We start from the raw sequence: 72,089 nt of genomic DNA, 5'->3' as shown, positions 1-72,089 counted from the left end.
GAGAAGAAGGCTCAGGGTGGATTTGGTAAAGACATACAAGACGAAAAGAGTTTTAGATAGGGTGGGCTGTGACAGGCTTTTCCAAAGGAAATTGACTTCAGCTTGTAGAGGACCCAAAGCTACAAAATTAGTTTGATAGATTTAAGACTGATGTCAGAGGCAGGTTCATCACTCAGAGAGTGGTAATGCAGTGGGATGCCCTGCCTGTCAATATCGTTAACGCACCAACATTCAGGGGATTTCAACAATCCTTGGATAAGCAGATGGATGATGATGGAATAGTGTGGGAGATGGGCTCAGATTAGTTCACAGGTTGGCAGGACATCGAGGGCCAAAGGGATCGTTCTGCGCTGTATGGTTCATTGTTCTATGTTCTACGAGATTGCTGGCAACGTGTCAGAAGCTAAGAACATGGAGGAAGAATTGACGGGAGAGAAATGAGCAGGATTGGTCTGTTGGTGTTGGTAACTGAAGGCGTTCTTCACCCGCCAACCCAGCACAAATGTCTGCCTTGTTTTTAATCTCATTGCCGCCCTTCACAACATTCTTCCCCCATCTGTCCCCCCACCCTTCCCTTAGAAAATGTTCAAAGTTTTTTTATATATATTACTTACACGCAATGTTACTTTTGTCACAATAATGAACAACTTGAAAATTGGGTCGAAACAAGAGACAATGTTAACAGTCCAAAAGCTTTGAAAGTGACTGTATGTTTTTGATCACCTTGAACTGCTGCAGCCGTTGTGGTAAAGCTGCTCACAGATGGCTATTCAGTGAGGAATTACAGGAATTTAATCCAGTCTAGATAAGGTAGTGATGATATCTGTGTCAATTGCAATCATTGTTTTGCATATCAAATTTACCCAAATACGAACATTTAAAATATAAACAGAAGTAGGTTGTCGCTGTGTGAGATCCTGCTCTGATATTCAATGTGTAGAAGGCTGGTCACACTATTCAGTAGCCTGCTACGAATTTAGACTCATGCCGTTTGATTCCTTTATCCCTCAGAATTCGATGTTAGTCTTGGAAACATACCATGTTTTGGCATGAACAGCTTTCTATGACAGAAAATTGGACAGAGTCATCAGTTTCTGCGTGTCATTGGAATTGACTCATATTTGTAAATTATAATCAATACCCCGGATTCTGGACTCCCTGGTCATTGAGGGCACTCTTCCTACATTTTTCTTGTCTACCTTGTCAGAATTTTATTAGTTTCTGTGACAGCCGATTTAATTCTTCTACTCATCAGTGGATTTCATCCTAACTTATCCATTCTGCCAAAATCGGTCAGTTCTGCCATTCGAGGAATTGGCATTGTAAACTTTTGCTGTGCGGTCTCCTTAGTCAATACTGCACACAGCACTCCAGGTTTGGCCTCAACAAGACACTGTACAAGTTCAGCAACATATTCCTGTTCTTGTATTCAAGTCCTATGAGTACGAAGGTCAATTAACATTCCTCCCCTTTACCTCCTGCTTCACCTGCATGCTCACTATCTGCGATTTGTGTTCAGAGTCATCCGAAATTGTTTCTCATTTCCCATTCGTAAATGAATACTGACTGCCTCTGTCCAATCCTGTCACCGTTTTACAAAGATAGGCTAACTCGTCAATCATTCCATGTTGCAACTCCAAATCCTTTTTTGAATACTGCCGTCAAATTAACTTCCTTCCAATTCATATAAAGGTATCCAGAGGCTATGGAAATTTAAATGATGTTCAAATTACTTTTGAAAGTTCAAGCTTCTCGTTTCAGATAACATCCATTAACTCTTGGTTCAATTTGTATTTTAATCTTGTGTGGAGATGACCATGTGCTCTGCTTTGTTTGCTTTTAATCCCATCAATCTTCCAGTGCCACCTCCCTACTAATACGGATATTCTTCTGTTCCTTCCTCACCTGTGCTCCCCAGCACTTTAGGCACATTATTTTCCGTCCTTTGTCATAAAATAACCAACATCTCCCGGTAATTTGGTTTGCCATCCGTTTATTGCACATTATAGCTTCCACTCTTCTAATAGTAAGCGATTTATTTTCATTGATCTTTTTGTCTCTTCATATACCTTTCGGAGCTCTTACAATTAGCTTCTATTTCAACATCTTCCTATTATACTTTGTTTTCCCTCTGAATCAATCTCTTAGTCGTCTTGTCCTGAAATCTGAATTACTCCCAGTCTTCATATCAGCTGCTCTTTATTTAACTAATTTTTATGCCTCTCCCTTGGATCCAGTACGATCTCGAATATCCATTACTGGACATAGTAGAGTCACCTTTCCCATTTTATGTGAACCAGATAGGAATGAACATAGTTGAAATTCTTCCAAAGAATCTATAAATGCTTGCCATCCATTCAAGTTGTGTTGCCTAGTTTTTTGTAACCTGCTCGCGCCTCATACCCTCGTAATTTCTTATTTTTAATAATTCGTCCACTATTCTCAGATTCAACGGTCCCTCTCTAAATTAACGAAGAGTTCCGTCACTGCATTCTTCACCCTCCCACAAGGGGCCTCACACAGTTAGATTACCAATTATTCGTTTTATAATCACACAAATATAATTATGAAATTAAAGTTTCTGTAGCTGCAGAGACCATCGGACTGATGTTTCAATTGAGAGAGATAGAGAAATCGCTGATGGGGTCACTGGGCCTCAGGCAAGTGGCAAGGTTAAGAATGTTCGTCCTTCAAGGTGAGTGCAAATGTTTCAGGGATTGAGCATGAGTATTAGAAACAAGCCATCCAGCTACCTGAGCTAACCGACACCTAGCCACTAAATGATATTGAGTTGAGGCTGGCCTGGCCTCCATTCGGATCAGTAACTTATTGGTGCATAAGACTATTTCATACACACCCCAGGAATGTGCCCTAAATAGTGTTGTTACTGATATCATTTCCTGGATATATTTACCGAGTGAAGTCACTCATAATGACCATAAGAACACAAGATATTAGAACAGAATTAGGCTCTTCGACCCAGCGAGTCTGCTCTGCCATTTGATCATGAAATATATATTTCTCGTACCCATTTTCCTGCAATCTCGCAAAACTGTTGATCCGCTTATCAATCAAGACTCAATCTATTTCTGTCATGAAAACACTGAATGACTTGGTCTGCATAGTCCGCTATATTGCAACGAATTCCACAGAATCACCACACACTGTCTGAAGGAATGCCTCCTCGTCTCAGCTCTGAAGGGTCATCCTTTTATTATGAAGTTGTATCCTGGGGCTCCTGTCTCTCCCACTAATTGAAATAGATTCTCCATGTCCACTTATCCAGGCCTCTCAGTAGACAGTAAATTTCAATCACATGCAGAATCAGACAGCACGGAAGCAGACTCCGTGGGCAAACTCTGCTCCCACATTAAATTTCCCACATTAGTGAGAATACGTCTACCACCTGCCTTATCTGTATCCCACTCAACGACTGAACTTATGCAAGTAATGTTTGGGTCCTGGGTGGCGTCTACCTCGGTACCTTTGCACCAAAGCGAGTGTTGTAATAGCGACATTTAAGGCTTTCACTGTCCTCACTTGAGTACATGTTACATTAAAGATAATTCATTCAATTAAAGATATAACCCCGAGTCTTGAAGTCTCCACCCCAGGGAAACTACACCTGATATTTCTCCCTATTTATCGCTCTTAGGATTTCATAAACCTCTATAAAGTCAACACCACTCTCGTAGTCTCCTCTGAAAGAAGTCCAAGCATATCCAGCCTCTCCCTTTAACTCAAACCTTCCATTGTCAGCAACATCCTGGTAAATACTTTATGAATCCTCTCCAGCTTAATATCTTTCCTATGACAGGGCGATCAGAACTGGACATGGTACTCCAGAAGAAGCCATACTAACATTTGGTACACCTTCAACATGACGTACCAACTCCTGTACACAACAGTCTGAGCAGTGAAAGTAAGTGAACTGAATGCCTTAACCACCCTGTCTACTTGTGACACAAACTTCAAAGAATTAGGTTACTGAAACGTGAAGCCTTTCTGTTCTACAGCACTTCCTAAGGCTCTACTTTTAAATGAGTAAGTCCTGCCAACTCTGTTTGCTTTGTCAAATGCAATACGTCATATTTATTCAAATTAATCTCTATCTGTCATCCCTCCTTCATCAATCTAATTATACAGTCATAGAGACGTACAGTACAGAAACTGACCCTTCGGCCCAACTCGACATGCCGGCCATATATCCTAACCTAATGTCTTCCCATTATGCCAACACGTAGCCCATAACATTTTTTACCTTTCCTATTCAAATACCCATCCAGATGCCTTTTAAATGTTGTAATTGTTGCAGCCTCCACCACTTCTATGACGAGCCCATTCCGTTCATGCAACACCCTCTGCGTATTAAAGTTGTTCCTTAGGTCCCTTTTATGTGTTTCTCTATCACTCTAACCGCATGGTCACTAGTTCTGGACTCCCCCCAAAATGCTTACCCTCTCCATGCCCCACATAATTTCATAAAATATTATGAGGTCAATCCTCAGCCTCAAACGTTTTGGGGCGAAACAAATTTAGGCTCTTCAGCCTCTACCGATTTCTCAAATTCTACAACCCTGGCAACATCCACGTAAATCTTTTCTGAACGCTTCACGTTTCACCACGTCCTTCCAATAGTTAAAAATCATACAACACCAAGTTATAGTCCAACAGGTCTACTTGGATTCAAAGCTTGTGAGAAGATTTGTAGCTCGGGTGCTCGTTGTCATGGTTCAGTTCACCGAGCTGGGATCTTGGGTTGCAGACGTTTCGTCGCCTGTCTCGGTGACATCCTCAGTGCTTGGGACCTTCATGTGAAGCGCGTCTGTGATGTTTCCTCCGGCATTTATAGTGATTTGAATCTGCCGCTTCCGGTTGTCAGTTCTAGCTGTCCGTTGCAGTGGTCAGTGTATTGGGTCCAGGTCGATGTGCTTATTGATTGAATCTGTGGATTAGTGCCATGCCTCTCGGAATTTCCTGGCTGTGCTGTGTTTGGCTTGTACTATAATTGTAGTGTTGTCACAGTCGAACTCATGTTGCTATCCTCAGTACCCACACAGCAGATGACAAGCAACATGAGTTCGATCTGATAACCTTCATTATGTGCTTTCACGGTGCATTCATTTTACACAAACAGTGATATATTATTGGAATATGATAGTTGCGAGATTGCGTTTTTTTTCTGGTTGATGCGCAATTTTATTTTGACTTCGAATGAATCAATATTTTGAGAAAGAGATGTCTCCAAATCTCAGGCTGATGTGACGTACACATTATCTGGAGAATGTTAGCACAGTTCTACACACTCCAGCTGGGAAGAACAATCCTCTCAGCAACTCTACTCGCAAACTATCTGCAAATGTCAGGCTTTTAAAAGAACAGAAATGGCAAATGACGGATGTGGACAGTCAGAGAGTCGGGAATGTGAAATAAGCTTAGGTGTATAGATAGAAAAATGTAGAGATATGTATTGAGGCAGTCACCGAAAGACCAATTCTTCATTTGACATTTCTGCTCACTGATGGAAAGGAAAACAGAAATGTAACCCTTGAAGCACAGCCGTTCACCAGCTCAGGACATTTCAGCCAGTAAAGTCATTTTGAATTTGTAACGTTGACGGTTGTAAGGCAATGAGAGATTTTGATAATTTCTTGATTTGACAGATAAAACTGATCATTACCCGGCATTATAATACTGAAATGTATAATTAACCAGGTTCTTTCGAGCTGCAACATTCACTCTGTTTCTTTCCACTGATGGTGCCAGGCCTGCTGAGTTTCTCTGTCAATTCTTGCTTTTGGTTCAGATTTCCAACGTCTGCAGCTCTTATATTATGTTAACCTTAATAACATTTTGGGACAAAACTAATGAACTGCCATCTTTGGAAAATCAGTCCAAAATATGAACACAAAGATCGAATCAACAAAGACACTTACTACAAACCGACCGATTCCCACAGCTACCTAGATTACACCTCCTCACACCCTGCCCCCTGCAAAAACGCCATCCCATATTCCCAATTCCTTCGCCTTCGCCACATCTGCTCCCAGGAGGACCAATTTCCCTACTGAACAACCCAAAGGGTCTCCTTCCACAAAGACCGCAATTTCCCCTCAGACGTGGTCGACGAAGCTCTCCACCGCATCTCCTCCACTTCCCGCACCTCCGCCCTTGAAACCCGCCCCACCAATCGCCACCAGGACAAAACCCCACTGGTTCTCACCTTGCACACCACCAACCGCCGCATATATCATATCATCCTCCGTCATTTCTGCCACCTCCAAACAGACCCCACCACCAGGGATATATTCCCCTCCTCACCCCTATCAGTGTTCCGGTGACACCACCCCCTCCGCGACTCCCTCTTCAGGTCCACACACCCCACCAACCCAAACTCCACTCTCGGGCATCTTCCTCTGCAACCGCAAGAAGTGCAAAACTTACGCCCAAAATTCCCCTTCACCTCCCTCCTAGACCCCAATGGATCCTTCCATATCCATCGCAAATTCACCTGCACCTCCACACACATAATTTACTGTATCCATTGCACCCAATCTGGTCTCCTCTACATTGGGGAGACAGGCCGCCTACTTGCAGAACGTTTCAGGGAACACCTCTGGGACACCCGCACAAACCTACCCAACCGTTCCGTGGCTGGACACTTTAACTCCCCTCCCACTCTGACAAGGACATGTCGGTCCTTGTCCTCCTCCATCGCCAGACACTGACCACACGACGCCTGGAGGAAGAGTGCCTCATCTTCCGCCTAGGAGCCCTCCAACCACCCAGGATGAATATAGATTTCTCCAGCTTCCTCATTTCTCCTCCCCCACCTTATCTCAGTCCCAACCCCTGGACTCAGCACCGCCCTCTTGACCTTCAATCTTCTTCCCGACATCTCCGCCCCACCCCCTCTCTGGACTATCATCCTCACCCTCACCTCCTTCCACTTATTGAATTCCCAGCGCCCCTCCCCCTAATCCCCTCCCCCTACCTTTTATCTCAGCCCGCCTGGCACACCAGCCTCATTCCTGAAGAACGGCTTATGCCCGAAACGTCGATTCTCCTGCTCCTCGGATGCTGCCTGGCTTGTTGTATTTTTCCAACATTACACTTTTCAACAAAGAAATGTTTGCAGAACAAAACACCCATTCCCTGACCGGGAGTAGAACCCGTGCCACGGCAGTGAGAGTGCCGAACCCGAAAGACTAGATTATATGCATTGTATGCATTGTCAATGAAATTACTGTTTCCTTTTTATTTCGGATCAGTTTCGCTGCAGACACTGTTATTACGTACTGGGGAAGGAACACTCAGACGTTGGTGCATGCGGCTCATCCTGCATCAATTCTAGGCACATTTTCCAGCTTTCGCCCACAACCTTATGTGTTCTAATCTTTCCAAGTTAAATGTTAACGAGATTGTCCTTATCATCTTCAGTGTCACAACAATTCGACTGAAGCTTGACATTGTTGCACTGTTTTGTAAGTTGAGGCAATCATCCTCATGTTCACATGCAGTGTGAGACACAGAGACACATACCCCAAGAGGGGCAATGGTCTCAGGATTGTGTCAGCTCCTTGTGCTTTACTTCCGCTCTCCGCACCCACACACAAGTTTCTCCCACAAAAGGCAGCTTTAGGTGGCAAACAAGCCTATTGTGCAGCCAATGAGAGCGGCTGTGTTGAACTACGATTTAAAATGGACAATGGACTCCAATGTAACTTTCAAAATCCATTGATTCAAACCCTGTAGATCCTGACAAAGTGGGGTCAAAATACGACATTGCACTCGAGCCAGGTAAGATTTAAACCTGCAAAAATCTGATTCGAAATCAGATGCGTTATCCATTAAATCACAGGCCAAATGCACAGCTAGGGGTGCGACACGTTGTCGATATGTAATGTAAACAGTGTCATCGGGGGAAACACCGTTCACAACGTGAACGACCAGCCAGGTTAATCATCCCCACTGCTTCACTTCAAAGTTATACTTTCTGAAGTGGTTCCTTTCATTGGCAAGCATACTTGTCCTGAGGTGCCTGCTTCAGGATCGCCTGCTCGTCTGCTGGAAGGTTCCAAAGCTTTCAACACTGTAACGACGTGATTTCACGATCGACCCAATAAGATTTACTCACGTACTTTGCGTCATGGGTTCTTCCAATCAAGACCCTGAACAAATTTGATGAGAACGCTTTGGTCATTTATAGACAAGCATCTAGAATCAGACGAATTGAACGATACCTTTCTACATGCCGCCCCTTCACCGTAACCCATCTCCTCAAAACAAGTCCCTGTTTTGTGAACGAGCATCAGCGTGTTCTGTACATTCATGCTGGGATCTGCTAAACAACATCAGATAATCACAGCTCTCCTTTCTTTATACTGAAAACCAGAGCGATAAAACAAACTGGAAATCTAGAGAGAGAGGAATTGATGCCAAAATGCAGTTGTGACGCAAAGGAAAGACTCAAGAGCGTGTCCAAGTCAGATGGCTGTCAGCATCACTGGGGTTGGGCGCGACTGCTTTGGATTCTGAGTTTGCATCGACCAGACCTGGATACAACTCCCCGTCAGGAAATCAAGAGTAATTTCGCTAACGGTGAATTGTCTGCATGAAAACGAGTTTCTGGGTTATACACAGCGTACATACCCGGAGCCTGCTGGAATCAGTCCAATGATTGTTTGCATTTAACGTGAAGGACAATGACAGCAGAGACAAGGGAAAACTACCACTGCAAATCCCCCCTCGAAACATCTCATCTTTCTGAGATGGAAATATCTCGTTGTTGCTTCAGTATCGCTTGGAGTAAATCACAGATCTCCCTTCCTCGTGGCATCATGGCTGTACATCAGTGCTACTGAGTTCAAGCTTTCAGGACAGGAACTCATAGCACCATCTCTGGGGAATTAGGAATGGACAATGAAGCTTATTCTATTGGGTAACATCTAAACACCAGAAATGCGTTTCTAAAAGTTGCAGGTTCTACTCGGACGCCTGCAATTAGTCGAGAATTAGTTGAGAATTGGGTCAGGGGAGTGAAATAAAATGGAAAGGTTTTGATGACTGGGAGGCATGAGGCAGGAAGTGTGGGTGGCGCTGAAGGTGCAAGGCACAGAGTCGGTGACAAGCGGTCAACCTTTACTGCCCAATGTTTACCTAGACTCACACACCACTCCTGGCCAATGCACCACAATGACCATGTTCTTCTTTTTGTGAGATCCCTCTGATTAAATTCAAGTGGTTATTGACCCCTGCGGGAATGAACACTTCCTCTTTATCCTGTCCGTTTAAAAGATCAACGTATCAGTTTGAAGCAAATACAAGCGGAGATAGTCCTTTTTCCCTGCATTTTCTGTCAGGAATGTACAGCCATGAAATTACTGTTTTTGCCAAAACAGTGTTAATTACAATTCTGACTGAGCAAAATTGATTCAGAAAATACATTTCCGAATTACTGTGATCAAATGGTTAATGCACTGCACGTGTGGAGAAGTAAACCTGCTTGCTGTGTGGCGCCATGACTTAGTTGGTAAAGTGCCTCCCCAGTAAACAGAAGGCACAGTATTTAAATCACCGTGGTGCCGAAAAGTTGTAACGAAAGGTCTTTCCTTCACCTTCTCATGAAACTCGTTTTGCTGATCAAGCAATTCAGCGAACTCCTTAAGATTCAGACTGTTGTGATTGGGTGATCCCACTTCTGGTTCCTTGTTTAATTCCAATAGTGAATGCTGCTTCTTTCTAACTATTAATCCAACCTGAAGGTTCTTTCCACTGTTCCATATGCACTGTCACTCCTCCTCCTCTTTCATTCTCCCTCATTCATTCCCAGTTTTTAGCAATAACGATGTGAGGCAAAAACACTGCAAAATGCCCGAGGAATATCGTGGTAACGGCACAGACACCACTAGATAATCGCCCTCATTCTCTGATGTCACCGTTTATTCATTTTACAACAGCTGTAAACATATTTGTTTCTCCTTTGGTTGTAGTTTAATTGCATTTGTCCCCCTGGTGGTGTAAAAGAAGGTGAGATGGATACACATCAACAAAGAGAACCAAATAAAGACTCATATTGGAGTAGACACTGAAAGAAAAAAAAGACTCCATTCGACATGGCTGCTAACTGACACAAAGGAAAAGAGAATTGAATCACGAAAGCATAGCCTTCCACCAGGTCAGGACAACAGAAGCAGCCACTAACGTCCTTTAAATTTGTAAAGGTAACGGTTGTCAGCTACTAATAAATTTCAGGAATTATGGTAAATCCACATATAAAGCTGATAATTTCCATAGTATTATAACACAGAATTACATAACTAACCGGGTTCTGTTTATTTTGAATTATTAACTGTATTTGTCCCGACAAATACTGTCTGGCGTTTTAGTTTTGGGATCATATTCTATTTTTGTTTCAGATTTCCAAATTCTGCAGTTCGTTGTTTTATGTTGACTTGAATCATATTTAGGACAATAAATTGATCACCTTTTAGTTTTGCACTCCATTTTCTGCTTCAGAAATGTCACGATAACTGATAAAAGGAAATCTCGCAGGGGCTAACCAGGGATGGAACCCGAGCCACAGTTGTAAAAGCACCAAATCCGCGCCACGTGACCACCAGGCCCGGGGGGAGGCTGGTAATGCCATCTCTTTTCTAAATGACACCAATTTCATTTCCGATCTTTTTCGCGACTGATCAATTTCTCCCTGTCTTCCAGTATTTTTTTACAGCGTAAAAGACTCTTTGGTCCATTTTGCAGTGCGGTTCATCAGACGTCCACCTATTCTACCCCCATTTTTCATTTGGAAATAACCTTGTGTGTTCTGTTTTTCCATCGCAAATGTCAATGAGGTTATCACTATGATCCGATATGATAAAACAATGGGAAAAATTTGCATGGTCATAATGTGTTGAAATCCCCCTGAGTTTCTCATCGTCATTTCCACCAACAGAGGGACACACACACAGACCCATACACCGAGGGGAGCAGAGGCCTAAGGACAATATGCACTCCATGTGCTTGATCTGCAAGTTTCTGAAACAAAAGACAGTTTTAGGTGGAACGTACGCCACTTCTCTAGACAATGAGAATTGTTTAGGTGAGCTGTGACATGAAGTGGACAGTAGGCCGAAAGAGTCCCACACGATGCTCACGTGCAACCTTTAATTTCCCAAAAGTGGGTTGGCACGCTGGCTCAGTCTGTGGTACTAATGCCACACAGCATCAGGGACCAAGGTTCGATTGCAGCCTCGAGCAAGAGTCTCTGTGGAGGTTGCACATTCTCCTCGTATCTGTGTGTGTTTCCTTTGGGTGCTCCGGTTTCCACCCGCAGTCCAAAGATTTGCTAGTCAAATGAATTGGCCATGCTAAATTGCCCATAGTGATAGATGCATGAGTCAAGGGTAAATATTGGCTAGCGGAATGCGACTGCGTGGATATTCTTCGGAAGGTGGGTGTAGATTTCTTGAGCCAAAGGGCCTGTTTCCATACTGTAGGGAATCTAATCTTTAAAAAGTAACCAACACAATCCCGACGGCGCCTGGGAATCTGACGGGACAGCCTTTGGCAGACATTTCTCACTAAAAACAATTGACACATAGCAAACTCTCAACACTTTCATGCAGCATCGCTTTTTGTTTCTGTCTTCCTCTGATCTCCAGCTTCCTCTGACCATGCAGCTTCGTGACCAATGAGCTGCTTAATGCAAACGCAGACAGATCGTGAAGCCAATATTTTCCCAGAAAGCAGGGACAGGCAATGCAAGACAGAGAATTGAGAAGAAAATAGACTTGCATACGCCTGTGAAGGAAGCAATAGGATTGTATTTTCCGAATTCTCCAGGAGAATGTCTCCAGAAATGTGCACTGTGCCCGATATCTCCAATCCGAATGGATACCACGTCTGACAGACAGATCAGGGCAGACTCGGTTCCACCCTTGCCTGACTCGGGTACATTTTGCAAGCATTGTCCTGTCACTTCACAGACGAAGTTGGTCACAGTATACTCCAGCACAGTCAATGCATTTTGACCTATTAAGTTTGCGTTGTCCTCATCTCATTTGCCAACACTTGGTTCATACTTTCAAACGAATTTGGCAATGCAAGTGTGCACCTTAGCTCTTCGGTGAGTACGTTGGAGGTTTGCACCATTCATGGGCTGGATGAAGTGCTTCCTCCTATCATGATTTTAATTCGAAACGAAAAGTTGGGAAACAAATGCCCTCCTGTTTTGCCCGGTAGGATTTCCAATCTGCGTGGGGAAACCCTAATAGATTTCAAGTCAATCGCCTTAACCACTTGACCAAGCCAACAGAACCACCCTGCACCTATGCCATTCCAGGCCTTTTTCTCTGTGGATCTGAGCGACAATGATTCAGTGTTGTAATTATTTCAATTGAATCACTAAGTTTTCGAAAGAGTTGAATGTCGATACATGGTCAGGCTGGCTTTTACATCCTAATAGATGGAATGGGCATTCAGGTAAAACTAAAAACAGAAATTGTAGGAAAATGTCAGCAGGTCTATCGGCATCTGTCGGGACAGAATCAGAAACAAGGTTCAAAACATCTTTAGAACTTTATCTGAACTCCTTTTTCTCCCACAGATAGCGCCAAACCTGCTGCGTCTCCCCAGTAGTTTCTGTTTTTGTTTCAAATTTCCAACATCGACGGTATTTTACGTCCACCATTAAAATAATACAGAAACCCCTTTGTGGTTCCAGATACGATTTCTGTTTTGGAACATTATCCTGACCCAAGGAAAAACCTGGAACTGTATAGGAAATAAAACAGATAAAAAAGAGCAGTGACAGCGCTGTCTTTGAATGGCCCCGAGCCAACGAAATCCGCTGTTAACAATCAAACGCACTCAGCCACTGCGCGATAGAATCTGACGACATATACCTTGTACGAGCCCACAATGCAGGCTGTTCGTGAATTCATGCTTCAGCCTTCCGCTCCCGGAATGACAATTGTCCTAAATTAGATTTCATTTTCCAAAGGAAAGCATAGGGTATTCATTGTGGAGACAATGTGTGGGGGAAATTTTACGAAAATGTACACAAACCTCGGTGGAAGCCTTTTTGTGACAAAAAGAAAAAAATGCAGTAAAATGCAGCCTGCCAGTAAAGTGCTATTTGAGTTCTGGCCGAGGAATTCGATTTTTTCAGCCTTGAATTTGCAGATGCAGCCTGTCACTGTTTCTCAGGCCATTAGATAGTTCTGCTTCATAGATTGATGTACTGTTCTGCTCTGCCGAATCGGTTGTTCTAGTCGAGCTCAACCCGTAGCATAAGATAACATTCAGTTTTGCAGACATTAATATATGCAGGTCTGGACAATGTATGTGAACTTCAGGACTGCCACTTGGTTGTGGTTGCGAATTTAAAGGGCATTGGGCTTGTGTTTTACTATATAACTTGAATTATTCTGTACTTAATTGGAATATGTCAGACTTCTTCGAATGAAGAGGTATTGCACATGGGCATCAATAAAAGCCATTAAATTGAGGTCTACTCTCTTGACTATTTTATTTGAAACGATTCGACATAAGATTCACTTTTGTTCAACACCATTTGCAGACACATTCATGTCAGCGGGAACAAGCTCTCAGACAAACAAGACGGTCTTCCTTCGTTCCTGTCAGTGGCTTCTTCGTTCACGACTTTTCTAATTACCCTGGAGCTAGATGAGATTTGATTTCCCGATGTACAGGAACGAGTAGCCTTACAATGTTTCAGGTCATTTCAAGTTTACCGCACATTAAAATCAAGGTCCCAGCCCCTTTGAGAAGGGGAAGCTGTCTTGACTGTCTCTGCTTCGTCAGACAGTGCACCCTTCATTCCCCTCTGATTCTGCTTCCCAATGACTTTCTGAGAATTCCCATGTTGGGAAGATACAATTAATGAGGCTCCAGAATGGTCAGTCATCAGGCATCAATGCTTTCTCTCTCAATGGATAACGTGTAGGGAGGGGCAGAGTGAAATGTTCCCATCTTTTCTGACGATAAACAATAGGTGGGGGGGGGGCATGTTGTCACGAATGCAGTGGAATCTGCAAAGGGATACAGGTAGGTCAACGAAGTGGGCAAAAGCTTGGCAGGTGCCATGTCATGTCGGGAATGTGATGTCATGAACTTTTGTAGGAAAAGTCACAAAGCAGACTGCTATTAAAATCGAGAGGAGCTCCAAAAAGAGCAGAGGATTCTGGATTTTCTTGCGCATGAAGCAATAGTGACAAATTGAAGTTTCTGGCAAAAAGGATGACCTTTTCTAATGCACACCATGAAAGGGGTGGTTTCCTAGATATAGACTGAAACTAAGGAGCCGGTAAATGAATCGAAGATAAAGATATGCCTCATGTTTTCCTATGAGACCTAGCTGTAATAAAGTGTCCGGTTCTCTGAGCAGGGGAGTCAGCAGTGGGCGAGGGGATATTAAGTTCACACATGATTATTGCCAAACTTTAGTCCACATGCACGATGTTGTTTTCCTGTACTTACAATTTTACGTTGTGGTTATGTTTACTGAGCTTGTAATCTAGACCGACTGGTGACTTATTCACCCACTCTTCCTCATCTTTACTCAAATAGCTTCAACATTCTTAGCTCCTCACTAAAGCTAAAGTCCAAAAATTGCACAAATGTCACCACAACCTCAGCATTTCACATGCCTCTGAGGGTTGTGTTGCATTGTTAGTTGATCTTTTACTGTGTTCCTGCTGCACATATTAAGCGAAAAACAAAACAGCAGCAATTGAAACTAGTGGGATTGGATTTCGCACGCAGATTAGTTCAGCGACAGTGCAGCGTACTGCCCCCAATCCAATCACAGAAGTACAGACTGAACTGTCTCGAACATCAAACTGAGTACAATGCCAGAGTGCAAACAGGATCAGCATTAGAAATACATCAGAAGTTTTTTTGGGGGCTACCATATTCGATTTCCTTATTTCTCAATCAGCAATTGAGTTTTACATCGACTGCTTCACCAGTTTCTCAAAATACGAAAATGAAAACTGCTGCAGACGGCCATAATCCCAGTTCCCAGTTCCGGAATCAAAGACATTCACTGCCCTGAATACAGCTACGAGGAGAATCTGGCCATGGCATTTCCTGTCCAGTTGGTGTTCATAAACGCCGATCGTTTGTTGTCTGCCTGTTTATCCGAGATAGTGCACCATGTAAACCTTGCATGGAATATCGTCTACATGTTTGTTCTGCACATGATGGGCATTGGGGGCATTTGTTCTGGTGAATTGTTGTCTGAGCGTGGCTGTCCATTCATGTGTTGTCATGAATGCAAGGGGTTGTGGTGGAGTCTGTCTGTCAGTTCCGATAATTCATTTTACATAAGGTAGAGTAGTTAGTGTTTTGGGTCGTGCTTTAGAACATAGAAAAATACAGCGCAGTACAGGCCCTTCGGCCCGCGATGTTGCGCCGAATGAAGCCTACCGAACCTACACTAGCCCAATAACCTCCATATGCTTATCCAATGCCCGCTTGAATGACCAGAAAGAGGGAGAGTCCACCACTGATACTGGCAGGGCATTCCATGACCTCACAACCCGCTGACTAAAGAATCTACTGCTAACATCTGTCCTATACAAAACTCCCCTTAATTTAAAGCTGTGTCCCCGAGTAACAGCTGACTTCATACGCGAAAAAAGGTTCTCACTGTCAACGCTATCTAACCCCCTAATCATCTTGTACAACTTTATCAAATATCCCCTAAACCTTTTTTTCTCCAATGAGAACACCCCCAAGTGCCTCAGCCTTTCCTCATACGATCATCCTACCATGCCAGGCAACATCCTGGTAAACCTCCTCTGCACCTGTTCCAGAGCCTCCACATCCTTCCTATAGTATGGCGACCAAAACTGTACACAATACTCCAGATAAGGCCGCACCAGAGTTTTATACAACTGCAACATGACCCCAGGACTCCGGAACTCAATTCCTCTATCAATAAAGCCCAGTACGCCATATGCCTTCTTCACAGCACTATTTACTTGGGTGGCAACTTTCAGAGGTCTGTGTACATGGAAACCAAGATCCCTCTGCTCATCAACACTTCCAAGTAGCCTACCACTAGCCCAGTAATCCAACTTCTTATTACTCCTACCAAAGTGAATGACTTCACACTTAGCTTCATTGAACTCCATTTGCCACCTTTCTGCCCAGCTCTGCAACTTATCTATATCCCGCTGTAACCTGCCACGTCCTTCTTCGCTGTCCACCACTCCACCGACTTTCGTATTATCCACAAACTTGCTCACCCAGCCGTCAAGCCCCTCCTCCAGGTCATTTATAAAAATGACAAACAGCAATGGTCCCAAAACAGATCCTTGTGGAACACCGCTAGTAACTGCACTCCAAGATGAACCTTTACCATCAACTACTACCCTCTGTCTAATTCCAGCCAGCCAATTCCTAATCCAAACCTCTAAAGCACCCTCAATGCCATACCTCCGTAATTGTTGCAGTAGCCTACCATGGGGTACCTTATCGAACGCCTTGCTAAAATCCATATACACCATATCTACTGCTTTACCCTCGTCCACTTCCTTGGCCACCTTCTCGAACAACTCAATATGGTTTGTGAGGCACGACCTGCCCTTCACAAAACCATGCTGACTATCCTTGATCACATTATTCCTATCCAGATGTTCATAAATCCTATCCCTTACAATTCTCTCTAAGACTTTGCCCACAACAGAAGTGAGAATCACTGGCCTATAGGCACTAGAGATGTCCCTACTCCCCTTCTTGAACAAGGGGACCACTTTCACTATTCTCCAGTCTTCTGGCACTATTCCTGTAGACAATGACGACATAAAAATCAAGGCCAATGGCTCAGTTATCTCCTCCCTAGATTCCCAGAGGATCCTAGGATAAATGCCATCAGGCCCAGGGGACGTATTTATTTTCACCCCTTCCAGTATTCCCCCGACCGCTTCCCTACATACCTCAAAGCCATCCATTCTAATCACTTGTGACTCAATATTCACTTCAGCAACAATGCCCTGTTCCTGAGTGAATACTGACGAAATGTATTGACTTAGTGTCTCTCCAATCTCATCTGCCTCCACGCACAACTTCCCACTACTATCCTTGACTGGATCGATACCTACCCAAGTCATCCTTTTATTCCTGACATACCGTTTGAAACCCTTAGGGTTTTCCCGAATCCTACCAACCAAGGACTTTTCACATCCCCTTCCCGCTGCTCATAGATCTCTCTTTCGATCCTGCCTGGCTACCTTATAACTCTCAATCGCCCCAACTGAACCTTCACGCCTCATCTTTACATAGGCCTCTTCCCTTTTACAAGGGATTCCAATTCCTTATTAAACCACGGCTCCCTCACAAGACCCTTTCCTCCCTGCCTGACTGGTACATACTTATCAAGGACACCCAATAGCTGCTCTATGAACAAGCTCCACATATCATTTGTGTCCTTCCCTTGAAGCCTATTTTTCCAATTCACACATCCTAAGTCATGCCTCACCGCATCATAATTTCCCTGCCCCCAGCGATAACTCCTGCCCTGCAGTGCACACTTATCCCTCTCCATCACTCGAGTAAAAGTCACCGAGTTGTGGTCACTGTCCCCGAAGTGCTCACCTACCTCCAAGTCTAACACCTGGCCTGGCTTATTACCGAGAACCAAATCCAGTATGGCCTCACCTCTTGTTGGCCTGTCTACATATTGTGTCAGGAAACCCTCCTGCACACATTGGACAAACACCGTCCCATCTAACGAACTCGAGCTACAGCTTTCCCAGTCAATATCTGGGAAGTTAAAGTCCCCCATAACAACCACCCTACTACTTTCACTCTTCTCCTGAATCATCCTTGGAATATTTTCCTCTACGTCTCTCGGACTATTAGGAGGCCTGTAGAAAACTCCTAACAGGGTGACCTCACCTTTCCTATTTCTAACCTCAGCCCAAACTACCTCAGGTGGCAAGTCTTCCTCCATCATCCTTTCCACCACTGTAATACTATCCTTGACAAGCAATGCCACACCTCCCCCTCTTTTACCCCAACTTATGACACTACTAAAACATTTAAACCCTTGAACCTGCAATAGCCATTCCTGTCCCTGTTCTACCCACGTCTCTGGAATGGCCACAACATCAAAGTCCCAGGTACCAACCCACGCTGCAAGTTCGCCTACCTTATTTCTTATACTTCTGGCATTGAAGTATACACACTTCAAGCCACCATCCTGTTTACCAGCACCCTCCTTCGAGATCAATGCCTTGTTCCTAACCTCCCTACACTCAAGGTCCTGCACCCTAAAGCGACAGTCCAGATTCCCATGCCCCTGCAGAGTTAGTTCAAACCCTCCCAAAGAGCACTAGCAAACCTCTCCCCAAGATGCTGGTGCCCCTCAAGTTCAGGTGGAGACCATCCTGTTCATAGAGGTCCCACCTTCCCCAGAAAGAAACCCAGTTGTCCAGAAACCAGAATCCCCACCTCCTGCACCATCCCTGTAGCCACGCATTTAACTGTTCTCTCTCCCTATTCCTCGACTCTTTATCACGTGGCACGTGTAACAGACCAGAGACAACAACTCTGTTCGTTCTTGCTCTGAGCTTCCAACCTAGCTCCCTGAAAGCCTGCCTAACATCATCACTCCTTTTCTTACCTATGTCGTTGCTGCCAACGTGGACCACGACCTGGGGCTGCTCCCCCTCCCCCTTAAGGACCCGGAAAACACGATCAGAGACAGGACATACCCTTGCATCTGGGAGGCAACATACCAAACTTGAGTCTCTGTCGCCACCGCAAAACGGCCTATCTGTGCCCCTCACGATTGAGTCCGCAATAACTATCGCTCTACCTTTCTCCGCCCTTCCCTTCTGAGCAAAGGGCAAAGGCTCTGTGTCAGAGGCCTGTACCTCGTTGCTTACCCCTGGTAAGTCGTCCCCCCCACAAGTATCCAAATCGGTATACTTGTTATTGAGGGGAACGACCGCAGGGGGTGCCTGCACTGGCTGCTTCCTCCCAGTCCCCCTCACTGTCACCCATCTGTCTATAACTTTCGGAGTAACTACTTCCCTTAAGCTCTGATCTATGACCACCTCTGCCTCACGAATGACCCTTAGTTCATCCAACTCCAGCTCCAGTTCCCTAACACGGTCTTGGAGGAGCTGGAGATGGGTGCACTTCCAGCAAGTGTAATCAGCAGGAACGCTAATGACTTCCCTCACCTCAACATCTTGCAAGAGGAACATTGCACTGCCTTCGCTGCCATCCCTCTGAAAGGTAAACTTTAAAATGAAAACTGGATCTAAAGAAACAAACAAGCAAAATGCAGCACTTGCCTGCTTACCACAACGGGTCTTACTGTTAGGTTAGAGGAGGAGGGCGGGTGGGAAGCTCTACCCCTGTCATGCCTCGGGTTCCTCGCCTGCACGCTTTTGTAGAGAAACAAAACCTTCCCAGGTAAACTAGCGCGATACCAGCTTCCGGGTCCGCTAGGCGATTAAAGAATCTTTAAATTTTAACCGTTAAAAAACAATAACTGGACTATACCGCGACTTAAAATAAACACTATCAGACAGCCGTTACCTGCTCCGCCGAGAGAACTCGTTACATTGTTTTTCTGCTTGGAATCTGCTGATGAGGTTGAGGAAACATACATTCCTGGTGAAGAATTTGTGGACAAGCCACTGAACCAATTCACCGATGACAAAGACCACAATTTTGACTCAAACACCACAGAACCCAGAGGACAAGCCATACAGGGGTCAGTCAGAACATTTCCAGAAGCACAGAACTCAACCACAGATTCCAACTTCAAATGCATTGATCGAGATCCAATATTATAATCATTGCAATGAACAACCAGAAGTAGCTGGACCGAAACCAAATCAATTCAATCCACCAAATTACTGCAGCATTGATGATGTCAACGAGAAAAGGGAGGAGACGGCTTTCACCCAACTTCCCACATACAGCAAACATCCACTAAACACCTAAACTCGGAATACAAATCATTGCTAAAAAAGAAGAAACCCTACAGCACTCAGGACTTTCCTGCCGATGAAGTGAACTCTGATCCCCTGGCACTATAAGTAGGGATACCAACCACTATACTACGGAAAATAGCTAAACTGGATGCAGCCCTCAAGCTCCTTGTACGCCATCGTGTCAAAAACAACCGTTTGACTATCCTCATTTCATTTTCGACTACTTGACTTTATATGTGTTAGCATCAATAAGTTACATCGGAATGACTGTGAAGTAGATGTGGATTTTTGCCTTTCCAACCCTGACAGACAGTGAGGTCCAGATTCCAACCCCGCGCTGGTTGATAATGTTTTTCGGCACCTCTTCTCAAACCTTTCTTGCTCTTATATTTAATCAATGTCGCACCAGTGATCCCAAACACTGCAGGTCCTGGGAATGGCAAGGAAACAATAAATAGCTGGACTGAGTTCCCAGTTATTAGGCCCGAATTCAGTGAAAGTGAATGCTCAATTCCCGAAGATCCAATTGAAGGTGAGGTTGGGAATGATCGCATGGGTGAGGCCCCAATAATGCAATCATTGAGCACAACATATTTCTTAGATGGCACAGAGGCGCGTGAAGTCCCAAGACAGAGAGCCCCAACAGCACCTGAGCAGCTTCGAGGTTGACAAGAATCAGTGAACATTCGAACATCAGGCAAGGAACTCCAACATCACTTGGAGCAGCTTCGAATGACATGGAGCAGGGAGCATTGGGATACCAGACTGGGATCTCCAACATCACCTGGAGCAGATTAAATTGACATCGAGGAGCGACCATTGGGATGTTGCACAATCGATTCAAGTAATCTACACCATTGAAAATTAACAGGAATACAAGATGCTGTGATGGATCTGAAGTTATGGAGGAAAAACAGGAATAGGGAGTTGAAATTTATCAGATCTCCGATGATCCCATTGAACGTCTGAGGTGAGAGTGAGTGAATGGCAGCTTCATGAAGACAAATGTTTTCTCTTTGCAAAACTCGCTGATTCAAAGATGAGATGAACTGGAGTGAAGCTGTGATGGTGATTATCTTTACTAGTTATTGAACTGGTGAGCATGACTGCTATTGATCATGTCAGCATTAACATCACAACTCTGCAGCATGCAAGTGAAAAACGTGCACAGGGCCATTGGTGCAAAGTATACCGCACCTGACTACAATTCAAGAGACTGTCGGTCTGACAACTACCCTGCAGGAGAGCAATGCAGACTTTTCTTATACTTAGGAACCAATCGCTTTGTGGCACAACTGACGTTTGAATTCCTGACCTGCAGGAACGAACGACCCTCCAGGATATGCCACCGGGGACCATGTACCAACGTCAACACAGGAAGAGCAGATGAAATAGACTCACACGCTGCCCATGGGCGACGTTCCATTTCCCAAATATTCCCACACAATCAGAACGGCTTGTCAATGATAACGAATCATACTAACTCAGCTTTGAGAATCGGAATCAAAGAAGGATGAAGGGTGTACTGACCCATTGAGCAGGAACAGTCGATGCACAATCCCCTTCTTGAAGAGGCTGGGAATTAACAGTAAAGCTCTCTTGGAGCATTAATTGAACTGAGGCATTGAAATGGCTCACATTTTGCTGTTGTCGCTGTCAGGAACAGAATGCCCAGTTTACATGTCCGGGAATTGAATCCAGGCCACAGCGGTCAAAGCAACATGTCCTAAGAATTAGAACACCAGGGATGACTGCACGAATCGGACGCACGGATGGAGTAACAACCCACAAACTGCTTCGACGTTCCTTTACAAGAAGCAGCCGCTTGACTAACCTCATTCCATCTTCCATAACTTAGATTTGTATGCCTTCGCATCACAAATTCACATCTGAATATTTCCGAAGGTAACGTGTTGTTTTTTTGCCTCTGCGATCATAAAGGTGATCTCCGGATTCGACGACCTGATGGCTGATAAAGTTTTCCTGCAAATCGCATCAATCATTCTGACTCTTAACTTAAATATATGCGCTCAGTGATCTCTCAGGAGGAAACATTTCTTTCAGGCTCCACTTTTCATAACCGTCATTATTTTGTTCAGGTCAAACATGTCCCTCAGAATCTCCCCTGCTTCAAGAAAAGCAACCCCTTAAAAGGACTCTGCCAGGCCACTCAAACATTCTTAAGCTGGCCGTCCTGACCATAACTTTGCTACTTGTTTCGGTAAGTGTACAATGATAATTACGTGGATTAATTTAGCTGGTTTGACAAAAAGGTTTCAATACAGACAAAAATGTATTCACAAAATTGCGAAATGAAACACAAAGAGCAGAAGACAGAATGTCTACTGACCTCAGTCTATCCTAACTAACCTTAATTATGTTGCTGGGAAAATAAAAAACAGTTGCAATAAACAGACCCCTGAACCATAAAGTAAGAATGAAACACACGCTTACTGGTCTTAGTTAAAAGGGCTGGAGAAGAGCGAGATGTTCCAGTCTCAACTGACTGACTCCAGTAGCTGTTCCTCACGCACACCTGTGCTGAACTGACTAAATAGAGGAATTCAGCATACTGGATTGACCATTTCCCTTTCATTACTCAATATCCTTCTCATGCATAAAAGTTTTGTCCTAATGTCTATCTTGGTTATGTATAAACAAAAGACCTCTCAGTAAACCCTTTCATCTCTGTATCACTGCAGGCGATTTGAAGCCCGGGACTATTTTTAGACACCTCTGAGAAAAATAAACAAGGGCACAGTATTCTTGAGAAAAGGAACATCGTTTTTGAAAAACATAGACGACCAGCTTCGTGACACCTCCTCACTTAAAAGAAAAATGAACCATGAATATCCATAGATGGTTTCATTTTTAACACCCCTCAAAAAACTTCTTAGTACACTAAAACACCCACATACAATGGATTGACTATGCTTAACATTTACCAGACTGCTTGAAAAAAAACTCTCCTAAAAGTAACTTTTCGATTTGTAACTCCACATGTAGAAATTCCTAACAAGGAAAAAGAAAACACAGGAACATCTGAAGACAAGAACCTCCGGCAGGTTGGTTTTGTGATAAGAAATGTTGCTTTGTCAATCTTAATTGCGAGTTTTATCGGACAAGTATTATAGAAGGGAAGGGAAAAGAGAGGTTAGAGAACGAAATTGCAAATAGCGGTTAGTCATTGATTCTCTGTTATAACTATATAATGACCCATTTGTACCAACGCACTCAAAACTGACAAACACGTGTTACCTCAAAATTACTCCATGACAATGTGGCACTCTCTCAAATCTGACAGTACAATGACGGGGCACTGTCTCAGTATTCACCCTCTGACAATTATCAATCCCAGAGTACTGACCCTCTGACAGAGGCAATGCCTCATTGTCAATGAAAAGTCGTGAGGCAGCGAGATGAGTCAGCGAGTCAGTGATACGGGAATGCATAAGAATAAACGGAGTGACCGGGGCCAGCTCTTGGTCCATTGACTCTCCCATTGAGACACACTCTGCTCCAATTCTCTAATTTCTTGGCACTCCCGTCAAGTTTCGAGTATAATCGTACACTGCACCAAATCTCTCATTTACCGACGACAAACAATTCTCCCAAGTATTGATATCAATTTTCGACTTCGTCCATTTCCTGATGCCGTCGAACAAACCTACTATTTGGGCACTGCCTACTCTAATTCTCCCAATTGATAGTGCCATATCGCAATTCGATTAGATTAGATTAGATTAGATTACTTACAGTGTGGAAACAGGCCCTTCGGCCCAACAAGTCCACACCGCCCCGCCGAAGCGTTACCCACCCATACCCCTACATCTACATCTACATCTACATCTACCCCTTACCTCACACTACGGGCAATTTAGCATGGCCAATTCACCTGACCTGCACATCTTTGGAGTGTGGGAGGAAACCGGAGCACCCGGAGGAAACCCACGCAGACACAGGGAGAACGTGCAAACTCCACACAGTTAGTCGCCTGAGTCGGGAATTAAACCTGGGTTTCTGGCGCTGTGAGGCAGGACTGCTAACCATTGTGCCACCGTGCCGCCCACCATATTACCAGGAGGAACGTCTCTGCTAACTAATGTATTACACAATGTAAATTAGCAGGATTAGCGCCCATGTTTCAATCTGTTTCATAGATAATAATGTAGCAGGAGCAGCGTTTCAGCTTCATGAAATATTCTAGGCTTTAAAGAAACAGGAGCATAGTCTCTGCTTCTTCCAGTATCAATTAACGTAAAGTAGTTGGAGAACCGTCTCTGCTTCGTCCTCTGTGATAGAATGTAAAGCAGACTACTGCCATTTACAAGTTAGCTGATGATTCCACGATAGTCAGTCGAATCTCAGATGGAGACGGAGCAGACTACAGATGGGAGGTGGAAGAACTTGAAAAATGGTGCACTGAGGACAAGCTAACTTTCTATTCCAGCAAACCCAAGGAACTCATGATTGACTTTCAGCGCGATGTTACTCATGCCCGCCAACACGTTAACACCACAGAGGTGGAACGAGTGGAGAGTGTCAAGCTCCTGGGAGTGGTCATCCACGACAAGCTTTCTTGGACTCTTCGTGTGGACGCACTGGTTTTAAATGCCCAACAACGTCTCTTCTTCCGAAGGCAACTGGGGGAAATTTGAGGACGGCGAATACCCTTGTCAACTTTCATGCATGAGCCATCAGGAGCATTCTGTATGGACGTATCACTACCTGGTAGCGCAAGTGTAACATTCAAGATCGCAGACGGTTACAGAGAGTGGTGAACTGGGCCTGGAGAATAACAAAGTCCAGCGTCCTATCCATAGATTCAATCTACAAGGCCTGCTATCAAGGAAAAGCCACCAGCATTCGTATGCATCCATCCCACCCTGGCAACATTGTTCTACAACCTATCCCATCAGAGAGAAGGTACAGAAACCTAAACGCAAGCACCAGCCGGTTTGGCAACATTTCTACCTGATTGCTGTTAGAATAGTGAATAGACTCACAAACACAACATTCGCCTGTACCTGGGTTTTGTTTGTGCCCCTGTTTTACTATTATTTTCGATCTATGCGATTTAACGACGTGATCTGCCTGTATCACTCACAAAGATTTTCACTTTGCCTCGGTGCACGTGAAAATAAATTCAATTCAATTCAATTCAATTCAATTCAATTTGTTTGAGTTCCATTCAGTTCAATTCAATTCAATTCACTCAATTCAATTACTTCAATTCAATTCAGTAACAGGAACAGCATCTCTGCATAATTCTGCACCAGAGAAAGCAAAGCAGCAGGAATAGCGACTTTGTTTTTTTTTCCAAAATTATAGAAATTAACATAGCAGGAGCAGCGCCTCTGCTTCATCCGGTATTAGAGAAAACAAATTAGAAGGAGCAGCGGCTCAACGTTCTGCTGAACTACAGAAACTAAAGCAGCAGGAGCAGCGTTTCTGCTTTTTCCTGTAATATTGAAAATAGTGTAACATGGGCACGTTTTCTGCTCCCAGCTGTATTGCAGAAAGTAAAGTGGCAGGATCAGCTTCTCTGCTTGGGTTCTATATGATAAAATGTATGTTAATAGGAGAAGTGTCTCTGCTTCATACTGAATGATCGACAGAAAAGGAGCAGTAAAACGTAATGTCGCAGGAACGGCGACGCTGCTTCTTTCTGGATTTATCCAAAGTAGAGTAGTAGGAGCAACGCATCGGCTTCATCTTGCATCATCCAAATTACAGTCTCAGGCGCAGCGCCTTTGCTTCCTGCTGTATCACAGAAAGTAAATTGAATATTTCAATGTCTATGATTCCTCCAATTTTACATAACGTGAAGGAGCAGGAGCAGCGTGTCTGCTTTCTTCCTGTCTGATCCAAAGTAAGGTAGCAGGGCCAGAGACTCTGTTTGCTCTGTATCACAGAAAGTAATGGAGCAGCAACAGCGTCTCTGTATCCTTCTTTGTTTTAGAACTAAAAGTGGCAAGAGCAGCGTCAATACTTCCTCTTTAATCATAGGACGGGAAGTTGGAGAGATTGCGTATCTGCTTGCTCCTGTACGATAGAAAGTAAAGTAGCGGGAGAAGCGACTCTGCTTCTCCTGAATCATTGAAAGGAATGTTATCAGAATAGCGACACAGCTACGTTCCGAAACTGTCGAAATTAAAGTGGAAGGAGCAGAGTCTCTGCTTTCTGTAATATCAGGGAAACGATAGTCACAGTTGCAGGGTCTCTGCGTCTGCCTGCAATACAGAAAGTTTAATTAGCAGGAAAAGCGTCTCTGCTTTCTGCTATATCATAGAAAGTAAAGTGAATATTTCGACATCTCTGATTCCTCCAGAATTATATAAAGTAAAAGAGCAAGAGCAACGTCTCTGCTTCCTCACGTATGATGAATAGTAAAGATGCAGGAGCGTTGTTGCCGCTTTCTCCTGTATTATAGAAAGTAAAGAAACACCATCAGCGTCCGTGCTTCCTCCTTTATCTCGGAAAATAAAATAGTTAATGCACCATCTCATACCCTTCCTATATTGTGAAAACTAAAAGTCGCAGGAGCACCGCCTCTGCGTCCTCCTCTGTCAAGGTAAGTAAAGTGGCTGGTGTATGGACTCTGCTTCTTCCTGTGTTGTAGAAAGTAAAAGAGCAGGAGCCCCGTCTCTGCTTCCTGTGTGTCATTGAATATAAAGTACCAGCAGCACCGTCTCTTCGTCCTCTTATATCATTGAACGTAAAGTAAATTGAGCAGCGTCTCTGCTTCCTCCTGATTGTTAGAAGGGAACGTGGCAGGATCATCGTCTCTGCTTTCTATTGTATTATAGAAAGTAAAGTAGCAGGATCAGCGTCTGCTTCTGCCTGTATCATATGAAGCAAAGTAGCACGAAGAGCGACTCTGCTTCCTCCTGTGTTGTAGAACATAATGTAGCAGCAGCAGCAACGTCTCTGCGTCCTCCTGAATCCTCGAAATTAAAATGGCAGGAGCAGCTTCTCTGTTTCTCTTATAGAGGGGGAACCAAAGTCACTTCTCCTACTGCTTTGCTTTCCACCATACAAAAGGAAGCAAACACGCTGCTCCTGCTACTGCACTTTATGTAATACACGAGGAGAGTAAAGTAGAAGGAGGTGCGTCTCTGCTTCTTCCTGTATTATAGAAAGTAAAGTGACATGATTACGATCCCAGCTTCATCCTGCTCAATTTGTTTATTTTTCATTGTATGGTATGCAGACTCTAATCTCCATTTTACAGATGCTTCTAAGATATCTCTCAGTTCTGATGCCGCACTGCAGACATTCTAATTGTGTGGTTCGCCCTCAATTCTGACCCAATTACAAGGAATTATGGCTTCACAACTAACTGACGCTCCAACAATGTAGCACACTCTTAGGACTGAAACTCTGATATAACAGAAATTACTCATGCCATCTGAAAGAGTTTCAATACTCACGGCTGATCCTATACTTACGTTGCACCGTCTCAGTTTGACTACATCACAATGCAGCACTATACTGAGCCAATTTCTCTGACGCCACTGTCGCTTACTTCGATAATGCACGAGGAATCATAGACGCTGCTCCTGTTCCTTCACTTTCTGAAATGCAGGAGGAGGCAGAGAAGTCGGTCGTGCTACTTTCCTATCCACAAAAGGAATGAAATCCACTGTTTCTGCGACTTTGCTTTCTATGATACAGGAGGAAGCAGATACCGTGCTCCTGATAATATCCCATCTATAATACAGCAGAAGTAATTGGGTAGGAAAATGGATCTGCATATATTCCTCTTCGGAGAGTCGGTGTGGACTTGTTGGACCGAAATGCCTATTTCTGCTCTGGATAGGGATTGTATATTCTGAATACGATGTTATATATTCTAACGATGATAATTGATGTTAGGCATGTTAAATGGTAGATTTGAACTACGGCTTCAGTTATTGCGAGATTTCTTGTCATGGTATCAGTAATTGGACGAATTGGTGAGCATCATTAAATGGTAGATTTGAAACACGGTGACGCTAAATTAGAAGAATTTTTTTCACAAATTGCAAATTAATGAAGGAGTTTCGAGCAAATTAAATGGGAAAGTTTTTGCAGTTCAGCGCTATTGGTGTGGGAATGTTCATTTGTAGATTTGATGGAAGGCACTTCAAAATTCGAGGAATCATGCAGCGGATCTCTAGATGGGAGAATTGTTGTAGAGCAATACTAAATGGAAGAATACGTGCGCTGCAGAGAAGTGAGGCATGGAACTACTAAGTCGGAGAATTAGAGTCAGACACTTCAAAAAAGTTAGAATTGGACTAGGATAGTAGTAATTGGTGAATTTCTGGGCGCCAGAACGTGAGACATTGGCTGGACACTGCCATGAAAACATATGTGAAATTTGGTGGGAGTGCCAATATATTAGAGAACTGGAACAGAGTATATCTAAGTGGGAGAATGGGTTTGAATCAATAAAAAAGAGAAATGTGTCTAGCATGTGTAAATTGGGGATGCGGTTCAGCTCACCAATAAATGAAAAAAAAACTAAACACGGTGCCAGAACGTGGAAGACGTGTATCAGGTAACCAATAAATGGTAATGAGAATTAACATTTATTGTGAAACCTGTAAAAGATTACTTTGCAAAGTCTTGCAGGTAGGCAGAAAAGCAAAGTCAGGGAAAAATGTAAAGTTAAACCAGACTCACTGTCGTCTCACCATGCCAGTGAACTATCATATCAACAGTCAAGGAATGAGAAAAAAAAACAATTGTATATGTGGAAAGGAGTTCGAATGTTCCAAGCTCTTGGCCTTGATAAGGATAAGCGAAGGTTAGTATAAAGGGAATATGTGGAAGCTATTCAGGCTCCCCTTACATGAGGCGTTTTGCCAAATGTATTGGGTCGACTCTGCAGAGTCTGAAATAACCTTTTTCTTTACTCTTGCCAGCATTTGAGTCGAGTCGATTTAAGTTCCAATGGGGACCTCGCGACTAGGGAAAATTCTGAAGCTCACCAGCAAGCGTAGGCGCCAGCGTCTTGAAGCACTTTCACTTCATGTCAAGCGCTAAATTAGCCCCTTTGCGTGAAAGGTCTGGGAATCTGTATATCGAGCCGGCGCTGGGGTCCGAAATGAATAGGGTCGGGATAAGAGTCGTGGCTTATGTAATCCTATGTAGAGACTCGTTTTACTAGAATAAATAAATCAGGAAGATAGTCCAGTGAACTCTTGTGCAGTATTCTAATAAAACTCGAGGGAAGGGATTGCCGTCTCTAGCATGATTAAGAGAAGGAAGTTTAAGGGTTCTTTTAACTTGAAGCCACCACTGACTTGGTGAGACACGCCAAAGACATATTGGGTCCGTGGTTTCTTGGCTTACGAAAACCAAGACATTGAGGTGGATGGGCACAATGTGAGAGGGGACGGCCGGAGGTGAAAAGCAAGTCAAAGGGAAAATATAACGGTACTGTGAGAGAGAGAGAGAGAGTGAGTGAGCTGAAAATGGGTTCCAGCAAGAGCAAACAAAAAGAGGGTCCACAGAGGACTTGGAATGACCAACCAAAAATACAGTACATGCTAAATAATTATGGCCTAGAGTCTGGAAATTAGTTTGAATTGTGGATCAAGGAACGTGCTTTTCCGGAGGGAGGAAGTATTAGTAAAAAGCCGTAAGAAATACTGAGGTCACGGTTGGAGGAGAGAGAGGAGGAGGAATGGAAGCCAAAATAGAACCTTTGAATTGGAGTGCTTATAACATGTGGAAGGCTGAGGCTGATATCAGGGAAAGGAAATCACAAGTAAAAGATAGATCAAATACGTGGACAAACACCAGCGCACATGCAGACACGTGCAGATAACAACCTAAGAAGCTGTGCAGTACCTTTAGTCTGTTTCAGATCCTGGTCTTGATGACTGCTCTCGGAGACCGACAGTCCACAAATGGTCCCCCAGCCCTTGGAGGGATGTGGAAATGGTCGCCCAGCTCTTGAAGCGAGGTGATGCGGGAAAACAGAGAGGCAAAGGTGGAGGTCGCAACCGAGGAAGAGGTCATGGGAGTTGGCAGAGCTAGATCTGGTGGATGCTTTGATGGGGAGCAAAACACCACTGGGCGAGACAATACCCGCACAAATAGCCTCAATTGGCCATCGAGACTGGACAGCAGGGTGATAGACGGGGGAAGACAGAGGTAGAGTTGGGAAGCTCACAAAGTACAGGTAAGCCTCTTACCTTTATGCTTGGCAATGAAGACTCTCTTATGCTAACCACTTCTACTAATTGTATGGCTACTTTTGCATGTCCCATCTCTATATCGAGTGCTGAGATTGCCAACCTTGGACTATATGTTCAATACAACGATGATGTGTATACGTCAATGCCTATCTCGACGTTATATGTGGAAGGTACGCAAGTTACCTTTTTGGTAGATACAGTGGCAATATATTCAGTCCTTAAATCGAGCCAGTTCAGAGATTCAACACAAGTAAAGATCAGTGGAAGGGTCCTCAACTCTATGGGTGTATCAGGAGTTGTGATACGCGAGAGATTTACCGCATCCCCGTTGTGCAAAACCAGTAAGGACGCAACATTTTAATTCTCATTTCTGTTATTGGAATTCTGTCTTTTAAATGGGCGGCACTGTGGCGCAGTGGTTAGCACTGCTGCCTCACAGAGCCAGAGACCCGCGTTAAATTCCCACCTCCGGCAATGGTCTGTGTGGAGTTCACGCAATTCTCAACCCTGTCTGTGTGGGTTTCCTCCAGTCCAGAAGTGTGCAGATTAGGTGAATTGGCAACGCTGAATTGTCATTAGTGCCTGGTTAAGGGATGAATGGAGACGAATGGGTCTGGGTGGGTTGCTCTTCGTCGGTTCAGTATGGACTTGTTGGGCCGAACGGCCTGTTTCCACACTGTAAATTATCTGACCTAAATCTGATGCCTCAGGATCTTATAGTGAGACTGAGGTTGGATTTGCTAAGTAACCGACGGGCTTGTAGGTAATACAAAAAGATGATTTATCAGTGCAGGCGGTAAAATATGGTTCAAACTACCTGATGTATGTCTAAGAGTGGTTATTGAGCCAGAGAGCGATAAGTTCAGTGAGCTATTCACTTGCCCTGGAAGCAAGTAACCATGTTAATCCTGTTAACACCGAATTTTCTTGCTCGGGATATGCTGCACAACACAGCAGACGTACACCGTGATGGCCCTGACTAATCATATGAGAAAGATTCGTTCAGCGGATTGGTTTTACCAGGTCAGTTGATATTGTGGAAATTTTATGGAATGACCACAGATTTGTCGTCAGCGTGAACATATCTAAAGTATCTGCGATGGCAAATACACCCAATGTTTTGATGTGGAAGGCTCTTTACGTCACGTGTCACTGGCGAAGGAGTCCAGTGGACTTGGGACCATGGGTACTGAAGGCACAAAATACCAAATATTGGGCTTTGAGACATGATGTGGGAATCTGGCTCAATGCAGATTTGTGGACATATATAAAGAAACTAAATTGGCTAACCCAGGCAGTTAGGGCTGTCCAGGTAAACCACTCTAACCCAGAAGAGCCGAGGAATGTAACATGGCGTTTTCCTACCATCGAAGTCACACACCCAAAATTTTTAAATTAGATTACTTGCATTGTTGAAACATGACCTTCGACCCAACAAGGCCACACTGACCTGCATAAAGCACAACCCACCCAGAACCATTCCCTTACACCTAACACGACGGAACAATTCACCTTAGCTGCATATTTTTGGATTGGGGAATGAAACCGGAGCACCTAGCAGAAACCCACACAGACACAGGGAGAATCTGCAAAGTACACACGCACAGAGTCGCTAGAGGCGGGAATGGAACCCAGGTCTCTGAGGCTGTGAGGCAGCAGTGCTAACCACTGTGCCACCTTGCCGATCACTTTCGTTAAGCAGGTCCTTCGGGCCCAACAAGTCCACACCGACCCTCCAAAGAGTAATCCACCCAGACCCATTTCCCTCTGACTAATGCAGCAAACACTACGGCCAATTTAGCACGGCCAATTCACCTAACCTGCGCATTCTTTGGACTGTGGGAGGAAACTGGAGTACCTGGAGAAAAGGCAAAAGGCAAAAACGATGGTGAGCTCATAGGAGGCTGTGAATCCATAAGAATAACTCCGAGTCTCGTCCTTGCAGAGCACAATACCCATTAAAACTCGAGGTTAGAGAAGGAATTGCGAGCAGCAGCTGAGTTTAAACGAACCCGGAAGGCTACAGCTAAGGCAAGACAGTTTGTTTTAAAATTACTTACCTCTAGCGGGCAGCGGTGTTTTTTATTCTCTTCGCAGAAAGAGCGGGAGCAGCAGGAGGAAGTGACGACGACCAGAGGGGCAGCCAGGACTCAGAAGCAGGTGTAGCGCAAGCTTACCTGGGTAGGTTTTTTTTCCAATAAAAGTGCACAGGAGAGGAACCCGAGGCACTACAGAGGTAATGGGCGGCACGGTGGCACAGTGGCTAGCACTACTGCCTCACAGCGCCAGAGACCTGGGTTCAATTCCTGCTTCAGGCGACTCTCTGTGTGGAGTTTGCACATTCTCCCCGTGTCTGCGTGGGTTTCCTCCGCGTGCTCCGTTTTCCTCCCACAACCCAAAAATGTGCGGGTTAGGTGAAATGACCTATGCTAAATTGTTCGCCGTGTTAGTGTTAGGTGAATGTAGGAGTATGGGTTTGGGTGGTATACGCTTTGGCGGGTCGGTGTGGACTTGTTGGGCCGAAGGGCCTGTTTCCACACTGTAAGTAATCTCGTGTCTCGCACCCACCCTCCTCCTCGAACGTACTAATAAGACCCGTTGTGATAAGAAGGTAAGTGCTGCGTTTTGCTTGTTCTATTCTTTAGACCTAGTTTGCTTTTTTAAAGGTTACTTTTAGAGGGATGGCAGTGTAAGCAGTGCAATGTTCCTCTTGCAACATGTTTGAGGTGAGGGATGCATGGTCGTCCCTGTTGATTACACTTGCAGGAAGTGCACCCATCTCCAGCTCCTCCAAGACCGTGTTAGGGAATTTGAGCTGGAGTTGAATGAACTTAGGATCATTCGGGAGGCAGAGGGGGTCATAGATTGGAGCTTTAGGGAAGGAGTAACTCCAAAGATTGCAGACAGATGGGCGACAGTGAGGGGGACTGGGAGGAAGCAGCTAATGCAGGGACCCCCTGCAGCCATTCCCCTCAAGAACAAGTATACCGTTTTGGATACCTGTCGGGGGCGGGGGAGGGGGGGTGGGGGACGACTTACCAGTGGTCAGCAATGGGGTTCAGGCGTCTGGCGCGAAGCCTGTCCCCGTTGCTCAGAAAGGAAGTGTGGTGAAGAGCAGAGCAATAGTTATTGGGGACTCGATAATTCGGGGCACAGATAGGCGGTTTTGTGGGGGCGCGAGAGACTCACGTTTGGTATGTTGCCTCCCAGGTGCAAGGGTACGTGACGTCTCTGATCGTGTTTTCCGGGTCCTTAAGGGGGAGAAGCAGCAGCCCGAATTCGTGGTCCACATTGGCACCAACGACATAGGTAGGAGGAGGGCTGAGGATGTTAGGCAGGCTTTCAGGGAGCTAGGTTGGAAGCTCGTAGTTAGAACAAACAGAATTGTTGTCTCTGGTTTGTTACCCGTGCCAAGTGATAGAGAGTCGAGGAATAGGGAGAGAGAACAGTTAAATGCATGGCTACAGGGATGGTGCAGGAGGGAGGGATTCCGGTGTCTGGATAACTGGCGTTCTTTCTGGGGAAGTTGGGGCCTCTATAAACAGGATGGTCTACACCTGAAACTGAGGCGCACCAGTATCTTTGGGGGGAGGTTTGCTAGTGCTCTTGGGTGGGGGGGGGGATTAAACTAATCTGCAGAGGCATAGGAACCTAGACTGTAGCTTTAGGGTGCAGGACCTGGAGATTAGGGAGGTTAGCAACATGGCATCAATCTCAAAGGAGGGTGCCTGTAAACAGGAAAATGGCCTGAAGTGTGTATAATTCAATGCAAGAAGTATAAGAAATAAGGTAGGTGAACTTGCAGCGTGGGTTGGTACCTGGGATTTCGATGTTGTGGCTATTACGAAGACATGGGTAGAACAGGGACAGGATTGGCTGTTGCAGGTTCCAGGGTTTAAATGTTTTAGTAGGGTCAGAGGTGGATGTAAAAGAGGGGGAGGTGTGGCATTACATGTCAAAGACAGTATTACAGCGGTGGAAGGAAGATTGATGAAGACTGGCCATCTGAGGTAGTTTTGGCTGAGGTTAGCAATAAGAAAAGTGAGTTCAACCTATAAGGAGTTTTCTACGGGCCTCCTCATAGTCCGAGAGACGTAGAAGAAAGGATTGCGAGGATGATTCAGGACAAGTGTGAAAGTAATAGGGTGGTTGTTATGGGGGTCTTTAACTTTCCTGATATTGACTGGGAAAGGTATAGCTCGAGTTCGTAAGATGGGTCGGTGTTTGCCCAATGTGTGCAGCAGGGTTTCCTGACACAATTTGTAGACAGGCTAACAAGAGGTGAGGCCATACTGTATTTGGTTCTGGGAACGAACCAGTCCAGGTGTTAGAATTGGAGGTAGATGAGCACTTTGGGGACAGTGACCACAATTCGGTGACTTTTACTCGAGTGATGGAGAGGGATAAGTGTGCACTGCAGGGCAAGAGTTATAGCTGGGGGCAGGGAAATTATGAAGCGGTGAGGCACGACTTAGGATGCGTGGCTTGGAAAAGTAGGCTTCAAGGCAAGGGCGCAATTCATATGTGGAGCTTGTTCAAGGAGCAAATATTGACTGTCTTGGATGAATATGTACCTGTCAAGCAGTGAGGAAAGTGTCGAGTGAGGGAGCCGTGCTTTAATATGGAATTGGAATCACTTGTTAAAGTGAAGAGGGCGGCCTATGTAAAGATGAGGCGTGAAGGTTCAATTGGGGCGATTGAGAGTTATAAGGTAGCCAGGAAGGATCTGAAGAGAGAGCTAAGAGCAGCAAGGAGGGGACATGAAAAGTACTTAGTTGGTAGGATTAGGGAAAACCCAAAGGCTTTCTATAGGTATGTCACGCACAAAAGAATGCCTCGGGTAGGAATAGGTCAAGTCAAGGATAGTAGTGGGAAGTTGCGTGTGGAGGCTGAAGAGATTGGGGAGACACTGAATGAATAGTTTTCGTCAATATTCACTCAGGAACAGGACATTGTTGCCGATGTGAATACTGAGTCAAAATTAATTAGAATGGACAGCTTTGAGGTAATTAGGGAAGAGGTGTTGGAAATTCTGGAAAGGCTGAAAATAGATAAGTCCCCTGGGCCTTTTGACATTTATCCTAGGATTCTCTGGGAAGCAAGGGAGGAGATTGCAGAGCCAATGGCCTTGATTTTTATGTCCTCGTTGTCGACAGGAACAGTGCCAGAAGATTGGAGGATAGCAAATGTGATTCCCTTTTTCAAGAAGGGGAGTAGGGATAACCCTAGTAAGTATAGGCCGATGAGCCTCACTTCTGTTGTGGGCAAAGTCTTAGAGAGTAAGGGATAGGATTTATGAACATCTGGGTAGGAATAATGTGATCAAGGGTAATCAGCATATTTTTGTGAAGGGCAGATCATGCCTCACAAATCTTATTGAATTATTTGAGAAGGTGAATAAGGAGGTGGCCGAGGGGAAAGCGGTAGATGTAGTGTAAATGGATTCTAGTAAGGCGTTCGATAAGGTTCCCATGGTAGGCTACTCCAAAAAATACGGAGGTATGGCATTGAGGGTGAGTTGGACGTTTGGATTAGGAATTGTCTGGCTGGAAGGAGACAGAGGGTAGTAGTTGATGGTAAAGTTTCATCTTGGAGTGCAGTTACTAGCGGTGTTCCCCAAGGATCTGTATTGGGAGCATTGCTGTTTGTCATTTTTATAAATGACCTGGAGGAGGGTCTGGAAGGTTGGGTGAGCAAGTTTGCGGATCATACGAGAGTCAGTGGAGTTGTTGACAGTGAGGAAGGATGTGTCCGGTTACAGTGCGATATAGATAAGCTGCAGAGCTGGGCAGAAAGGTGGCAAATGGAGTTCAATGTAGCTAAGTGTGAGGTGATTCACTTTGGTAAGAGTAACAAAAAGATCGGGTACTGGGCTAATGGTCGGATACTTGGTAGTGTGGATGAGCAGAGGGATCTTCGTGTCCATGTACACAGATCTCTGAAAGTTGCCACCCAGGTAAATAGTGCGGTGAAGAAGGCATATGGCATACTGGCTTTTATTGGTAGAGGAATTGAGTTCCGGAGTCCTAAGGTCATGTAGCAGTTGTATAAGACTCTGGTGCGGCCCCATCTGGAGAATTGTGTGCAGTCTTGGTCGCCATACTCTCGGAAGGATGTGGAGGCACTGGAACGGGTGCAGACGACGTTTACCAGGATGTTGCCTGGTATGGTAGGAAGATCGAATGAGGAAAGGCTGAGGCACTTGGGGCTGTTTTCATGGAGAAAAGAAGGTTTAGGGGTGACTTGATAGAGGTGTACAAGATAATTAGGGGTTTTGATAGGGTTGACCATGAGAACCTTTTTCCGCGTATGGAATCAGCTATTACCAGGGGGCATAGGTTTAAATAAAGGCGTGGTAGGTATAGGACAGATGTTAGGGGTAGATTCTTTACTCAGCGACTCGTGAGTTCATGGAATGCCCTGCCAGTAGCAGTGGTGGACTCTCCCTCTTTATGAGCATTTAAACGGGCATTCGATAGGCATATGTAGGAATGTGGGCTCGTGTAGGTTAGGTGGGCTTGGATCGGCGCAACATCGAGGTCCAAAGGGCCTGTACCGCGTTGTATTGTTCTGTGTTAATTACAACAGTATTTGAAACCCTACTAAAGGTGGAAGTGATAATAAACTGTGAAAACTCACCGGTGAGGACCCCCATTTTTCCGGTCAAAAAGGCGAACATTCCAGGTGAACTGGGAGAATGGAGGTTTGTTCAAGACCTGCAGGTAGTTAATAACGCTGTTGCCCCACACGCCACAAATGTTCCCAACTCTCGTAGTATATGGGCTTAAATTCCACGGAGAGCAAATGATTCTCTGTTGTGGATTTAGCAAATGCCTTGTTAGTGTACTGCGACATGCAGATAGTCAATTCAGGTTCATTTTTTTTCATTCAAAGGAATTACGTGTACCTTCACGCCACTTTATGAAGGTTACAGTGAGTCCCCCCCACCATATATAATGAGGTTCTACGCATGAGTCTGGAGACTCTTGTTTTAAACCCGTGCTCAGTGTTTCTGCAGTATGTAGACGATTGCTTAATAGCAGCACCAACAGAGGAACAATTTGAGAGAGATGCCCTTTCGTTGCCCTGTCATCTAGCTCGGAACAGCACGAAGCTAGTCTTGGAAAAATACAATTTATGCAGCAATAGGTGAAGTTCTTAAGTCACTTAATATTTAAGCATGGGAAGGTCATTGGTCATGACAGAGTTCAAGCAACTCGGCAAATTCCAAAACCTCACTCCAAAAAACAATTGTCATCCTTTTTGGGCATGCGCTCCCACTGTAGAATGTTTATCCCACGTTACGCAACGCTTCAGGCGTCCCTAATTGACAGCCTATGGCAAAGGATTGCAGAACCAGAGTCCATTGCAGTAGACCCCAGAGGTCGTGGGTGCCTTTGTTGAATTGAAAACGGCACTCCAAGCTACACATGTACTGAAGAATCTGGAACCAAACAAGCCTTTTGTACAATGGTAGATGAGAAGCTTGGATGCATGATATATGTGCTATTGCAGGATCATGGTGGGGGTGGGGGGTGGGGGTGGGGGTGCGGAATTGAGACTGGTATCTTATATTTTGGCTAACGTAGACCCCGTAGCGGCAGGATTGCCGAAATGCCTGCGAGCCGTGGCGCAGCTGAAAAACGCTCTTGGAGGAGGTAAGGAAATAATTGGCTATGATGAATTAATCCGACTGGTCCCACATGCGGTATCCCTACTGATTTCCGAGCAGAAGACACCGCACATGTCGGCAGCATGTTGGCTCAGATACAATACTGTGTTATTAGAGATGCAAAACATTACAATAAAGCGATGCAACCTCCTCAACACAGCTAACCTTCTCCCCACAAAAAGAGACGGAGACCCACAGAATTGCGTCGCTGTAATGAATGAAATTTGCAGCACTAGACCAGACTTGCAGAATTCGCCGCTTCTGAATTCGGTTGTGGAGCTGTTTTTTTTTGTGGACGGGTCAGCACTGAGGGTCATGGAGACAGACCAGAATTGTGTTGGGTATGCTGTATTGACTACCTACGAGATAGTCAATGTGGGATCACTCCCCTCTCATTTGTCAGCGCAAACAGCGGAGATGATTGTCTTGACTGAAGCCTGGAAGTTGACTAAGAGAAAGGCAATGATTATTTACATCGACAGTCGAGACGCATTCGAAGTTGTACATGATTTTGCAACCCTGTGGAGACACAGGGGCTGTTTGACCTCCACTGGAAAGTCCATCACACACCGTGGCTTTATTTCTGACATCTTGGCAGTGGTCAAATTGCCTAACTGCGTGTAAATGCAAAAAATAATGATACCGTTTCTCAAGGCAATGCAAAGGCAGACAATTTACCTCAATACCCCACCATCCCCTTGATCTGCAATTGACCTCACACCCACCTCCAGTCGTGAAGACGCGTTACCCCCGAAATATCGACAACTCTATCTGATGTTGTTTGGATGCCATTCTCCCCACAGATCCCCCCACCACCCCCGGCCATCCCTCAGGTAACTTCGCCTGTTACCAGGAAATATGCAAAACTTGCTGGTACATCACCTCCTTCACCGCCATTCAGCGGCCCAACAGTCTTTTTAGCTGAGACAGAGTTTCAACAGTTTCTCTTCCAACCTAGTTACTGCATCAGGTGCTCTCTTTGTTCCCTTTTCTACATCAGGAAGACTAAATGTAGAGTTAAGGAATTGTTTACGAAGCATCATACCTGGGTCTGCAGGGGCCGAACAGACCATTCAGTTACCACCCAATTCAATTCTTCCAAATCACTCCCTTTCTGATATGACCAGCCTTGGCCTCCTCCTCTTGCCTATCTATACTAGAATCCAGAATCTGCAGTTTTATTTTCTCTCACCAAACTGAAAGACAATACATACCAATTGGCCAAGACCAGCGGGAATCGTGAAGATTGGAAAAACGTCAAATGTCAACATAAAGACAAGAAAAGTTGTAACGAAAAGCATGATAGAGTATGAGAATAAATTAGCTCAGAATATAAAGACAAAAAACAAAGGATTCTAAAATACATAATGAGTGATTATGGTCAATATCAGTCATTTGGAGGATGAGAGCGGGGATTTAATAATGGGATTTGAGGAAATGTCTGAAACATTCAACAACTGTTTTGCCAGTCTTCACAGTGGCAGCCACGACATATGTGGCAGCAATTGACAAGGAAACTAAGGTTGGTGATGACCAAGAAACGATCATATTCACGAAAAAGATAGCGGTTGGCCAGTTAATGGTTGACATGTCTCCTGATCCGAATTGAATGCATCTCACAGTATTAAAAGAGATCGGGAGAGAAATATCAACTGCAGTTGTGGTAGCTTTCCAAAATTCAAAGGACTCGACGGCAGTTCTGGCTGTTTGCAAAACAAAAAATGTGACGACACTGTTTCAAAAAAGGATTATGACAGACGTTGGATAATCATAGATAGGTTAACTTAACTTCTGTTGTGGGGAAAATACTTGAATATATGATCAAGTAAGAATTAGAAAAATACCTGGATAGAAATTGTTCCATTAGAAAGAAGCACCGTGAGTTCATGAATGGCAGGTCATCCAAAACTAATTTTCTTGAGTTCTGCAGAGATTACGAGCGCTGTGGACAACGGAGATCCAGGATATGTGGTTTATCTAGATTTACAAAAGATATTGGACAAGGTGGGACACAAAATGATGCTGGATAAGGGAAAGAGCTTGGCATTCAAGGCAAGCAATAAGCATGGATAGGGGATTGGTTAACCAACAGCAAGCAAATATGAAAGATAAATGAGCTCTTTTTTGGTTGGTGATCAGTGATTGGTGAGGTGCCTGAGGAGTCAGTGTGGCGACTGCACTTATTCACAATTTACATGGATGAATTGAAGTTGGGGGCCACATGTAGTGTGTGAAAATGTGAGGATGACATTACAATACGTGTTAGAGAATATATGCAGAGGACTGTGAAATTTTGCGAAGGGACTTAGATTATTTAAGTGAGTGCGCAAAGGTCTGCCAAAAGGAGTGCAGTGTTAATAACTGTGAAGGTACTCATGTTAGTAAGCTATTTAAATGTTGAAAAAATATTGCATTATGCTGCTGTGCACGAGAACCTGCGTATCATTGTGCAGGATTCACAGAAGGTTGGTTTGCAGGTACAGTAGGGCTTTAAGAATTCTGTGTTTCCTGGCTAAAGTGTTCAAGTTTAAAAGCATGAAGTTATGTCGCATTTCTTTACGGTGTGATAGTGAGGCCCCGCCTCGAGTAAAGCATGCAGTTTTGGTATCTATACTTGGTAAAAGATGTACTGGCTATAGACGTGGTGCAGATCAGGTGCATTAGCTTTATTCTGGAGGTGAGGGTGTTCACGTATGTGGAGACTCTGATTTGTCAGAGGTTAAATTCATTGGAATTTAGAAGAATGAGTTGACATCCTTTAGAAACATATCAAATTATGAAGGGAATGAATGGGACAGAGCTAAGAGGATATTTCTACTGGCAAGTAAAACTGGAGCAAAAGGGCACAACCTCAAAATTAGGGAGAGCAGATATAGGAGTGAATTGAGAAGGAACATCTTCACTCAGATGCTTGTGAATCTGTGGAAATCCCTGCCCACTGAAAAAGTTGCGACATTCTCGTTGAACGTTTGCAAAGCTAATATAAATAGCGTTTAGAACAGTAGAGAAACTAAGGTTTATGGTGAGAGGTCGGGTGAATGGGCCTGAAGCCATGAAAAGGTCAGCCATCTTTCTGAATGGCAGAACGGTTCAAAAGGCCTATTCCTACTCCTGCGAGTGTGCCTTAGGTTCTTATTATGGTTTATGCTGCATCTGAACATAGGAATGTGGAGGCTTTAATGGAGGACTTTTGTGTGAGGGATCTAGGAATTCGCAATTATAACTTGTAACAATATTAAGTTCACTTGGGAGTGCGTAATGTGGGCCAGAATGAACCATTTTTAACTTAAATAAAAATGATTAGAATTAAAGTTGTGTCAGATCAGCGAATATGAACAGCGCAGATCGGTTAAGATGAAGACAGTAACTGAAGTTCGATATTGAATTAGTGCCAGAATTTCGTAGGGTACATACTGAGGGAGAATCGCACTGTTCGATGGTCAGTACATTGAGACAGCCGCACTATCAGATGTACAGCATTGATGGAGTGCTGCACTGTAGAAGGATCACTACCGAGGGAGAGCTCGAATGTTGGAGGTTCCATACAGATTGTGTGCAGAACTGTCAGAGGTCAGTACAGATGGTGTACCGCACTATCAGAGGTTTCCAGGCAATAGTGAGGACTGCCAATGCTGGAAACCAGAGACTAGATTAGAGTATGCTGGAAAAGCACAGCAGGTCAGGCAGCATCCGAAGGGCAGGAAAATCAACGTTTCTAGCAAAAGCCCTTCATCAAGAATTGTCAGAGATTTCTGCTGAGTGATTGCCTTTGGAGTGTCCTTTTGCATTTTTTTCTCCACATTCCACTCCGTACGCTCCTGATTGAATTTCTTCCAACTGGTCTTTTAAGCAGGATGGTCCAGAGTCGAACATCTTAATCTATCTTGCCTCCATCCCATTCTCAGGCAGCACGTTCAGACCTTCTCCTCTCGATCATCCCTGTCACAAACTCATTCTCAGGCAGCATGTCTCGATTATAACCCCTCGAGTGACCCTGTCTTCCCGACACTCTCTGGCAGCACGTTCAATCCCTTACCCCTCAAACCTGCCGCCCAACATTCTCAGGCAGTGTCCAGACCCTAACCCTTTGATTGACCCCGCCTTCCTCACACTAGCTGGCAGTGTGTTCCAGACGATAAACCAATCAAACTCTGAGGCAGCATGTTCGACGCCAAATTCACGACAAACCATACATCGCCCGCCTTCTTAGGCATGACGTTCAAGAGACTCGATAAGATAGGTGCTGGAAAACCACACGAGCCCAGGCAAGGTCCGAGAAGCAGGAAAATCGACATTCCTGATGAAGGGCTTTTGCCAAAATCTTCGACTTTCCTGCACCTCGGATGTTCCCTGGACTGTTTTGCTTTCCCAGCACCACTATAATCTAGACTCCGATCTGCAGCCCTCACTTTCACAACAAGTGTAGATTACCCTAACCCCTAGATTGACAACGTTAGGAAAAAAATACACATGCACAAACATATGGATGGAAAGGTTCAGAAGGATATCGGTCAAGTCCAGTGAAATCAGGTTTGCGTGAATGGACATTTTGGTTTGCACGGACTGATTAGGGCTGAAGGGCCTGACTGCATGTTGTCGGACTCTATAACTATATGAACTTGCATCCCCCACACTCCCTGACATTGTGTTTCTAATCCTAAAAGTCCAATGTACCTATGCTTTACCACACTCACTGGCAGGGTGTTCCCATCCCTGATTGTTTTATTCACCCTGCCTTTCAGGTGACACAGGTGACAGCAGGTCAGGCAGCATCCGAAGGGCAGGGAAATCGACGTTTCCAGCAAATGCCCTTCATCAGTTTCAAAACTTTCAGGTGACACGTTCCATCCTGGACACCTGTAATGACCCTACCTGGAAGAGCACACATTTCAAATCCTAAACCCTCGACTTACGCTCCCTCCCCAACACAACAACAAACTACTTCACTGAGACTTAGTGCGTGACTTCAAATTGACTTGATTCAGTTTTAACTCCTTTACTGACATTCGCCTTAAATCTGTTGCTCAATGCTCGATCAATCACACACATTGTAGTGACCAGTCAATTTCGGAAGAGTCTGAAGTGTGATAGCAAGGGTAAAATTACAGAGACCCAGATATGGAAAGCAGAAGGAAGTCTGTGGTTTGGCTCCTTACCGGTTCTGGGAGCTTCATCTTCCTCTGTTTAATCTATGTTCTACATTTCTTATATTATGTCATTCAAGGATTTAGTCTTGATGATTACCTGCCTATTCCACAAATCTCATTACAGTTGGATTCATGCTGCAAACCGCAAGATGTTGCACAAACACATACAGGGAACGTTTCATAGTGAATATCAGAAACACAGTAAACTAACTTGTATCTGAATTCCTTGCATTATGAATAAATAAAACTCCTCAGAGCAACCCACAGAGGTCACCCACTAATTCCAGTCCAGTTTTTATTTAAACACTCGTAGGATGATGGCATTACTCGCTGGGTCCAACATTTATTATCCAACACTACTTGCTTTGTAAGGACGTGGCCTTCTTGAAATGCCATAGCCCATGTGCTATACACTGACGTACAATGTTGTGAAGGAGGGAATTCCAGGATTTGGATGCAGCAACGCTAAAGACGACATGATATATTTCCAAGTTATAAGGGTGATAGGGTTCGAGGGAACTCGTAAATATTGGTGTTTCCACGCATCTGCTCTACTTGTCCTCCAGGATGGAAATGTACATGTGTATTGAAGGTGATGTCTCAGGATCATGGGTAAACTTCAGCAATGCATCTTGTAGACAGTAGGTCCTGCTGCTAATCAGGGTCGGGGGTAGGAGGAATGCGTGAATGTGGTGGCAACCAGTGGAATGTTGTCAAGCTTCGAGGATTTGCTGTAGCTGCACTAATGCAGGAATGTACGGAGTATTTCATCATATCCTGACAGAGATGTATGATTTGAGTGCATGGAGTGAGGTGAGCTTGGAAGCCTGCGGCTTCCCAATCATGCACAATTTCTTTGGGTTGTGCTAACAGATTATAATTTCCTGCTGGGGGGTTCCTTTCAGCTTATATGTCTCCATTAAAATCAAACCATTCGGAGGGTTGAAGCTAAATGCAACGTTAATAAGAAAATGTTTTACTGTTAAAGACATGGTCTCACTTCTCACGAAGAATTCTACAGAAGCTATGCTAATGTCACAAACAGTCATATAAGCCGTTTCGACGTGAGAAATTATGGCAGGAGAATACATGGTATTATCAGAATTCACCCACCAAATAAATGATAACTAATGTCTGGGCTCCCGATTTTCCATCATCAAGCTTCCCGATTGGCTGCTACACTAATGCAGTCTTATTCGAAATTTCCTCTCATGGAGTGAAGAGGCAACTGGTGCAACGAATTTAACTTGTTTTGAAAGGGATACAATCTCTCCTGGCCTCAACACAACACTGTGCAGGGGATGTTGAAGGGAGAGAACCCTCAAGGATACATTCAAAGACGGAGAGGGGAAGGGCAGCAGCTCACAGAGACATTGAAACTAAGAGCACCATCAACACAGATATGCAGACACACTCAGAAACACACACAAACACACATGCAAGGCTTTTGTGAAAAAGGTTGCAATTGGACTGAGACTCATTGGTATGGAACATACTCATATGGATAAGTATTGTGCTCCTCCTTCTATGTGGAAATGAATTGTCTTTGCACAATATTCCTGACGTTACACATATTAAATGAAGTCTTTCCAATGCACCTGACTCGAAATGCTAACTCTGAGCTTAGTTCACAGATGCTGCCAGGCCTGGTGAGCTTTTTCAGCATCTTCCATTTTGTTTCTGATTTACAACATCCACAGTTCTTCCAGTTTTTTTTTAATTTTGCATTGCGAGAGATACACAGCTTTTCATGTTTCCTCCTCCAAGATTTGCTGCGTATGCAGTGATGTGGGGCATCCAGTCCAGGAAGGCATTTCATCATATTAAACACCGAGATGGACAGAAAAAGAACCGAGAGTGACAATCAGGATTCAGTCCTAAAACAAGAGACCCCGTTGACAGGGACAGGGACATGGAGAACCACACAAGTGTGCAAGAGAGAAAAAAGGGATCAGGACAAAGGTACCGTGAGAGAGAAAGACAAAGAGGTAAAAAGTGACACAAAGAGAACGAGAAATGAAGAGTGGAGATGGAGAAATAGGGACAGAGATATAGGAGAAAGTAGGACACACATTGAGAAGGAGAGAGAGTAAGGATAAGTCAAACAGATACAAACAAAAGTTAAGGCATGGATAGACTGAAGGGGTGATCCTCAGTATTCTAGTTGTTCCCATCTATCTCGTTAATTTATCACAGTCCTTCTCTGCTGGGGTTTGGTTCTACCTGGAAATATATCAACGCATTTTTATGTTTGTCACAGAGTCATTGTTGTACAACACATAAACAGACACTTCTGTCCAACTCGTCCATGACAAGCAAATATCCTAAAGTAATCTCGTCCTATTTGCCAGCATTTCCCCCATATCCATTCAAACTCTTCATGTTCGTATTCCCATCGAGATGCCTTTTAAATGTTTCATTGTAAGAACCTCCCGCACTTCCATTGGCAGTCGCTCCAGTTACGAAACTATGTATGAAAATGTTGGCCTCAGCTCCCTTAAAAATAACTCTCATCTAATCTGGAACCTGTGGCCTCTCGTTTGAGAATCCCCACCCCATGGAAAAGACATTTGCTCTTCAGCTTTTCCATGCCATTAATGAGTTTCTATACCTCCATAAAATCACCCCTCATGCCCCGATAGCCACAAACTATTCAGTAACTGCGCAGAGCTCAACCCCTCCATCTACAGCAATTTCATTGTAATTTTGTTTGGAACTCTTTCAACTTTCACAACATTCTTCCTATAGCAAGAAGCAAAGAGTTGCATGCAGTTGCCTCACCCATTTCGTGGACAGCCACAACATGATCACTTAACTCCTCGCATTTTCGAAAAATACTTTGCCCCCATTTACACAGACCCCCCAAATTTACGCTCTACACCAAATGTGATGCACTTCCAAGCATTTGCTGCCTCAATTGTGCATCCCGAACAAATGTTTTGATGCGTCTAAAATTGCACTAAATCCCACTCCCTGGGGCAGTGGTAAATAAGTCTGCATCGACTCAATAGTCTGTGTCCGACTGCGTTAATGCACAGCAAGATGTCAGTTACAGGATTACAGAAGGTTCGCTGTACAAGAGGTGTTATTTCAGTTCCTCATTCGATAATCATGGTCCTGTCCAACGCCTCATGACTTGCCCATGACTTGTCCAGTTCTAGGGGACACAATGGTGGATCCAGTTTTGGTGGGAATGCAAAACGTGCAGCTGGGAGACCAGCAATATTTAAAGGTTGTAAAATAGAAGGGGCATTCAAATCTGGCTGGGGAGGGGGAGGAACCAATGGCATGGGAGCACAGATGCTTGGGTGTGCAATATTTTCAAATGTCGATGTGGTTGTGGACTCCTTAATATTTGGACAGGCTGCAAAACAAGGCTGGGGAACTGTAGGAAGGCAGTTTTACATATATTGAAGTAATACTCGACGTCATGTAAAATGCGAAACCCAATTTTTGACCAAATATATCTGGAATATTCCATATATGCCGTGTAATAGTCGACGTTAGTTCTTCACAAAGAACACGTCAACATTTGTTAACAGCCAGTCGTCCGCCTGGTCATCCAATCCAGCAGGCGTTGCATTCCAATTTCGGCTTCGAATCTAAACTCCGGGCCTCCAGAATTACCATACTGAGTTGAGCATTTTTTATGTCAGCCCCTAAAAAGTCATATGCTTATAATAGACGAACCCATCAATGTAAACTTAAAAAGTAGAGTTTTTTTTCACTATTTCACGAGTCAATACAGTACAAAAGAAAGAGACTGAAATAGAGAGAGAGAGAGAGAAATCTTAGGTGGAAAAAAAACAACAGAAACAGACGAAAGTAAGAAAAGCAGAAACATGCAAACTGGGGAGAAAACATAAGCAGAAAGAGGAGGTAAGGGTCTCAAATTCAAACTAATGAAAAAAAGCGAAAGAGAATAACGAGAGAGTGACTAAAATAGAGACAGAGAGAGATGGAAAATGGAAAAATCAGTCAGAGGCTGTCAGAGAAGAGTTCACGGAAGACATGGAGACTGAGGAGTGGATACTCGCCCTCCAGTGGTTCATATCTTTCGAGATAGTTTTATCGCGCTCGCTGTCTTCGATGAACGGCAGATGCTGATCCAAGGGGATGCTACATGTATGGTTCAAGATAGATGAATTAAAATTTAATCAGTATCCACTTTCTCTCTCACACTGAGAAACAGACATAAGTTATCTGATATGTCTTCTGCGCAGACCACGTGGTAAAAAGTGAACCAAAAGTCACAGAAGCAGATATTAGACCATTCAGCCCAACGACTTTGCTTAGCTATTCAATCATGGTTGATAAGGTTTGAAAGCCAATTCTCCCACTTTCTCCCTATAGCCCTAGATCCCCTTGATAACAATAACCTATCGATCACCGTCTAAAATACATTCAATGATCTGTACCCTACAGCCTTCTGTTGCAACGAATTCCATAGATTCACCACTTTCTGACTGAAAATGTTGCTTCTTATATCTGTTCGAAAAGATCTTCTGTCCACTGTCAGTTGTTGCATCTAGTCCTGGTCTCTCCTACCAATGGAAATCTCTCCACAACATTCCATTTGTGTAGGCCAGTCAGTATTCTGTATGTTTCAACTTGATACCCCTCCATCCTGCTAATCTCCAATAACGATAAACCAGAATCTTCAAACTTTCTTCATATGTTAAGTGTTTCATTCCATTTCGGACCGTTTTGGACGGTTCTCGTGAACTCCCTTTGAACACGGAGAAGGGCCAATGCATGCTTCCTCAGGTATGCCGCCCATTGGTGCTCACCATATTCAAACTATGGCCTCATGAGAGTCTTAGAGCCTCAGAAATATATCCTCACTTTTATGCTCAAGTTGTCTTAAAATAAATACTGTAATTGCATTTGCATTCCTAACTCTGACCATACCTGCAAGTTTACCTTGAGAGAATCCTTGATTACAACTCTCAAGTCTCTTTGCACTTGATACTTCGGAATCTTCTCCCCATTTAGAAAATAGCCCATCCCTCTGATCTTCCAACCAAAGTGCATGGCCTCATACTTTCATACGTTGCACTTCATCTGCCACTTCTTTGCCCACTCAGTCAAGCTACCAAAATCCTTCAGCAGTGTTCCCACTTCCTCAATGCTGCCTGCCCCTCTACCTATCTGTGTAGTATCTGCAAACTTAGCCAGGCTGCCCTCAGTTCCTTCATCTGGATCGTTAATGTATCAAGTGAAATATGGTGGTCCCAATACGGAGACGTAATGAACACCACTTGTTACTGCCTGCGATCCTGCAAAAGCCCCTACATCAACTCTCTGATTTCAGCCAGACATCCAAGTTTTTATCGATCTTCTCTGTTGCCTCTAAAACATCCCCTTATCTTACTCAGAAGCCTTGTGTGCGACACCTTGTCAAAGGCCTTCTTGAATTCTAGGTAGATAACGTCCATTGGCTCGCCTTGTTTTAACATAGTCATTACTTCCTCAAAGATGTCTAACAGATTTGTCAGGCCTGAAACCATGCTGAATTTACTTCATTTTACCCTACACGCCCAAGAATTTAGGAAGGTCATCATTCACAATGGATTCCAGAATTTTACCCACAACTGATGCGAGGTTAATCGGCCTGTAATTTTCCATCTTTGCCTTACTCCCTTTTTCAACAGGGGTGTCGCCTTAACAATTTTCCAGTTCACTTGTAACCTCCCTGAATCTTGCAATTCCTAGAAGATCGCCAATATCGCCTGCACTATCTCTTCACCTTCGTCCCTTGGAACACTGCTTCAGCTAATTTATCTACCTTCGGCCATTCTTTTTTTTATCTAGAATCTTCTCCTTAGTGATAGCCACCACACTCAGTTCTTCCTGCTCAATCTATTAAATGTTTGGGATATTAGTCATGTCTTCCACCGTGACTGTCTCATCCTTCTTGTATCATGGTCCTTTTCCCTCGGAATAAATCTCTACTGAGTCTCCTGAATTAGTCCCAGAAAATCCTGCAATTTCTGTTCTACTGTATTTCCTGCTATGCTCCTCTCCCAGTAAATTTGACCCAGCTGCTCCCTTTTCGCTCCGCAGTGCCATGGTTGTATAAGTGGGTGCAGTGCCTTGTTTTTTTTTAATTCATCCATCGAATGTGAGCGTTCCTGACTTGGCAGCATTTGTAGACAATCCTTAATTGCTCAGAGGGCAGTTAAGAGAAACCATTGATGTGGGTCTGATGTCACATGTAGGCCAAACCAGCTGAGGATCGCGGTTTCCTTCTCTGAAAGACATCAGTGAACCTGGTAGGTTTTTCCGAAAATCGGAAATAGTTACATAGCCATCATTAATCTCGCAATTCAAATCCGAACACCTACCACGGCAAGGATTGAACCTGGGTCTGCAGGACATCTCGTTTTCCAGATTCATCATCCAGCAATAATGCCACCACGCCTTCAACACTCCAAAAAGCCAACAGAAAAGGATATGGCCATTTCATTTGGCTGCCCATATAGTTGTTAGGCAAGTTTAATTATGCATTGGTCGTGTTCTTACTAGTTTATGGTGAGTTCCAAATACACAGAGGGGGTGTCATAGAGAGAAAGTATCGCCCTTCAGTTGCCGTATGTTGAGATGGGGAAACAGAATTTCTCTCGAAGAGGGTTGGGAGAATTTGGAATTGTCTTCCTCAAAAGTCAGTGGATATTTCTTCTTTTTTTTGAGGACAGATGTCGATAGATTCTTGATTACCAAGGGGATGAAAGATGCAGAACTGTAGAGGTGAGGTTCAAATCAGATCAGCCACAATCTTCGCGAATGACAGAACACCTTGAGCGGCCGTGTGGCCTACACTTGTTAATGTTCATATTTTTGCGTTTCAGAAGTGAGGAAATTCAGCAATCTCATGTGGCTGTCACTGGATTGGTCCTTCAGAGGCCCAGGCTAACAGTCTTTGGACACTGGTGAATGTCTCACCATTTTGTACACAGATCTTAGGTATGAAGGGAAGAAACATATGCCCAGAAAGTGGAAACAGGGATCTGAATGGATGATCTATTCTAATAATATTGAGTAAGGAGAGGGCTGGAAGTGCTAAATGGTCTACTTCGATTCCTATTTTCCATGTTTGCCAGACATCTGGGTGGATTTCATTTCAAATGAATAAAACGTTGCACTATGAAGCATTGATGGTGACCATGATACTATTGCTCGGTTGTTGCAAAAACCGGCAAAGTTTCTATCCGTGATAGCAAATTGCTTCTAACACCATAGACTCTTACCTTACTTAGCAGTCGTCTGTGTGGCAGCTTGGCAAAGGCCTTCTTCCTGCCGAGGTAGATATCTTTGGTCCAATCTGCGTTTTACTTATCAGAGGATTCTGGCAGATTTGTCAGACATGACCCCCCTAAATGAAATCATACTGACTTTGTCCAGCTGTACCATGCACTTTCAAGTATTCAAAAATCTCATCCTTCACAATTGGATTCCAAAGATCGTACACATGACCGACTTTATGATAATCAGTTTGTTATTTGCTGTCATTTTGCCGTAGGCCTTTTTAAACAGGAGTGTCAGATTAACGGTGTTCCAGACCATTGGGACCCGCCCTGCCTCCACCAATTCTAAGAGATCACCAATAACGTTTCCGTCATCTCGTTAGCTATCATCCTCACAACTCTGGGGTACAATCCATTTGGTCCAGATGTTTTATCCACCTTCAGGCCACTCAGACTTTCTATCATCTTCTATTTCGTAATTGGTACCATACTTAACCCTGACCCCTCGCTCTCGTGAATTGTTGGGATATTATTCGAGTGTTCCGACATGAAGACGGACACAATCTAAATGTTCAGTTCCTCAGCCTTTTCCTGTTCCCTATGACTATCTCTCTAGTGTCATTTACAAGTGGTTCAATGTCCACTTTCGCTTGCCGAATGCCTTTATATATCTAAATAATCTCTTACATTCTTCCTTTAAATTACTAGCTACGTTATCCTCTTATTTAGATTTTTCCTTCCTTGTATCTTTTCTCGTCGCCCTCTGTTTGTCTTTGTAAGCTTCAAAATCCTATGGTTTCCCCCTTCCTTTTGCCACATAATACGCTTTCCCTTTTATGTTCAAAATATGGCTGCTAGGCTTACTTAAATTACCGGCAAACCTAACACCCAGTCGGCCTAAGTCCCAGTTTATCCAGCCAGTTCCCAGCTCTCTCTAACTGGGGCAAACCTCCCCCAGCTATGGAGCACACTAACAAATATCTTCGTGATATTGGGTGAGAAAGCAGGTGTCAGAGGAATCAATAGCGCAATTATATTTTTCAGACCGCCTCTGTCAGTCCCCCCTCCTCTCCCACCTCCTCACCTCACACATTCTGTCCCCAGATGTAAAATCCATTCAGGGAAAAAGCTGCCGTTACACATCAATAGCAGCCGGAAAACAAGTGAATTTCGACAATGGAACACAGGCTCCTGCACCCAATGTTTGCAATCTTATACAACAGTGGAATACGCGATTTTCACACTGATTAATAATGGTGTGAGTTGGATAGAAATGAACAAGTCAGCAGGTGTGTTTTAATGAGTTTTGGAGAATTTTACAAATGAGTCAACCCATTATGCAAACAGAGATAGCGCTGCTCTATTGTATTAACTAACACAGGTTTATTTTATAAATTGAACGTGAGTTAATTAAAAAGATCAACCATGATGATATGCATGTGTATGTATCCACGCGCATGCGTGAGTGCTCAGCTCTGCCTGCAACGGGAGAAATAATTAATCAAATGTCAGACTCCCTCTCTCATGCTCGGTTCCTCTGGTATCGATTGTGACAAAATACCACCCTCTGCAGGCCTTTCCATATTACATCAAAAGCACTACATATTTCTCTGTTCCACTGCATCTGGTTCCTGCTTCTAAAGAATGCTGGATCAAAACTCCATCACATTAATCTCTCAATCAGCCAGGGATCTGGAATAATATTTTTTTAAAAAGAACAAAAACAGCAACAGTCACTGGTGAACACGCCAGTGTCTTAACACATGGGAGGACTGAGTCAGTCCATTCCCACAGAGGAAGCAGTTAAACTTGTCACCAGTGTGAACTAGATGGTGTCTCAGAAGATGTTGTAAAAGACATCTCGTTCCCCTCACTCAGTGCAGGTGAATAACCTCTCTCCTGTGTGAATGTATTTCTGTCTCTGCACGTGCTGTCAGCTTTTCAACTTCTTCTCACATTGCGAACATTTGATAGGTATCGCATCAGTGTGAAACATTTAGTGTACAAGGAGGCTTGATAACCAATATAATGCATTGACACACTCAGAACAGGGGAGTAGTCTCTCCCTAGTGGAAACTTGCTGGTGCTTGCACAGGGAGAATTTATCGTTGAATCTGTTGCTAAACTTGGGGCAGCTGAATGATCTCTGCCCAGTGTGTGTGTGTCGGTGAGTTTCCAGCTTGTATGGGTGCTTGAATCTCTTCCCAGATTCCGCACATTTCCATGGCTTCTCCTTGGTGCAGGTGTTCTCATGTCTCATTCCACCCTGACCTTAAATTTACCTGGACCATCTCTGACACCTCCCTCCCCTTCTTGGACCTCTCTATCTCCATTACTGACGACCGACTTGACACTGACATTTTTTACAAACCCACCGACACTGACATTTTTTACAAACCCATCAACTCCCACAGCTACCTGCATTACACCTCTTACAACCCTACCTCTTGCAAAAATGCCATCCCATATTCCCAATTCCTCCGCCTCCGCCAGATCTGCTCCCGGGAGGACCAGTTCCACGACAGAACACACCAGATGGCCTCCTTCTTTAGAGACCGCAATTTCCCTTCCCACGTGGTTAAAAATGCCCTCTAACGCATCTCGTCTACATCCCGCTCCTCCGCCCTCAGACCCCACCCCTCCAACCGCAACAAGGACAGAACGCCCCTGGTGTTCACCTTCCACCCTACCAACCTTCGCATAAACCAAATCATCCGCCAACATGTCCGCCACATCCAAACAGACCCCACGACCAGGGATATATTTCCCTCCCCACCACTTTCCGCCTTCTGCAAAGACCGTTCCCTCCGTGACTACCTGGTCAGGTCCACGCACCCAAACAACTCACCCTCCAATCCTGGCACTTTCCCCTGCCACCGCAGGAACTGTAAAACCTGCGCCCACACCTCCTCCCTCTCATCTATCCAAGGCCCTAAAGGAGCCTTCCACATCCATCAAAGTTTTACTTGCAGATCCACTAATATCATTTATTGTATCCGTTGCTGCCGATGTGGTCTCCTCTACACTGGGGAGACTGGGCGCCTCCTAGCAGAGCGCTTTAGGGAGCACTAATCAACCACACCGCCCCGTGGCCCAACATTTCATCTCCCCCTCCCACTCTGCCGAGGACATGGAGGTCCTGGGCCTCCTTCACCGCCGCTTCCTCACCACCAGACGCCTGGAGGAAGAACGCCTCATCTTCCGCCTTGGAACACTTCAACCCCAGGACATCAATGTGGACTTCAAAAGTTTCCTCATTTCCCCTTCCCCCACCTCACCCTAGTTCTAAACTTCCAGCTCAGTAACTGTCCCCAAAACTTGCCTGGACTTGTCCTACTTGCCTATCTTCTTTTCCACCTATCCACTCCACCTTCTCCTCCCTGACCTATCACCTTCATCCCCTCCCCCACTCACCCATTGTACTCTATGCTACTTTCTCCCCACCCCCACCCTCCTCTAGCTTATCTGTCCATGCTTCAGGCTCACTGCCCTTATTCCTGATGAAGGGCTTTTGCCCGAAACGTCGATTTCGAAGCTACTTGGATACTGCTTGAACTGCTGTGCTCTTCAAGCACCACTAATCCAGATATTGAATGTTCAGCTGACTTCTTGCCTCGACACAGAACTGGAATAAGCTTTCTCCCCACTGTGACGTTATTCAGGCTGTGGAACTGTCTAATGCTCCCTCCACAGTCAGTTCACTGGAACAGTCACCTGAGTGGATCTCTCTTGGTCACACTGATGTCTGATAACATTTCGATAGACAGAATAGGCAAACGTTCAAATATTGATACTTTTCAAGACCTGATGATTTGACTCAATCTCATTTCATGATAGGATGTCTAATTTGAACGCTTGGCGAGAAATATTCCTCCATGATTCTCTGCAAAGCAAGTTCTAATGAGGAAAAAGTGAATATGGCTGCTAGCTGGTCAGACTTGTCAACCAAATATTCAAGGACACACATCCTGCAACAAAAATAGGCGGGGACAAGGGGATGGGGTTGCCTTCTGATTAAGAAACTAAATAAAACTAGTAGTAGTAAACGAAGTAGGGTCAGACGGTGTAGAATTGTAGAATCTGACTGGGTGGAATTCAGGAACAGCAAAGGTGTGAAAAGCGTTGTTGGAATTATGTATAGAATGTCAATCAGCAGTCAGGACGTCGGTCGCAAGATACCCCACGAGATACAAAAGATGTGCAGGAATGACAAAGTTAAAGTGATAATTGGAGATCTTAACATACAGAAGGCTTAGAAAATCTGGTCGGAATTGGAATGTCTGTCAGTTGGATTTTTGGAGCAGATTTGTCATACCCACTGAGAATTGGTAAAACTGAATTTAGTTTTTTTTTGCAGTGAGGCTTGAAAAGGGAGCTTAAGGAGCTTAAGGACAAGGAAACTTTAAGAGGTAATGCGTTTATAGGCTCTTACAGTGAAATTTGAGAGAAAGAAGTGTGAATCAGAAGTAATGGCATTACAGCTGTTTCAATGCAACTACAGGGTCATGAGGGAGAAGCTGGGTCCAATTAGCTGAGAGAGGAGCCGACGAGGAACGACAGTAAAAAGCAATGGCCCTGGTCAGGTAATTCAAGAAACAGAGCAGTGAGTCATTGCGAGAGTAAGAAGCTGATAGGGAGGGGGAGTTTTGCAGCTGCACAAAAGTCTGGTGAGGGCGCACTTGGAGTATTGTGCACAGTTCTGGTCATCTCATTTTAGGAAAGTCGTGGAAGATTTGGAAAGGGTTCAGTGGCGATTTCCTATAATGTTACATGGTATGGAGGGAAGGTCTTCCGGGGAAAGGCTGAGTGACTTGAGACTGTCCTTCTTAGAGTGAAGACGTTTGGGAGGTGACCTAATTGAGACAGATAAAAGAATTAGACGATTAGATAGGGTAGACAATGAGAGCGTTTTTACTTGGATGTTGATGGCTAGCACGAGGGGGCATAGCTTTAACTTCAGGGAAAATAGATAGAGGTACAACGTCAGAGGTAGGTTCTTTACGCAGAGAGTAGTAAGGGCATGGAATGCCCTGCCTGCAACAGCACTAGACTCGCCGACTTTAACGGGCATTTAAATGTTCATTTGATATTTATATGGACGAAAATGGAAGAGTGTAGGTTAGATAGGCTTAATTTTGATTCCACAGATCAGCGCAACATCTTGGGCCAACGGGCCTGTACTGTGCTGTAATGTTCTATATTGTATGGAATTTAGAGGAATGAGGAGTGATCTAATGGAAACTTACAGAATACTGGATGTGTCTGAGTTTGCAGTTCAGGAAACAAACACAGCAGTTCTGGTGTCATCCGAGGAGCAGGAGAATCGAGGTTTCGCGCAACAGCCCTTCATCCGGAATCCTAAATACGGAAAACTAAATGATCTGCACAGAGTGGATGTTGGGAGGATTTCTTTTTGGTAAGAGAGACTAGGACAAGTGGCACAAGCCTGAGAATAAAGGGAAGATCTTTAACAACAGAAATAAGATGAAACATCGTTAGTCAGAGAGTTGTGACACTTTTGAAAGCATTGGCATAAAAGAGGCTGTGGTAGTTAATTCATTGAGTGTAATTAAGAATAAGGTATTTGTGGTCTTGATTGTTGGGGGAATCAAGGATTACTGGGAGAAGGCAGGACAAAGAGAATGAGAAGATTATCAGGTATGATTGAATGTTGGACAGAGAAAAACAGAACTGCAGATGCTGGAGTTCAAAGTGGAGTGCACAGGCAGCAGGCTGGGATGAACATAGCAAGCCAGGCAGTATCAGACGGTGTAGAAGTCGACGTATCTGGTGTAACCCTATCTCAGGACGACATTTTGGTGTAAAGTTATTTCAGTCCTGAAGAATAGTTACGCCCGAAATGTCGAATTCTACACCTCCTGAAGCTGCCTGGCTTGTCGTGTTCTTCTAGCCTCCTGCCTGTACACATGATTGAATGCTTGAGCAGACTCTTTGGGCTGAGTTGCTGAATTGCTGCTCCAACGTCTTATGGCTTTAGAACTGCTTGTACCGCTGACGTAAGTTGTGAAATTGGGTTCATTGATTCCGGTAATTTACATTATACACATTCAGAAATATTGACCACGAAAAGTTACTGAATTGTCATAAATACTCAACCGTTTCACGATTAATCCGCGGGGAAGCCTCCCACCTTCAGTCCCTCAACGGTAAGAGAGACAATGAGTGTGGTGAGATACTTCAGGACATGGTTTTCACCATCTCCATCACACGAGCTACGACAGATACTTTCTTTAAGACCAGTGTTCTTTTTTTCTGACCATCACATATGTCGTCTCCGCCTAGACACACACTGCACTCTTGTGGATATACGCCACTGTTTCTTTACAGCTGCTGCCTGACAATCCTGCAACTCCTTAGTGAACTGCGCTGTGGGAGAACTGGCACAACAACAGAGCAGTGAAGTTGACCTTTTTACTCTTGCTCCTGTCCCAGTCATAACATTAGATGGAAATCACATTCCGAATATGGCTTTATCCTACAATTAATGGCTGAACTTGGTACGAGTCCTTCAGCTTAATAATTACACCCTTGGAATAGTTATGGTCACAGCTTCTCATTGCAGTTAGTCAATCTCAGCAATACTTGGTTTCTCGTCGCCCTCCACTGCAGATGGAAATGAAACATGAATAAAGGGACCCACGCAGAAGGCCAAGGACAGACCTCCTCATTCAACTACACATCCTGATGTGAAGCAGCACTTTCACGAAAGCCAGTGATGTTCAGTTCGTAGAAGAGACACAAAATACGCAGAAGTAGGAAATCGAGCGTTTAGACGGAACCCCTGATGCCCCGATCCTCCTGCTCCTCGGAGACTGCCTGCCCTGCAGTGTTTATCCAGCACCACACTCTCGACACTGATCATCAGCATCTGCACTCCTCACTTTCACCAAGAAAATAAAAATGCTGCAAATCTTCAATATCTCAGGCAGCATCCCCGGGGAGATGGATGGAGAGGGGCAGACAGAGAGGGAGAGAGAGAGAGAGAGAGAGAAAGAATTACAACGTACTGACCTTCGCTCTTCAATATACTGCCGCACAACGTGATTCTTATTCCAGGAACGCTCGCCGCTTGTCCGCTGGTGCTGATAACACTAATTTGGGCTCTGGGAGCCGCTGAGGTTCGGTATCACTGAGGCCCACGTTCAGCTTCCAGGGGCACATAGTACACGCTGAGCAGGGTCACAAAACAACAAATGTTGAAGGTCAGGCAGCATCTATGGAGCGAGAGCAAGCGAACGGTTTGAGTCCAGCTGACTCATAATCAGAGCTGACGTGTTCGTGTTGAGAGGGTCAAGTTTCAGTAATAGGTGGGGTTGGATTGTTTAGGGAGAAAAGGTGTTGATGGAACAGATTAAGTCATTGAACTATGAGAATGGCAGAATGTGTGTCTAACTGCTAGGCTGGGAAGAACAGACTGCCCCAGTGCAATAGTGGAGGTGAGGGTGAGAGAGCGCATTTTGACAGAAATTGCAAACAGTTAAGCAAAAAGAAAGTGAACAAATTGGAAATGAGAGGTAACATTTCTGATGGAGTGACATTTCCTGACAACGTCAGTTCTTCACATTGGCTGCCAGACCTCCTTAGCTTTTTCAGCAACTTCTGTTTTATTGCAGATTTCTAGTATCCGCAGGTATTTTGAATTATGTTGGGTGGGAATGGGAGTGGTTTCACTTTCTGAAGGTTCAGAACTCAGTATTAAGTCCAGATGACTGCAAAATGCCCAGTCTGAAGGTGAGATGTAGTTCCTTCACTTTGTACTGCGATTCGCTGGAGCATTGTAGCATGTCAAGGACAGACAAGTACAGACTGGGTGACCACATTGCAGAACAACTGCGGTCCATGCACAAGAATGACCTCGGCCTTCCCACAGACAGTTATGTTATCACAACGTCCTGTTCACATGCCCACTCTTCAATCCTTGGCTGGTGCAATGCTCAAGCTTATCATAGCGTACATATCCAGCAATAACCTTTCGTTTACAGATTAACTACTTTATAACTATCTGGATATAATTTTGTGTATTGTAAAGTCAGATTGTAAAGGCACTGTGATTCCTTACTTTCTTTTTAGCTTTACTTCCTGCATTCTCTATTGCTCATCCTCTCTTCCCTCTGTACATATCTATTGGGACTCTCCTTTATTGCCAGACTTGCCACTAAACACACCACCGTTTTTTCCAATATCACATTCTAATCACTTAAGCGAACTATTAACACACTTTATCTACCCCGCATTCCACTCCGAGCAACACACACAATTCAGAAATGTCGCATCCTCCACACTTCATGCCATCTCTAATGAGAAGTCAGCAAGATTCTAAACGTTACCTTATTCCCTTTCCATGGATGGTGTCTGACCCGCTGTGATCTCCAGTATTTGTTGTTTTTAAGAACAGATATTCAAGAGTGATAAAGCATGGAATCTGATCGAAGGTTTGCGGTGATTTATGGCTAAGTCACAGATATGTGGGAGTAACTTACAGATCAGGATAACATTTGGATACAGAACTGGCTGGAAGGTGCATTGAAGCTTTTCAGAATGGAGAACTGTGAACCGTGAAGAGCCACAAAGATCGATGCTGCATCCAGTACTTTCCATCAACTACATAAATAATTTGGATATGACCCTAGGAGGCATATTTAGTAAGTTTGCAGACGATGCCAATGTTGGAGGTGTTGTCGACAGTAAGGAAGGGTACATTAGAGTACGACTGGATGTTGATCAGATGGGATAAGGTTCTGAGGAGTGGGAGATGGATTTTAATTCAGATAAAATATGAAGTACTGCATTTTGTGAAAGCAAACTTTAGCAGGACTTATACTCATTCTGGTAATCTCTGGGGTCGTGTTTCTGAATAAAGATACCTTGGAGTGAATGTTCATAACTACTGAAAGTGGAGTCGCAGGTAGGTGTTTTAATGAAGAAGGCGTTTGGTATGCTGTCCGTTGTTTTGAGAGGTGACCTTGAGTTTGGAATTGGCATTTGTTATTATTGTTGGAATATGATGTTCAATTTTTGTCTACTTCTTAAAAGAAGTGTGTTGTGAAACTTGAAAGGGTAAAATAAAATATTACAGGGATGTTGCCAGGATTACAGAATTTGAAATATTAGAAAATGCTGAATAGACCGGAGTTGATTTCACTGGAGTGTCGGAGGCTGAAAGATGACCTTGGACGTTTATAAAATCATACCAGGCATAGATAGGATAAATAGCCAAAGTCTTTTCCCTGGGGTGCGGGAGTCCACAACTGGAGGGCGGAGGCTTAGTGTGACAGTGGAAAGATATTAAGGGGACCAAAGGGGTTATTTCTTCTGTCATTACATTGGGTGGACGTAATGAGCTGACAGACGAAGTGATGGAGCTTATGTATGTCTCTCTGTAACTTACAACATTAGATTAGATTACTTACAGTGTGGAAACAGGCCCTTCGGTCCAACAAGTCCACACCGCCCCACCGAAGCACAACCCATCCATACCCCTACATCTACCCCTTACCTAACACTGCGGGCAATTTTAGCATGGCCAATCCACCTGACCTGCACATCTTTGGACTGTGGGAGGAAACCGGAGCACCCGGAGGAAACCCATGCAGACACGGGGAGAACGTGCAAACTCCACACAGTCAGTCGCCCGAGGCGGGAATTGAACCCGGGTCTCTGTGCCACTGTGCCACCGTGCCGCCATTGGTCACTATCCACAACTCCACTGACCTTAGTGTCATTTGCAAATTTCTGGAATATATGATCACTGACTGATCCCGGTATAAAATACAACAGCAAGATTGTGAACAAAATGATTCAGTTTTAGACAGTTTCCAGGATGGGACACGTCTTGGATTTCAGGGAACGGAACATTCAGCAGCAAACAAAGAAGATGGCTTTGGTGAAGTGAGGTTGATGTAGAAGATTTTCATGAAATCGCGCAAAGGAGAGGAAGGATGGTGACGTATGTCTTGGTCCTCTCAGTAGAAATGTGAAAATATGCATCACTTCTTTTTGCTGATTTAAACAATGGAAGAGTGTTGATGAGAAATAGGACAAAACAAAGTTTAACCCTTGGTGACACCACTTACAAGTACTGGAAAAGTGGGTCACAAATGGGTCAGTAGAGTGTGTGGACAAGAGAGTCCGCGGTTATTTCTGAGGATAGATGCTAACCGTGAATCTAGAAGAGTGAAGGACGGTACCAGAAGGCGGAGAGAGGACAATTGCAGATACAGTGAACATGGGGGAACTGGATCATTGGCGGTTTCGTGAGAAGAAGGGTATATCAATAAATTTGTACAAGCTGGGCTGTGCCATGGCTGGGTAAAGTTACAAGAGCAGAACGTTTAAAAGAATAAACTCTCGAGACTCAAAAGACAGCAGCATGCTTCCAATAGTGAAAATCTAAAATGAAATCGGCAGGTGTTACAGAAACTCTGAATAGAGAAACAGAGTGAGCATTTTGACTTGAGTATGAATTTTCTTTGGAATTATATTAGTCCACATATGCTGTTGGACATGGTATCTTTCACAGGACCTCCTGTGTTTTTATGGTAATTTAAAGACTTGTTCAGTAATGGGTGGATGGAAGGGAGGCAGCTGAATCAGATCGCTTCTATTTCACGAACAGAAAACCTCATCCCTCTTGTTGTTGGAGGTGAGGATGGATGAGACAGGGCGAGCAATTCAAAAAGACTACTTGATATCTGAGATACCAAAAAAAACTCAGCATTTTTCACAGTTAATGTACAAGCTGGAGCAACAGTCTTCAGGTCTCAATACTGAGTTCAACAACTAAACACCAGGAACTCTGTCCTCTATTCGGAATTACCTTGTTTCCGTTACCCACTAACATCTCCTCCAACGCTCCCTCTCGGCATCTTTGCCCTATGATGCCCCCTCCCTCCATTCCACCTGGCAGCTAACCAGTGTCTTGGTTATTAGCCATGGTCTCAACACAACTAATATATTTTTTTCTTTTTAAACATAACACTCGCACGACCGATAAATCTCTACATCACTATACCACCACGGGTTCTCTGGACAGGTTAACAATAGTTCACGTCCTCTTCCTATTCCTTTCCGACATAGTAATTATTTCCAGTCCACTTCAGCGCCAAAGCAGATTCAGATCAGACTCAAAACAGTTATTACTCTTCTCTCCCCACAGGTGTGTCAGACCTGTTGAGTTTCTCCAGCAAACTGATTTTGTTTTTCAGGCCTCGAAGATCTGCGTGACTTTAAAATAAAGCGGATTGATTTCTCATTGCCCAGGATGTTAGCCCCAATAGCTGGACTGGAAGCAGCAATCATCAGCAGAGACAGACCCAGGTTAGCAGGATTCAATCCAGTTTGCGAGTAACAAAACTCAATCACGGTAATTACCTGTTAACTTTTTTATGTCTGAACAGATTGATGACAAAGAAAAGTCATTCCCACACTTGGAACACGTGATGATCTCTCCCTAATGTGAATACGCTGGTGCTTTAGCAGATTAGAAAGAAAGTATCAACTTTTTTCTGTATTTGGTACAGCTGAATGGCATCTCCCCGATGAGACTTGCTGGTGAACCCAGACCAAGTGAAAGCATCTAAACTGTTTCTCATCAGTGTGAACACGATGATGACCGACCAGTTTTGCAGTATATTTAAATTATTTCCCACAATTCCGCCGTGGAAATGTTCTTGCATTACTGTGAACTTGTTGGTGTTTCAGCAAGTGGATGGCTGAGTGAATCCCTTGCCACATTCAGAACGCATGAATGATTTCTCGACAATGTGAATTCGCTGGGGTTTCAGTGAGTGTGTTGGTTGAGTGCTTCTTTCCCAAATTCTGATTGAATGACTGATCTGTTCTCAGTGTGAACTTCCTGATTTGCACTCAGGTGGGGTAAGTCACTGAAAACCTTCTCATGTTCTGCACAGGTGAACCGCCTCTGTTCAGTGTGATTGTATCAAGATGTGCCCAGGTCGGAGGGGTATTGATTCGCTTTCCAAAACCAACATATTTACACGCTTTCACCTAACTACGACAGAACCTGTGGAGAAAGTGAGGATTGCAGACGGCAGATCAGCGTCAAGATTGTTGTGGTGGAAAAACACAGCTGGTCAGGCAGCTTCGGAGGGGCAGGAGAATCTATGTTTCGGGATACAATCCCTTCCTAGTGAAGGGCATATGCCTGAAATGTCGATTCTCCCGTTTCCTGGATGCTGTCGAGCCTCTTTGATTATCCAACACCACACTCTCGAATATGACTGCACTTGCGTCTGGCCATCGACAGAGTCTCGTCCACACAGGGAAAAAAAAGAAGGTTTCTCCCCACTGTAAATGGTGATTTTAATTTGCATGTATAAAATCCAAAAAATATTCAGGTTCCCAAAAATGTGTGAAACTATGAGATTCTGATGTGATGTTTTGTGATGTGAGTTTTCTGATGTTAAATTCTCCACTTCGAAAATCCTGTGAACTTGACTGAAAAGAGAAAGAAGTGCATAAGAAGTACCGCCAAAACAGAAATTTCAGTTTAAGGTTTGTCACTCTTATAATTGCTGGAGATGAAACTGTTGAGTCCGAAAGCTGTCTGATTGGCCCATGAATATCCTTCAGGGAAGGAACGATAATTCCTGTTGTGGCGTTATCACCAAATTCATTTCGAAGTCACACACTTAACTGACGTGTGTTCTAACCACTTCTAAATTTCCATAACTTCACTCCACAACCATTTAATCTCTCTCTCTTTGTTTAGCATCTGATGCTGACACATATTGCACAAACATGCAAAATGTAAGAGTTGCTCACACTTCTGATAGTTTTGGATAAGGCAGATTTTTAAACCTTCTTCCTATTAGTTGACTCAAAAAAGGTTATGGTACAGTTGTTACGCTTTGGGGTAAGCTTTCTTGGGGGATCATCACTTTGAACACAGAGTTGACAACATTTTCTCATCCTGTGAGCTAGTTCACGATGGCCACACGAATTGTACTGCTGAATATTGTACCTCTTTGCTATTGGTTGATCCTTTATTTGAGGATAGTGTTTGTTCAAAGTCTTGAGTTTCAGCTGTGACTTAAAAGAGCCGCAGATCAATGAACACATACGTCTGGATGGCAGAGGGAATTGGAGTACAATATTTAGGAATGATCACTAGACGTTAATCTGCACCTGCTTTTTCTCCATAGACTGTATCGGACTTTAATTTCACTCGAGAAGACATTGTTTCTCTCGCAAAATGCGCTACTTTATCATTCAGTCTTTCCTGCAGTGCTGCCTAATCAAGAAGATGTGAGACATCGTCAGTTAGGTTTCGAAGATCTGTCTATTCTGAACAATTCAGTTGTTTGTGATTCTTCCAAACCGTTGACAAATTTGTTTGCTGCCAAAATGGTGGCCTTATATGCTCATCGCACATCTTTGCCCCTCAGAAGGATGGCTGGCATTATCAAGGCTCAACATTCATAATGAGATCCCGCTCACTCTACTTCGAGTAAGGGAGAGATAAGTTATTGATTAGGGTTTGAAAGAGACTTATGCATAATGTTTACAAAGCCTGCTGAGCATTCTCCAGATTCATCGCTCTCTCCAGCAAGCCATATTTTTACCACTCAGAAATGAAAAATTTGATCATCCCACTATTTTCGTTCATCTTTCTGCGTATGCTCCCTCTAAACGTCAAAATTACTCCTGCACGCTGCTTTCCTGTCATGTGGATAGCAGAAGTTCACCAGGACGTTGGGTTTACATGTAGCCCGTGAAGGATCGAAGAGTATTTTATTAATTTGCTTTTCTGTAGCTATGGACCGAACGTGAATTCATGAAATTCTAAATACTTATCTTACCAAGCATCTGTTCGCTTGCTTTTCACATACATGATATCGTTATGGATGCAAAATGGCAGAAACTCTATTCATCATCAAATATAGCAAGCAAGATTGCACGGATTACAATGCAAAAGAGACTTGTTCACGTATATCGATTTTTCACGGCACATATTTATTTAATTTCAATATCTTGAAGTTCATCATGTGCCATGTTAATCCATTTGAACAATTTTAATAAATCAATATACGTTGACTTCAGATTTTGTCTCATGCTCCCATGTCGATTTTTGTTTATTACTTTAAATTTAGCTCGTTGTGTTACTTTTTATCCACTGCTGACTTCCATTTCCTATCTGTGTCCAAACTTTAAAACAAACAACAATTCAGCTGTTGTTCCCAAAATTGCTAACAGTGCACGTTATGCCATGCAAAATGGCAAATGACACTACTCCTGTTGGTAGATGTTGATTTTTCAGTATATTGCATCACCACTGCAACATTAGTCAAGACGAAGAGGAGAACGTCTTTAAATTTGACAACTCTGCTGCTGGGATGAGGAACCAAGGTTCAGTTCGAAAAGCAAAATTTCATTGGTACATTGTGTGAAACATTAGAGGTGAAATTGAAAATCTCTTGTTCAACCAGCTGAGGTAGCAGGATTCGCTTCTCCCTCCAAGGCGATTTGAGTGTTTAAAAGATTTATCTTCTGCAAACATCGCCAGAATTCCCTAAACTGCTTCATCTGGATTGTTAATGTATCAAGTAAAAAGATGTGGTTCTGACATTGAGACTTGCAGGACACCACCAGTCAACTGCAATCATTCTGAGAAAAAACACTTTTCACCCCACTGTCTGCTCTCTGCCAGACAGCCAATAGTCTATCCATGCTAGCAATTTGTCTGTAATGCAATAGGATTTTCATTTTACTCAGTGGTCTCCTTTTTGGATCCTTGTCAAAAGGACTTCTTGAAGTCCATGTCTTGACTGCAATTGGTCTAAGCTGCTCGTTGGTTCCTCAGTGAATTGTAGAAGCTTTGAGACATCACGTCCCTTTGATAAAACCTTGCACTTCCAAGCATTCAGAAATCTCATTCTTCACAATCGATTCTAAGATCAAGGTTAGGTTAATCGGTCTGAAATATTCCATCTTTTGCCTTACTCACTTCATAAACAACAGAGTCTCGTTAGCGACATTCCGGTCCTCTGGGATCCTGCCTGAATCGACAGATTTCTGAAGAATTTACCACGGAGGCCTCCACTGCCTCAGCAACTCAACAATTTCCGTTAAGACTCTGGTTGTAGTGCATCTATGCAAGGTAATTTATCCACCTTACAGCCATTCAATGTTTCTAGCGCATCCTCCTTGGTTATTGCCACCATACTCAGGTCTGCCCTCAAACACTGTTGATTTTTTGGGATATATTTCGTGTCTTCCAACATGAAGGCTGACACGATGTTATTTTTCAGTTCCTCAGTCATTTCCTTGTTTCCACGACGATCTCTCCAGAGTTATTTTCCAGCGGCCCAATATCCACTTTTACTCTTTTGCGCTGTATATATCTAATGAACCTGTTGCCGTCTTCTATTATATTACTGGCCAGCTTACACTCATATTTAATCTTCTCCCTCTTTATTTCTTTGTTGCCATCTCTTGTTCTTTACAGGATGATAGCTCCAGCTTCCTCATTTCCCCTCCCCCACCTTATCTCAGTCCCAACCCTCGGATTCATCACCGCCTTCTTCACCTGCAATCTTCTTCCCGACCTCCCCGCACCACCCCCTCTCTGGCCTATCACCCTCACCTTAACCTCCTTCCACCTATCGCATTCCCAACGCCCTTCCCCCAAGTCCCTCCTCCCTACCTATTATCTTAGCCTGCTTGGCGCACCCTCCTCATTCCTGAAGAAGGGCCTATGCCGGAAATGTCAATTCTCCTGCTCCTTGGATGCTGCCTGACCTGATGCGCTTTTCCAGCAACACATTTTTTAGCTCTGATCTCCAGCATCTGCAGTCCTTACTTTCTCCTCTCTGGGTTAAAGGCCCAACACACTCCCGCTGTGCCACTCTGCGATCTGATTGCTTGCAATGCTGCTTGGTGGTGATATTGCAAAGAAATTAACTTTTACTGGGACCGTTCTTTGTAAAATCTTTTGGAAAGCTCTCACTGCTACACAATTTCAATGTATCAATCGACCCGGAGGCAACTGACAGACACATTTGCGTAGAAGAGCAACAGCACAACATCAGCACGAATAACATGCCAGAGAAACCAGTGGTCGAAATAGACCAGCAATTTGCTCAGACAGACAGTCTTATATATTTGTGACGTTTCTGTAAAGGCTGATCAAATTTTGCGTTTCTCATTCGCAACAGTTCAGAAGGAGGAAAAGTAACCTTTTTTCCCTCTTCCAGATGCAGTCAGACCTAATGGGTTTCTCCAAAACTTTCTCTTTTTGTGACTTTCCAGATGACCATTTGTCTGTGAACGGTAACATTTCCTTAAGCTTATTTAGTTATATTCGAGTTCATCTGAACACTATCATTTTCTGTTCGCTCTTTACCATCTCATTCTCGCCCTTTTGGTTTCGACAATCACACCTGGCAACTTGCACATTGTTAGACCACCTCTCGTTGTGGTTCAGACACCTGAAAATTCTCCTGGTTCTGATGAAAAGCCTTAAATATGGAATAAGGCAACCGGTCAAACATATAAAGAGTGGATATTACACCGAATCGGTCATGGGCGAGCAAGCCACAATTATGGCTGATAATTAACATTGCCCTGAAAGAGTTCTTGATGGGAGCACAGAAAATGTTTTTCTTTAACAAATTCTGTTTTGGTCAACAGTGACCTGTAATATTTGCTGCTGCTAGATGTCCCAATACATCCTGATCCATGTCAATGGAAGATGTCCGAGGTGAGTTTGGACCTCGGGTTGGAAGTGAGGAAACTTTTCAAGTCCATATTGATGCACTTGGTTGAAGTGTTCCAAGGCGGAAGATGAGGCGTTTTTTCCTCCAGGCGTCTGGTGATGAGGGGGCGGCGGTGAAGGAGGCCCAGGACCTCCATTTCCTCGGTAGAGTGGGAGGGGGAGTTGAAATATTGGGCTACAGATCGGTGTGGTTGATTGGTGTCCCAGAGATGCTCCTTAAAGCGCTCTGCGAGGGGGCGTCCAGTCTCCCCAATGTAGAGGAGACCGCTTCGGGAGCAACGGATACAATAAATGATATTGGTGGATGTGTACTCTATGCTTCTTTCTAACCACCCCCACACTCCTCTCGCTTATCTCTCCACCCTTCAGGCTCTCTACCTGCATTCCTGATGAAGGGCTTTTGCCCGAAACGTCGATTTTACTGCTTCTCGGTTCCTGCCTGAACTGCTGTGTTATTCCAGCACCACTAATCCAGAAACCGGAAGGATGATGTTGACTGAATCAGCGTGGGCAAGCAATTCAGCTGCCGAGGAGACAGCGTGTTCGTGAATGTGAAAACGTTTAACTTTTGCCAGCTGTACCTTATATCTATCATGGAATAAAAGTCACTGACAGATGTTTTCTTTCTCTGGACAGAAGTGTTCACATTTATCACAAATCTGAGGATGAAACAGGCTAAACTGATTCAGATGTTCATGCAAGAACAGCACAGACTTTTCTTTCAACGTTAATAAGATTGTACAGCACAGATGAATTTGATGCATTGAATTCGGGTTAATGTGTTCAGCTTGCTTTCACGAGAAAGTTTTTGTTGTGGTAAATTGTTCACAATTGAAACGTGGAGTTTGTTTAATGAACAGCTACTGCGTGTCGTTAATAAGTGTGTACCTGTCAGGTAAGGTGAAAATGTAAGAGCGAGGGAATCGTAGTTTATTAAAGAAGTTAAATTTCTGTCAAGAGAAAGAAGGCGGCTCTTGTAGAAATGAGAATTGAAGATCAGGTTGAGAATCACAAGTAAGCGAGGAAGGCCTAAAGAGATGGTGTAGAAAAGCCAGTAGGGGATACGAAGCTTGTTTGGCAGGTACGATCAAGGAAATCCCGAAAGCTTTCCCAGGTATATCAGGAGCAAATAAAAAACAGAGTAAGAAGTGGGTCAGTCAAGGATAGGAGTGGGGAGTTGTGTGTGGAATCTGAAGAGATAAGACCGGCGGCAAATGACGAATTTTCATCACTATTCATAAAAGTAAAAGACAATGGTTCCGAGAATATTCATGTACAGGCTATTATACTAGCCTGGATTCAGGTTCAAAAGGATGAGTTGTTGGAAATTCTGAAAATTGTGAAAATACACAAGTCCCCTTGGCCAGTTGCGATTTATGCCAGGATTCTCCGGGATGCTCAGGAAGAGATTCCAGAAATTTTGGTTTGGTCTTTATGTCGTCATTGTCTACAGGAATAATGCTAGATATCTGGAAGATAGAAAATGCTGTCCCGTTGTTAAAGAAGGGGAGTCGAGGCAACCCTGGTAATCATAGACCAGTGAGCCTTATTTCAGTGGTCGGTAAAGTGTTGAAAGGGTTATGGGTGAATGGACGTTTAATTGTCTGGTAAGGAATATTTGATAAAGAATTGTCAACATGATTTTTTGAAGGGAGGTCATGCCTCACAAAACTTTCTGAATTCTTTCAGAATTTGCCCACACAGATTGGTGAGGCTAAATCACTTGATGCGGTGCATACGGATTTCAGGAAAGCGTTTGATAGGGTTCTGCACGGTAGGCTGATACAGAAAATACAGATACATAGGGTTGAGGGCAATTTAGCGGTTTGGACCAGAAATTGGTTAGCTTAAAAAATGACACGTGGTAGTGGTTGATGGGAAATGTTCATTCTTGTGTTCAGTTGCTTGTGGGGTAATGATTATGATTACAGTGTAGATTTACTGATGATTTTCTAATTTGCCTTCATACAAGTTCTTCAAAATGCAAAACTAGAGAGCAATTCAGAAACATTAATCATGGCAACTTTGCCTCAGGAGTTTTATTGAATAAGATCAAATGAAAGCCAATGCGATTCAAATTAACTGAACAGAAACTAGTCCAAACAAATAATGCTTGAATATGCGCATTCAAAAGGAAAATGAAGGCGAAAATGTGCAATTAATGCGATCTATCGAACAGCATTGCAGAACATGTAACTCGAATAAAATGCAGCATCATTCGGGTAGCACAGTAGCTCAATGGTCAGCACTGCTGCCTCACTGTCCCTGGTACGCCCGGATTCGATTGTAGTCTCGGGGGACAGTCTGTGTGGAGTTTCATAATTCTTCCAGTGTCTGCTTGGGTTTTCTCCACGTGTTTCTGTTTCTTCCCACAGTCCCAAGATGAACAGTTCAGTTAAATTCGCAAAGCTAATCGTGTTCAGGGATTTGAAATGATAGGTGCATTAGTCAGGAGAAAAGTAGATCAACAGTCATAGGACAAATTCAAAAATCACACTACATTAGGTTTTAGTTCAAAAGTTTAATTGGAAGCATTAGCTTTCGGAGCTTTCAGGTGATGGTGCAGTGGTAGAGGAATTGAACTGGATGGCGTACTCTTCGAAGAGTAAGTGTGGCCTTGCTGTGAAAAATACCATATTTCCACACTGTAAGGAATCTGTGAAATATCCACAGGTGCTCAGATCTGAAACACCAATACCATGCACATTTATTTTGCAACGCGATTTCAAAATAGAATTGTGCTGTCAAAAGTGGACATACAAAAATATTCGATTTGACAACCACGTTTCAAAAAGCGATGCAGAACAAAGCTGAATATACACAAGCAGAACTGAAGTGAAACCGTTCATAAAAATCCAACGAACTCCATGAATATTAAGTAAACTTTTTTTTCTGGCCGAGCGGGGTTGAAAAACCAAGCAGGATAATGATTCGTGATGGCCTTAAATATTCAATAAGGTACTTTCATGGACTTGTGCCAGGTTCAAACATTTGCTGAAGGCCTGGGGAACGGGAGGTTGGCAAGAAAATTTCGATTGCAGGCTTCGTTTAAAATTAGTAAGGCACCCTTCGATCTCTTTCAGTATGTCAGTCTTTCAAGGGAATTTGGGTCGATATTGTTTGGGTGCTCGTGACAACTTCCAAAACTCACTAGATATATAAGTGTTTAATGTATGCAAACTGAATAAAACCAATAACAGCCTGTCAGGGGTGTCATTGAAAGAAAAGGTCAGCACAAGTCAACTTTTTTGAGTAGCGTGACAAACTTGTTCAGATAACATGGAGGAGGCAAGTAGATTCTGCATCGCATGGTAGATGCCTGTATTTCAATTCTTCTTCAATGAAACTGAATTATATCGGACATTCCAGGATGTCAAACCCATAAACATTGAAATCAGAACACATGTTTACAATCTCTGTAGAATCATAGAATACTTAATACAAGAGAGGGACGTCAGGCCATCATGACTCTACTGATGAAACTACACGACATACAAAAATATCAGAGTTCAGCATTAGAACAGTAGTCGTGAACGTATTCATATATCAAAAGCGCATTGAAAACGTATTTCAAAGGTTAGTCGGTTAACTTAGCTAACAAATAACCTGCTGGACATTGCAACTCAGGCACTCAACCCCTGAGCTCACAACACATCATCAGTAAGATAGAAAATAATCAAATCTCCACTTCATAAGACCAATTTAAAATTATGCCACAGTTACTCACCTTCAACTGGTTGCCTCTAATTTGCAATGTTTTCCCTGTTTTTATTCTTAACAAAAAGAAAAAGCATCGGCCAATCTCCTGTGTGCTGGAACCTTACCTGCCGTTAAAGAGGATGTGAAGACATCTGCTGATGCCCCAGATATTTCTTCTCTTGACTCTCGCAGTAACCTGGGATAGATCCCATCTGGCCATGTGGTCCTCTCTATCTCAATGCAATTTTGGATTCATAAAACTTTCTCCTTCTGTCTACTGACGTTCTCTGGATTTTGTGTCATGCATTCCTGTCCTCGACATTAGTCCGATTATTATCCTGTGTGAAAACCGATACAAAGTGCTCATAAGGATCTCTCCCACTTCCTGTGGCTCCATGCATGACTTCTCTCCTTTGTCCTTGAGTCGGCCTACTCTTTCCCTTCCCACACTCTTTCTTCAAATGCATGCTTATAAGGTATTGCGGTTCCACATGGCACTGTGTATTAAAGACATTTTCTGTCCATTTTCAGCCAACTGATTCCACATTTACCTTCCTTACTCATATCTGTCTGGTCATCACGGGTTTCCTCACTTTGCGGCCGCCCAAACCTATTGTACACTTTAATTTTCATTTAGACGAAGCTTCAAATATCTCTTGGTTCATCAATCCTGACACTCTTATTGTTTAGTTATGCAGGAAAGTCTATTCCCTTTACGTTCGTCAGTTCGTCTTCAAATGGTTCACCGAGCATATGTCCATTCGCCCACAAGGTACTGCTTTAAATGAACATACCCAAATTCTTGTCTAATTTGCATGCGATTGACCCTTTAATTCAGCACCCTCACCAAATGGCTCCAGGTTTTCTTGAACATCAGTATTTAAAATATCGCAAGTTATCGTCGGGTAGGCTAAAATGCTCTCCGACTGAGACATTGATTATCTTCCCGCATTTCCAGTTCATTTTCAAGTTCTCTGTGCTGAAAACAACTGATATATATGTATCTCCACCGTGTTTGAGCTGTCAAACAGCGCACTGTGGCAACAGCAAGGCATCACATAACCTGCCATAGCAATCGCAATTTATTTAATTCCGACACCAGTCTGCAAGTCCTGTTCTTTGCACTTCATTGTTACATTGAAAAAAACGATTTGTCTCACTTTCTTTCCCGCAGGATCAAAACACTTAAGTGAATTACTGCAGAGCAACATACAAAAAAAACCTACTCTGGTATAATCTTGAAAAGTGTAAGTATTTGCGAAAGGACTGCTTACTGCTCAGTTACTTTCGCTGTTGCAGTTTGTGATGACGCTGCAATACTAGGCATGGAGAATGTTTTATTGTTACAGCAAGAGAAAGATCTGGACACGAAGGTGATCAAAAGATAATCCAG

Source organism: Chiloscyllium punctatum, chromosome 35 (genome assembly GCF_047496795.1).
Source record: "Chiloscyllium punctatum isolate Juve2018m chromosome 35, sChiPun1.3, whole genome shotgun sequence".
Lineage (NCBI taxonomy): Eukaryota > Metazoa > Chordata > Chondrichthyes > Orectolobiformes > Hemiscylliidae > Chiloscyllium > Chiloscyllium punctatum.
This window is presented reverse-complemented; position numbering follows the sequence as displayed.